Genomic DNA, 70,056 nt, shown 5'->3' on the forward strand with positions numbered 1-70,056 from the left:
TATAGGACCATTAGACCATAGGAGTGATCATTTTTACTCCCATGACAAGTCATTTCAAACCCTAATTTTGACCAATATTCCTTTACCTCTTGGACCATAATTGTTAAGGGAATTTTTATCCCTTGGTTAATAGACCTTTGACTTGCCAATATGCATGACAAGACAAGTCATACATGGAATCTCATCATTTTGCTTCCAAGGCTAGCTTTGCCATGCATGCACACCTATGTTCTAGACTTAAACCTAATAATTTTAGACTTACTTTCCTAGACATATGTACCTAGGAGGGAGAGAGAGGCCGAGAGTGAGAGAGTGGGGTGGAGTGTGTGCATGAGTTTTGATTACTTACACAAGCAACATTTATAGCCTTAAGCCTATTTTTGACCACTTGCCAACCCATTTCTAGTCTTTCAAAGTACAAAGTTAGCCAATGATTTTATTCTTTTTTACAAGCAACCTTCCCATAGACTTGACAAGTCAAAAACCCTTCATGATGGCCTAAGATTTGGCCTAAATTGGAAAAGACAAGTTATGGAAGGCTATGATTTGATTGAAAGGCTTAAAATGACCACTCAATGGAGCAAATTCATGGGAGAAAGGAGAGAGGGGAGGGCCGGCCATAGAGGAGGGAGGAGGAGCTCAAGTGTTGGCTATAAATAGCACCACATGCCTTCCATTCAACTCACACCTTCACTTATTTGCCATTTTCATTTTCCAAACAGCTTACTGCCCTTCACAAATCTCCATTTTTCTCCTGCTTAAGGTAGTTTTTAGAACCAACTCCCTTCGGGAAAGTTGTAGAGCACTTCGAAACCTTCAAGTTAGACTCAAGAACCATCCCAATCGGTGAAGAAATGACAAAGATATTGGCATCCGAAGTTCAGTAAAAATCTCGGATTTCTATTTTCAGACAGCATATTGTCTTCTCCTTTATCACCATTTTTCTCCTACCTAAAGTAGTTTCTAGGATCAACTTCCTTCGCAAAAGTTGTAGAGCACTTCGAGAGCTTCAATTTCGACTCAAGAACAATCATATTCGGCCAAATATTGACCGAGTTACTGCCATCCAAAGTTTGGTCCAGATTTGCGAGTTTCACCACCCGTAGAATTTTCCAACTAGCTTATTCGGCCCCGACTAGTTTCGGATCAAGGTAGATTATTCTTGCCTCTAACTCTAAGTTTATCCTTACTCACTTACTTACTTATTCCAAGTAAAACATATGTTATTTGATCTTTAAGAAAGAACAGTTTTCGAAAGTTAAAACGTTACTATGTGAATCAAAGTATTCGTATTTTGATATTCCAAGGAGTATGAGCTTGCATACATGAATCGAATGCGTTACTTGTGGTATATTATAGAATTTGATGATCTTATTAGAATGTTTCATGCTTACTTTTGTCCTACCGCGGAGTCTTTGCATGTAAACGAGACACGAGAACCGAGAAAGTAGAAACATGACACCTAAGGTATGATTAATGAAAGGAAATGTTTTCCGAGGAAGGAAATATTTTTGAAACTACATTATGATCGGTTTTGGTGGCATAATGTGAGTTGGGTGTGTGTGTTCCAATGGAAATCCGGGAAAAGCAGAACCATTGTGAGGTTGTGTGTGTTCCAATGGAGATCCGGAATAGCGGAACCATTGTGAGGTTGTGTGCGTTCCCATGGGAACCCGGACCTGCGGAACCATGGTGAAGTATGGCTTGGTTATCCGCGGAGAGGAGCCAATGCAAGATTTTGTGTGCCAATGGAAACCCGGTGCGGCGGAACCATTGTGAGGATACTCGAAAACCCGGAACGGCGGAACCGAGGTTGGGTGTGTTAAACAAATGGTTTTTGAAAGATTGATTTGTAAATGAAAATGTTGACACGGTCTACGAAGAGTCGCGTAGGAGAAACACGAAAATCTTGGACACCAACGATAGATGATTAATGAATATGGATGTGTCATTGTTAGCTGTATATACATGTATCATGTGGAAATCGATGATTGTATAACCTGTTGTTTGTAAGTTATGGGTTAGCGGGTATGGGTTTGTTCTGCTGAGCTTTTGTATCTCACGGTGTTACCTTTGGTGACCCTGACATATTATATCGGTGGCGACACTGGTATAATGTGTCAGATTTTGTAGATGATCAAGGTGAGTAGTACACCTTGGAGGCCTTTGGAGCTGAAGAGCTAGCTCAGATGGAGGAGCAGGCGGAGCTGTAGTTAGGAACTTAGTCCCCTTCCATTGTGTAATAAAAGTACTCTCATGAGAGTTATGTTGTAATAATGAGCCAGACTCACCTTGTTTTTGTAATAAAATGTTTTCTTTAACGTACCCAAAATTGGGGGCGTTACACACACACTCCACCCCACTCTCGGCCTTTCTCTCTTTCTCTTTCCATCCGGCCCTCTCTCTCTCTCTCTCTCTCTCTCTCTCTCTCTCTCCTATATATATATATATATATATATATATATATATAAGTGTATCTCTAGGAAAGTAAGTCTAGGATTATTAAGTTTAAGGTTAGAACATAGGTGTGCATGCATGGCAAAGCTAGTCTTGTTTCCTTTTGGAAGCAAAATGATGGAATTCTTTGTATGACTTGACTTGTCATATACACACCTTCATTGGCTAAGCCAAATATTTATTGTCCAATGGACAATATTCTCCCAAACTTTTATTGACCAATGGTCAAAGGAATATGGGGTATGACTAGGGTTCGAAATGACTAAACATGGTTAAGTCCAAATAAGCTTTTAAGGCTAGGGAGAGGTAATGATGAAGGTAAGCTTCCAAAGGTAATTCTATTGACCAACGGACAATAAGAGATAAATTGATCTCATTTCGTTTGAGTTCCAAGGAATTTTACATTTAAGCAGTTATTAATATTTACTATTTTGACCCAGAATTAATAAAAGGACTCCTAATTTGTTTTATACTATTATTGTTTTAGTTTTTGACTTCACGATTAAATTTTTTGACTCCGCCTCTGACGTCGATTGTTGTTTTATTTCCTTTTTTTATTAATGAGTTTCCTTCTTTTGGTGGTATTTTCCATTTGAGGTAATTAATGATTTGCCTCATTAATAAAATAACTGATGATGAAACAAATACTGAAGGAGATCGAATGTGCGTTTGAATATACGATAGTATGAGCCTTGTCGGTAAAATCCAGTGTTGAAATAGAAAGCAAATATAAGTTTTCTAGCTTAGAGCATCCGCAATTATAATAATCAAAACCAATAATTAAAATGTGCTACGTCAACATTTGATTATTCGTTTATTCCCTCCGTTCCAAATTCTTTATTCGGTCCGCAAAACGAAGTGTTAAAAATAATACAAATTTTTCAAGAAAAAATTCAAACTTTTTTCACAGATTAAAAATACTCATTGATATCTAGTAGTAAGTTGTTGAAAAACTTTTGATTTTTTATTGTAAAAATTATATTATTTTTAACATTCCGTTTTGGGGACCGGACGAAGAATTTGGGACGGAGAGAGAAGTCCATAATCAAACTTAACAACTTCCCCCACAATATATAATGCACATTTGTCCAATCGCAAATGAGTTCCAATCATGCACCTGACCATGCCAAATTATTCATCTCGATGAGACGATTCCAATGTGAGGTGTTTTTGAGTTATTAAGTTTTGAGTTTTGGTTATTGGTAAAAGTTGTTAAGTTTGGTTATGGAATGGGTGAAATTTGATTATTTGTTAAAAAATTTATAACTTTGCTTATTACAATGTGAGATGTTTTTTGAGCATTGTTGTTAAATTTGCTTATCCATATTCATTTGCTTATTACAATAAGGATGCTCTAATGGAGTAATTTTCTAGCTAGTAGAATGTACGAGTATATGAGCATCTAAGTTAGTGATGGCAACGGGGCGGATCAGAAGCAGATATTGATATATCTGAATCCGAACCCTCCACCCTTCCTCCGAATTCGCCCCGATCGGATATATTTTCGATCCTCCATCCCTGTCTCGAACGGAAATCGGAGATCCGATCGGAAATTTGGATATCCAAATGAAAAAATAAGAAAAAAAAAAAAGATTCACGCTCCAGAATCTCACTTTCCCTCACTTCCACAGCAGCCGAACAAAATTGCTGTAATTAATGAAACATTTGTAAATCTGTCTCCTTTCATTAAGGGCTGGAGATGTTATTTTTCACAGCAGAGGAATAAAATCCCATCAACAAATTGTGAGAGAGAGAAAAATGCGGACCCCGTGAAAGAGGAGGTCAAGAACAGGGGAGTCGTAGATGGACTTGATCTCTTATCTCGTCCACTCGTTTCTGGGTCCTTCTCTGATGGGTATTTTTGAGAATGAAATGAAATAGACGACCCTAATAAAAAGGCTAAAATGAAAGATATATATGTGCGTCAGTGTGTGGTAACTCTGTGCTTCTCGGTAAATACGCCTCTACTTATTCACGATGCTACCCGTACTTCTGTTTACTACTCACATGCTTTCTTCTCCTTCTTTGGTTTGCTCTCCTTTTGACAGAAAGACTAGGTACGCATCATGCGGTGACCGATTCACCACACAGCTATTAGGGCCCATTTCGGGCTCCAAAAAATGCAGAAAAATATTTATAAATTTTAAAATAATATTTTATGGGGGCTCTTTAAAAAATCAATTTTAACGGATATCGGTAGATATGCTTTTTGAATTTATAGGGTCGAAAACTGCGAAACTGAGCAGTTTTGCTTCTACAAATTTAAAAAGCATACCTATCGATATTCGTTAAAATTGATTTTTTACAGAGTCTCATAAAATATTATTTTTAAATTTATGAATATTTTTCTATATTTTTTGACCCAGAATGGGCCTCAATAGACAATAACTGTGTGGTGGACGGTCACCGCACCACACATGCGGTGGTCGTAGTCAGGCTTTCTTTTGATCGCTGGAGCGGAAAGTCTTGACTTCGGGGAGGAGGAAGGAAGCTGGCACTTGGAAAGAAGTCGTCGAACCTTGGGAAACGCAAGGCTGAGCATGGACCATGGTAAGGTATTTTCTAAAAATAGGTGCGGAAACAGCGGTACGGTAAAGGAACGTATGAAAATGAAAACTAATATTATTCGAAGATAGGAGTAGAAAATTTGGAAGTGAACAATTCCTCGATAGCGTCATGGATGATGAATTCGGTAGATCCTAGCAAGAATAAACGGCTATTCGAGGATTCGGGATGGATTGGGTACGGGTTAGAGGTAGACTCTCGGAGATCGGAACGGATACGGATTTTAAAAAATAAGTAAATGATAAACTCTTTGAACTTAAAGGGTTTTTTTTTATTACTAATTTGACTTTGAGGGTTCTATTTTGCCAAAAAAACAAAAAAAAAGAAAGATAAATTCCCCAATCAATCATAAATACTAGCAGTATGTTTGATAGTAATGTGTAATTCGAAGAGCCGTCGTTTCTCACCCGTAACTCATTGCAGGGACCCCGCTTCCCTTTCGGATACGGAAAACTTTTTGTGAATAATATTGCTCCAGCAGAAATCATCCCAGGGACCCAGAATGTGATGTGACAAGCTCGGTGGGTCCCGCCCTTTTCCACCCCAAGTAGAAAGACAATTTTGGCAGGCTGTAAAGCTTCTAGATTTGTGAACTCCTTTGGGGCCACGCAGGCTATCTGCAGCATTTGCTCCGATTTAAAAGAGGGTTCCGCTATTGAACGGTGAATTTATGATCCTCATGTTTAGTTGAGGTAGGGGTGAATTGGTCCGGACATGTGGTTATAAAAAATAAAAATAAAAAGTTTTGGGTTTGTTGGGATTGGTCCCCTTTTTGTTATCAAATAAAGTTGGATCATTAGCAGTTGCTTAGTAAAAGTTAAGAATGTTATTGAGAATCTGAGATTGATACCTAGTACTGATAAACAGATTATGAAGTTCTAGGTATTCTTAGCAATTGAAAATAGTCTAAACTAGTATGATTCTAGAAAGGTTGGGTTTGGGGTGTTTTGCGAGTCAGATTTTAGATTCTAAAGTATGCCAAAAGATGCTTTTTGATTATGTGTAATTCGAAGAGTCGTCGTTTCTCACCCTTCAAATTCATGAGAGAGCTTACACTAATTAAAATGGTGCAGCAAATTTACTTACTCTTCTTGGAATACCTTTTCGTGACAACTCTCTTCAAATGAAATTTGATTGTAAGAGTATTTTGCTATCTCCCTTGGAGATGCTTTAACATACTAGCACGTGGCGATAGGAAAAAAAAAAAAAAAACTCAAATCGAGTTCATTTACCTCATGAATAATTATGCTACTCACACACATAGTTTGCGCAAATAATAATTAACAAACTCATAAAGAGTATGAGGAGTGTCCGTGTAAAAGATGTGCGAGTATTAATTTTTTTCCCCCACACGAATCTGCCATGGAGTTGTAGAAGGTGAAGTTGACGTGCAAGATGTATATTAATTCTCTTTCCATCATCAACATAGAAACAAATTAGGAATTCTGTTTCCAGGAAGTTAGAAACAAATTAGGAATGGGGCTGAAAAGCATGTACAGCCAATTAGCCGTATAGTGCGGATGGGAGACCCATCACATAAAGGGGTGAGAGCAACTAAAAACTGAGTAAGGGTATCCACAATGCTGTAATCGAAATTCGATAATCAAAAGTTGTCAAATCAGCTTTTGATTATTTATTTAAGAGATTGCTAAGGTTAGCAATGTAGATGTCTACAATGGCATAATTAAAATTGGATAACCAAAACTTGTCACGTCATCTTTTCAAACTACAAAAAACTAAAAATTGTGAATAGTAGTAAATAGTTTTGAAACTAATAAAAACTATTTACTAGAAATAGAAAATAGTTTTTGAAACTTTTTTTTTTTGGAAAAAAACAATTTTTTAGTAAAATTCTTTTTTCAAAAATATTGTTCGAAAAGAAAGAGAGGAAAATTGGAAGAGGCATATTTTTGTATAATTTTATTTTTTTTGGGATGTTAAATTTATTGTTTTTTGGGAGCATTTACGTAGCAAGTCTGTAACCCTGGACTAGACTTGGAGACAAAAGCACTCCGTTTGGTTTAACATTTTGAGAGCTACTTTTAACTCTTGACACAATTTTTAATAAATTTTTCTCTTTATCTCTCTCCACTCATTACCACTCCAACTCTCAAAAATAATTTTCTAAAATGTAAACCAAACAAAGCCGGCCTTCTAAATTCTGTATTGGACCCCATTGACTTGGAGTAGACTTGGAATTGTGGAGAACTTGGAAACGAAGGCCTTCTAATGTCGGGGATGGGTGCTCGATCAACTGTGGCGTGCCTTGTGCTACTGTGCTATGAATGGACCGGACGGATCACAGGTTCAACCCTGATTCAAACAGAATTTAGCCATGACATCATAAAAAATTTATAATGAGAAAACGGCAAATGCTAATTGATGCTCCAGGGGCACGAGTTATAGTGCATCAATTGATTTAAGAATAGCAAACAACCTTTTAATTAACTTCCAAGGTTAGTCCCTCTCGAATTTGGTCGTTCTCCTCTGTTCGGCTTTGGCCCGCTAGCCCTTGGTGAGGCGGTAGCTGTTATGGCTCTTTGGTCCCTCCCAGAATCCTCCGCGGGTTTGGAGTCTCTATGGTTACGCCTAGAAAAAAGGATTGCTATGTCCGATTGCCTCCTCCTCCACCCTTTTTGCTTAGCAAAACTTCCAAGGTTAGTTAACACTGTAGATTGATAAATGAGGGGTTCTCAACTACTTTTTTTTTGAACAGTGAAATTTTATTTTTATTAATCTTTAAATGTGAATACAAATAGAGCAAAGAGAAGGACAACGAGTGCCTATCCGAGACCCAAACCTTAATTCAGTTTTTTTGGCACCTCTCTCTCTCTCCCCAAGATAGGCTACACGAAAACCCAGAAATTGATGTGCTGGACATATGCTTGTTGCATTGGTACAATTTCTTATGGGAAAATGATTTTAGCACTTTAATTTTTTATGATGGTATTCTAATTTTTGTCTTTAGTGTACTTTACTATGTATAAATTTTAAACTAAAAGACAAATTTTATAGTGGCATCATCAAAAATTGGAGTGCCAAAATCATTTGCTTTTCTTATGGGCCATAATAATCATGAGAAGCCCATATCTGCCAGCACCAGAGGTTTCAGGCTTTACAGCCCGTATGAGCAAAATTATTCAAAGTGTGGGTTGTCGATTTTTAGATTCGATCAAGTCAAATCTGTGAATTAATAATACAGTACATCTTAACTATCGAAATCTAAAATTTATGACCAAAAGTTCACTAAGGATGGAAGAAATTTGAAAACACTGTTTCACTGCTTTTTTCTTGTATTTTCACTTGACTTCGGTTCATATTTTATACTATTCTGATTGATCATTTCGTTGAAATGGATGATTTATCTCCAAAAATTTGTCAAAAAACTAAAAATAATTCACTAAACACCAAGAATATGAAATCTCAAAAATAAGTAATTTAGTCTAAAGACTCTGAGCCCATTCTTGGTATTGCTAGTTTCCGAGTGAGAAACATGCTTTCAAAGGGTTAAATTATCGATCCTCTCAGGAGTAAACTATTTTCTTCCTTTTTCACCAGTGAAGAAGAAAAATATCCTCTTGTTAACCCCTAGGTGGTTGTCGGAATGGTTAATCGACTTGCCTAGGCGGGGCTTTACCACCCCAAGGTCGCAGGTCAATTTCCCTCAAACAGTACTGATTTGTCCTTGGAGCCACCTCACCTCACGCAAATGCATGGAAAGGGCTGTGGGAGGGATTGGAGAGATTAGTCCGGTTCATCAGGACACTCTTCATTATTGGAAAAAATTATCCTCTTGCATACACTGAGGTCATGTGAAATACATTGTTTTTCTTCCTAAAAAAATGTCCTCATTATCAGAGGAATGTATTACACACTCATCATTGACTTGCTTCCATGCCACGACTAGCATTCTTATGAACATACATATTGGATTTCTAATGTACAACGGAAAAAGAAGCGATGAAATATGCACGTAAAATCAAAATAAATACCTTTATGTAGAAAATACGCCGGTCAAGAAGCCCCTAGAAGAAATCAAGCAGAACAATCAACAATGGATGATATGTAACTGTAAACCGATGCAGCAAGGTTAGGGGAATTCTTACCAAAATCCAGAGGCCTTTTTATCTTGATTTCTGCAAGTATTGACAAAAGAAATGGTCTGATTAGGACCGTGGCTTGGAATGAGAAGTGAAGGAAGAGAATAATAGTAATCTAGCATTTCTAATTAACTGATAAAGTTGCTACCTTGGTTTTCCTTCAAAAGTGTCATTTATTTCGTCCACGTTAGGCCTTTTAGGAAATGTGGTCAATATATTGTACTTCTCCTTCCCGAACGACGGGTCATCCACCCTCTTGTACAATTCATACCCGTATGGATATGACATCCTGAAGTTGAGATCACTACAATAGTAAACCTTGTCCAGGGGAATATTTAGCACTTTTTTTGCAGCTCAGTAAGAGAGCTGCTTAGCAGCGATTCATCAGCCAAGAAAATCACGGGGAAAAAAAATTGAGATTGCTTTGCATAGTTAGGTTTTATGCTTTTCAACCCCCATGCTATGAAAGGTGCATTCCAAAACATTATTCCTTAAGCCATTAGCGTCTTTTAGTAACACTGATTCAAACTGTGCAAGGAGAAGGGAAAGAGGTTTAGAGCCAGAATATGTCCTCATTTCCGTTGAATATTAGCAAAAAGTAACAGAACTTGTGAATCATTCACCTGAGAGCACCCATAATTGGATATTGAGTTCCTGCATAATAGAGAAGCCGGAAGTGATAGCAATTTTCAAATGATGCTGCGTACTCCAATCTCTTATCTCGACCAATTGTCTGGAGGGCAAATGTTTCAATCAGTACCACACGAAATCAATCAATGCATGATAGTTGATACTATGGGCTCACTGGCTTTATGCTTACTTGCATGATACCACTTGAAGCGGGTAAATCCTGATCATAGAGAGGAAGTTCAAACAGTATTAGCAGAACAAGTAGACAAGTATTTGCATGATATGTTTGAAGCAAAACAAGGATTTCATGTGCAAAAGGATTAACAATATCTACCCCTTAAACTTCTATATAAGATCAAACGATTTTCGACATAAAGGTATGTTTGAAAGGTAGGTGTTATTTTAGTTGACCTAGTAAACCAAATAAACAACCCCATTAAATCTTTAAAACCATTCTAGATACTCATATTGATCTATGTTAACCAGAAGAATTTATATTGCTTTACATTCTCATTGCCTTCTTTCTTAAGGAAAAGTGAAACTGAAGACAGTGCTTCGAAGGGACATTACCGTTCACTTAGAGAAATTCCGTGTCCCAGTTTAAAACTATGAAGTTTCTTCTTGATCAAAAAATCAAGGACTGGAAATGAGAAAGGAATTAACTTGTGGATTCTATCTGCGAGTTGTTTTTCCCATGGTCAACACAGTAAAGAATTCGGACCCTGAAGGAACAGTTTACATGATTGATGGCACAGTACAAGTATAGTTTGTGTTCATTGACAAAAAGAAAGAAACAATAATGCTGTATACATGGCAATGCTAAAATTGATAAATATTTGGGCATGCGAATTTTAGAGAACTGGTTCAGCTTGAGATCATAAAAGAACAAAACCTTGAGCCTAGGATTGACAAGAATTACTGGACGGCTGCCAGCAGCATCAGTCATAGCTCTTAGATCCTACGTTATGCAACAACAGCTTGTAAAGGATAAAAATTGAAACATGTCAAGTACAGGTGTCTTAAGAAGCACAGAGGAAAATTCTCTCAAGTCCTTACATCGATAATGCAATTTCCCACGGCATTTTGGGGGGCCACTAAAATAAACATATCATCTTCTTCACTGACCTCTTTTCCACCTGTTGAATACAACAACATATGGAGATATGGGTATCAGGACAATGAGCACCAAACCAAGTTTCGTGAGAAAAAGGAAGTTGGACTCTAATTTCTCCTAATTTTTAGAACATACGGATCAAAGTTTTTAATGAATAAATTGTCACAATATTGGAGTTGGTAAGTTAAGCACGAATTATATACATCCCAGCAGAACTTCTAAACCTGCATGCAGCAAACTCTAAAACACGGTATTGTACAATTTGAATCACAGCACACAACCACATGTTTACATAAAAGGGCAAATCCAGTGCACGAGGCTCCCTCCATTGCGGGGTCTGGGGAAGGATTGATGCATGCAGCCTTACCCCTGCAAGCAGAGAGGCTGTTTCTACGACTCAAACCCGTGACCTCCAGGTCACAATGGAGCAACTTTACTGTTGTTTACATATGGAGTTAATATACTAAGGAGAGAATATAATTTAGGAAATCAGAAGGCGAGGGAATATGTGCATATTGATGTTCTGGACTATCAATGAAGGAAGCATGGTAATGTGCACATAAATTAAATTGGGTCTCTAGACCTGTCCTCTCTGATGCTATTTGGCTTTGATTAGCGGGCATAGTTCCGCAGCAAAATAGGTATAGGGGGGCCACTGTTTCAATGGTTTTCTGAGAGCAACCACTTTGTGCATATTGCCAAAGGTTAGGTCTGTCTCCAATCCTCCCCCGCCCATACCCTCAATGATTGGTGACAACATGGGTTCTGTCTGTCTGTTAGAAGGCGAGGGAATCCAAACAATTTAATAGGAAAAGTTACAGAAAAAAAATGTATGGTACTGTCAAAGCAACTGCTACCATGATTTGTTGGAAACATGACTTGAAAAGTAGTTCACCAAAAAAAAAACTTCTAAAGTAATTATACTTTTCAAGTTGGGCGTGAACATATCAAATGATTTTTCTTTGAATCAAGATAGAGCAAATGAAACGATGTAAGTAATCCAACTGTGCAAGAAATTATGAAAAGCAATACCTATAGAACCTATGTTAATAAAGGTTCCCATAGCACCATAATCACCCCAGTCCATGTACTCCAATATCTTTCTACTTCCAGCAAGCTGTAATGGCATCCCTGCAAGTGCGCCCTCTCCCATTGACCCTTGCACACAAACCTTTAAAACCAAATATCTAAAACTCAGCATATCCTTTTCTGGAACCAACTTATAATTGTAAAATGTGTCTGTAAAATGAGTACAAGACCATCACTGAAGCAATCCAGACAAATTTACCTTAATGCGCTTTCCATCATCAGCAAAATTTAAAGCTAGAACTCGAACAAGTTCCATTAAAGTACCTATCCGATAAACATCCTGCGCATCATAAGATACGGTCAACTAAAAACAACTGCAGGCAAGTCAGAACAAAGAACGTCTCTCACCATTTCTGGGTTAAGCTCTGGGATACTTATCTCCACCTGTCAATTTTGAAATGCAATATTATCAATTAAAACATAGTCGATTCATGGTGACATAATATCAAATTACAAAACAATAACACAAAACTATCTTCTCTACTTTTAGTTCACATGAATGATTTTCTGATACTTTTCATAGAAGAAAAAGACCTTAATTTACCAGGAAAACCCCCCTTCAATTGAGTGTCGTCAGCAGTTGAGAACTTGAGATCGAAAAAGCTACTGGTTGCGTGAAAGGCGATACTATGGTAATGTCTCAATCAACTAACTGGGTCTCCAATTCTAAGGTGGTTCGGGTGGTTTAACAAATAATTACCTTCAATCGAGTTTTTCCGTCCTCTATGGCTCTTTTTGTACCTTGGAGCACGTCATCATAGAAATATTTCCTGATATCTCTGGAATGAGGAATATTATTCAATCTAGTAGGAATCCCTCTCCAAATTTCCTGTAAAAGGCTAAAGCAAAATAAGAGGAGAGACTTGGCAAAATAAACTAGCCTCCTAGTAACAAATGTATCTTCTGATACTGCCATGGGAACGCAAAAGGGATATTTTGGAGATATTAACAATTCTGAGTATAGAAAATTACCTGACTTGAAGATGCCTGGTTCTTGCTTTGAAGAGTTGATTTTACTGGTACACAGAAAAAAACTGGTGAAATTTAGCTAATCACAGATGTCAAATTACTCATGATTGGATAATGGAAACTCTCTGTTTTTAGTCAGGCCAAAATTCTTCATTTATAAGGATCATCCTCCATCACGAGGAAATGGTATGGCATGGATTAAAGACCATGTACTCATTCCACTGTGCTCTTAGATAAATGTTGCAGACAATATCTAAACATCTGAACAAAGAAAGCTGCCATGAAATCATGCAGAAGACACTTAAAATTCTAAACCAACATACCTGGTTTTGTTGTTTTTACTTTTTCCTTCTGCACTTGAGACAACAAAGAGTCTACATCTTTGAAAATTACTTCTTTAGGGCGATTTCCATCAATCTGTGCATTAGAATGTAATGAAACAACTAAATGTGTTACTGACACATTTCACTTCATGATGAAAACGAAAATGGAAAATGCAGTTATTGGCACGACTAGAATATGGAAACACCTTATTCAATGTATCCATATAGGTTGATAAGATTGCTTCAGCATTTTGTTTATATATTTGCAGTCGTGATCGGACCTGTAAACAAAATAGACATATTGGAAGCCAAAAGGAGTCAGACGACAGATATAAAAACGAAAAATAGATTTTGAATTTAAAATTATCCTTTAAAATAATATATCTCCTGGTCACCAGGGTGATGTAAATTATGTAATGCTAAGCCACACGGGTTGCACAGAATGGTTACCAGACTAAATGTTATAAGTAACAAATAAGAAGACCAATGTTTTACATTATGTACCAAAAGCCCCCCTGTTATCTCTATTTTGATTGTAGCCACTAAGGGGAAACTAATATTCGAACATTGCCCAAGTTTTCAAAGCAACCTTGAATTAACAAGGATGTTCAAGAAGGAGAAGGGCGAACAATCAACCTATGCAGACCATGCATTTCACAACACTCCACATGATTTATATCACCTCTTTATCTCCCTCATGCCCTGATTGTGAATCAACTTGTTTTGTTCTTCTGTGCAATGATGCGGCCACTTGTGTACATGGCCTAACCATCTCAGATGACATACTCTTATGTTATCTTAAACTAGTTACAATTGTCCTTGCCCATAACGTGATTGTTCCAAGTCCTTAAACTCTTCAACTCTGAAAACTATTAATGCTCACATTAAGAATTCAGTGGACTTGGGGTGATGTTGAAGCCTTGAAGGGATGGACTTGGTCTGAAGTTCCGATTATTTGGTAAGAAGAATTCTTCTAACCTTACTGTTCAAATATATTGAAGCAAATAGAGAATTCTTCTCACCAAGTGAAAGTACCATGTGGATGCTCCTACCTGTTTGCGATTTTTGTGATAAACCTATCACCTTTGATAGATCTTCTATCCCTCAACATGAAAATGAAAAAATGGTTTGTTTGCTGTGAAGGTTAGGTTGCTAAATACTCCTAGAAGATCCCATCAGCGTTGCCGGTGATATCAATGGCATATCCAAACTGAAGCATTGAGCAGTGCATGAGCAATTTTTTAGTTTATCAATGTTCATAAACATACCTTTTGCTCAGTGTCATCAGGACGAGTTATAAGCCTTGCTTTAATCTCGTCGGTCTCGGGAGGGAAATTTTTTATATGGTAAATTTTCCCTGTTACAGGGTCCAGCCTTCTACCAACGCATCTATCGATTAGAATTTCGTCAGGAACCTTCACACAAAGAGATAAGCTTCCTGTAAAAGCTCCATTTCAAGAAAGTGTTTAATATGGGGTAGACTGTATCCAGTATCATACGTTGTAAAAGTTTCAATCAACTTCCAAAGGATTTAAGGAAACCAGCACTAGTAGAGATGACAGAATGGCTTACTAACATACATCTAGTACAATGTAAATATCAGGTCTAATATTCAGTTTCTCCAGACTCTGTGCTTGAGCAAAGCTTCGTGGGAACCCATCTAGAAGCCACCCTTTCTCTTTTGCATCTTGTTGTGATAGTCGTGCTGTCACCATCTATAAAACAAAGTGTCATGTACTGTATCATAAGAAGGGAGATGGCGTAAAAAAACCTCGGTGATCATGTCATACAGCTGTCACAACTTCATCTGGAACCAAGCTACCAGCGTTCATGTACTCTTTTGCTTTATTTCCAATTTCTGTTCCAGCTGATACTTCAGCCCTTAGAAGATCTCCAGTTGATATATGCACTAAACCAAACTGAAGAACCAAGAGAGAAGAGTCAAGATGGCAGACACAGAAGATACAGGCACTTTAGTACAATGGATGTGAAGTGACTTGCAAGTAGCAATAAGGTCAGCAGCCCCTATAGCTTAAAAACAGTCCCTTGTATAGCTTAAAACAGATTCCCGATTGATAAACTGGGGCAATAGAAGAAGCACTGAGACCAAGAAACAACCAGACTCCGATGGTTTAACTTCAGAGAGAGTCGGCTCACCAGTTGCTGGTATTCCGCCTCTCCAATACAAACTTCAGTCAATCTCAATTCAAGAACCGGCATTAGAATGATTTGAAAATCAATCTTATATCCCTTGAACCATCGTGATTCAGTGATCCGTTTTTCGATATGCAAGCTCCACAGGGCCATTTGATCGAACAATGAGAATACATTCTATTAACCTTAATACTGCTAAGTGGTGAATCATTCAAGTTTCCACCCAGTGTTGCCCATACAAATACTTTTTTGTTAGCCACTTAATCCATTTATCTCGGTGGGCTTGAGGATGTGTTTGAAAATCACCAAAACACTCATGAAATCATGGTTAGAAGCATGATAGTATGACTCTTGCTTTTATGGTTCAAACATATGAAAGATACAAATTTCACCAGTTTATCAATGTTGGCCAATTAAGCTTATCTAGAAGTTCGAGTAACATCCTTAATTCCTATTCCTTCTCAAACCCGTATACCAACCAGTCATATATCATTAGTATGTATAAACTTACTTTACCTTCTGAACAATCATCTCGCACTGAGTCCCTTTCCCCGATGCCGGAGCCCCCGATATCATCACCTTAATCGGCTCACTTTTCGAACACAACACCTTCATCCCCTGCTAAGAAATACAGTAAGCAGCTTGAATCAATCGTCACAAATTTAAACTAGGTTTTCATAAAGATAACATAGTGGAATAATGATGTAGTTCACGCAATTCAAGTTATGTTTTATTAACCTTAGGGCTAGGGTGTGCCCTCGGGTAGGATTGTCTGGAAACATGAAACGATGACGTGAGATGGTGCTGGGGAAGGGGGGATGATGATGACGACGATGGTGAGAGGGAGGAGGAGGAGGAGTAGAGAGAGAAAGTAGAGAGGGGAGGTGCGGTGGGGACGTTCTTGCAGTGAAGAGAAGTGGTTGAGTAGTGCATCATTGTTGTAGCAGAAGCAGAGAGCTCTTCTGACTGACACCCAGAGAAGAGAGAGAGAGAGAGAGAGAGAGAGAGAGAGGGGATGAGTGGAAGAGGTGAGAGGTGAAGGCCCTATAATTAACGGATAAACGGTCACCTCAGATGACTCGGATCCTCTGTACGAGTTTTTATAAGGTACGCTCACTTGCAGCGCACGTAGTTTACTTCCCCTGTTTCCATATTTTTCGGTTTCCTTTTTCGAAAGAAAATAGATATTGGAATCGAGAGTGGCTGAATTTAGTTTCCATATTTTCCGGTTTCCATAATCAGTTTCTTGCGGGGGCTTGAACCCCGCCAACTGCACTCTATCTCGCTTGCTATATATATATTTGATGAAGATTAAAAGGGTAATTTCACTTACCAACTCACTTAAACAATTGCTGACTAAGGAGGGACTCAGTGAACCCTTTAAACACACACACCCAAACCCAAACTCCCGATGTGGGAGCCAGCACAACTGACACAGGTCCGAGAGCCTCGCCTCCCGCTTGCTATATTATTGATTTTTTCTCTCTTTTTTTCGTTCACCCAGCCTGGTTGTGATCGGTAAAAAAATATTGGTACGAGTAGCTGCAAGAAATAACTTTGAGGAAAAATATTGCACAAATCCTGAGGTCATACTTTAGACTTGGACAAAAGGCGTAAGGCATTTACTTAATCAAGGTTTTAGCCTTTTAGGAATGGCTCATTGTCTCGTCTTGACAGTCTCGTTATCATGCACCTTGTTGGTACAGTTGGCCATTTTTATTTCTCAGAAGAAACTCAGAAATAGCATTGCCCTTTCAAGCTTCAAATTGGAAGACAGCTTGGCTCAATGGCAAGACTTTCTATCCTCCTTGAACCGTACAATTCAATGAATCGATGAGCCTCCCTCCCTTCGACCATCCAAGACTTCTATGTTGAAGGGTCTGTTGAGCCAATCAACCACGCTAAAATTGAAGTCAATTATTTCTCCTCGCAGGATCGAAACATATTCAAAATCAACTTCTCAAAAATCAGCCTTTTCAAACTTCTAATGTTACTTCGGACTAAAGAGATTCACATGGTTTTTGAGACAGAGCAAGTGACAAGCTGCTGCGCTGCATTTGAAACTGCAAAAACACTCCATGCTTCTTTCCTACCTCTGAAGGAATGCTCACAACTCTTGTAAAGTTTAAGCTATGAGAAGAGTTTTCAGCATTTAAAATGGACGACACAAAAAGGCAGTTTAGAATAATGTACAATTTGTACCTGTACCTGTAAGGAGCAATTATTCAGTGGTCTTGAGCCACCGTCACGTGGTGTCCTAATGTTCTTTTACCCCACACATTCATGTGGAGTCCATACCCGTAGCCAAACGTATTCTCACCAATAACGCAAAAACTCAGTCGTGTAATTGATGGTATTAACATCACACGGATGCCAAACAGGCCAATCTGAAGACGATACCCCTTTTTAGGCACCTTCCCTCAAACACACAAAACCATACAATCAATATGGATAAACAATTCAAGAGAAGTAACTGTATATGCTCATATCAATCAATATGGATCTGAATAGCCAAGTACATGCTGAAACCTCAAATTACATTTAGCAATAGCTAAAAAGTTCTCCATCTGCCAGAAAATACGCAACTACACTTCCGGGCAAATATTTAACCAATAACAAAGAATTAAGCGAAACCCGACCCATTGTTCTTATTTCCTTAGAGATAGACAAGCTTTGTAACAAAAAAAAAACAAAAAATAGATTTAGACGCTGGGTTCATTCTCCCATCTAGGGTACCCATAACATCACCTTTCGAGTTGGGGAAGTTTCTAGTCCAGCTTCACTGAGGAGAACAAGTAATGCACGAACCAAAACGAAGATAGGAAACCAACCGTGCCTGTCGCAAGCATAATCGCTAAAACCATGAAAAGTGAATATCCCAAGTAAAGCGTGGCGGAAACAGGTCCACTCAAACTCTTAAGGTCAAATACGAGATAGTTAACGGAGTACAAGAAGATGTAAATGGCGACCGAACCAGAAGCGAAAAAGGACTTCCACCACCATTTCCAGTCCTCCACACAAAGATGCATATAGGTTAGAACGAGAGACACCTCAGCACAAACCACCACAAGAAGGATCAAAACAATGAAGAGAAAACCAAAGACGTAGTAAACTCGTCCCATCCAAATACTGGACATGATGAAGAACAACTCAATGAAAAGTGTACCAAAAGGAAGAGTTCCAGCCCCAAGAACTAAAAGCCAAGATGGGTATTTTTGGGCTGGGATATCCCTAGGGATCTGATTGGTTCGAACTGGGTATTCAATATGAGGTGCTTTTGCACCGAAGTACCCTCCAACCATGGTTAGGGGAACCGAGATGCAAAACCAGAGCAAAATGAGAATAACAAATAGAGAAAATGGAATGGCTCCAGTGCTGCGACTACCCCACAGTAGGAAATTCAAAGTGGTTAAAATCAGAAAAGCAATACCAGGGAAGAAACAAGCAGCTTTCCAAGAGACTGAAGCCCATCCTGTTTTCTCACCACACCCAATTGTCCTCCAAAGTCGAACAGCAACGTAACCAGCTGCAATTCCGAGAATCATGTAGGAGAACAGCATCCCAGTAACCAGGGTCCCACGAGAAGCAGGCGACATGAATCCGAGAGCAGCGAATAATATTGTCACCACAGCCATCCCGAGAATCTGAACACCATCTCCCACCATTACACACAGAAGCGAAGCATTGGTTGGAGCGCGGAAAACATCTGCTACAACAAGTTTCCACCCAGATAACTCCTCGTTCATCTGGGCTTGAGCCTCCTTATCTAGTTCCTCATAGCGAGTCAAGTCCCGCCTAACTGTCCTCAATAAAATCACGAAGACAATTCCAGCCAGGAAAGTAATCACCATAAGAGAGTTGAGAATCGAGAACCAGTGGACTTTTGCTCCTTCCATTTTCAAATAAGCATCCCATCTTGAGGGCCATTTGATATCACTCTCCACAAATGAAACTTCATAAGTGAAGGCCACAGAATCTCCTTCCTCCACAGCCATACCCACAGCCCCAGGATCACATGTGATCACGTTCGGATATTTACCATACATTTTCAAGTTCTTCACAGATTCAGCATTGTGCCGAACGCTACAAGGGATCACCTCAAATCCAACCACCATGTAACCTGGGATGTCGGATACCGGACTCCCAACCGTTGGGATCATCTCAGCAGCATCCCCAGTGCCCATCACACGGGCCACATTGGTCTCTTCGTACTTGTGAACAAGAACCGTAAACTTCAAATGGTTAAACACATAATAAGCATCTTGAACCTTAGCTCCAAGTGGATACCCTGTCCAACGCAGTAAATATGTCTCCTTTTGGGTATATCGAATCGCAGGCAAATTGTCCAGAATCAAATTAACCTGATACATCTCATCTATCCTCTTTTTCAAGGTCTTAAACTCATCAGCCGACAAAGGAGGACTGGATTTGCACAGAAAGATATCTGTCTCATTGGTGTGCATCTTAAACCGATATGGTGAATTCTCAATCCTATCCCCCATGAGGAGCTCACCGAGATTTTCGGCACTGTCCTTCACACCCTCCTGGGGCTTACAGAAGGGCATACTATAGTAGCTATAGGGAATTTCAGTTTCAATTGACGTAAGTGAATTCACTTTCACAGATAGGGCATCGCCAATGCCATGTTTGTGGGGATAACTGCCCGGAAGGTAAAAACCATGACACAGTTGAGATATCAAACAAACCAACAAAACCCAGATCTTGAATTTGTCGAACAAGTCCATGTCAGTATAATTTCAGGAGATTTTGCGACAGATCTGGATGACCCAGATCAGCAAACGATGGAATGGGGCAGAGTATATTGCAATTTCAATGTAGAGTTTGCGTATTTAGATAAGATCGAGTAACAGTACTTTGGGACAGGGTTCAGATCAAATCCAATTGCAAAAACAAGAAAAAAGAAAAAAAAAACGAAAGAGAAAGCGAGCTGTTGCTAATGTGACGAAACACAGATCTGACCTTTGAATGAGGTTGATATTAAGGGAGCATTGGAGAGAAAACCACCGGGTAATGAGATTTGGGCTGCAATAACAGGGTAACGTAAGTGAAGAGGAGCAGCGAGCGAGAGAGAGAGGGGGAGGGAGGTGAGGTGACAGCCCGAATTTTTATGGTGACAGAAGTGTTATTGTTGGAGTATATGAGGACACGAGGAGGCGGATCAATGAAAAGTACCCAAATTTTCTGGGAATTGATTTTATTATTATTATTTTTTTAATGTCACTCTTTTCTTCTCACAAAATAAATTATTTAACAAAGACACAAAAGATAATAGCATTAACAAAAAAGAGAGTGATAAAATCACTTCCCAAACTAAAGTGGGGTGAGATTATTACCTTGCAGGGGATAAAACAATTCCTAGATATCACTTTTGGATTTAAAGATCTAATGGATTGTTTCAGCACTCTATTTAAATACTTATTTTTTAAAAAGATAATTTTAAACTAAGAAATAATGTGTGTAGGTTTGTATTTTCATATGCGAAAATCCTATTGGTACCGATGGTACCGTAGGGAAAATGCACCGACAGCCACTGGACGGCCAATCCGAGTCGTCCAAAAATTTAAAAAAACAAAACCGAGTGGGCCTTTGCAGAATCAACGGCATCCGAGATGTGTAGGGTACTTGATCCGAGCACCCTTTTTTCGTCTATATATGTATATTCGTGTATATACACGAAAAAGGGGTGCTCGGATCAAGTACTCTACACACCTCGGATGCGGTTGATTCTTGCGTAAGCCCACTCGGTTTTGTTTTTTTTCGGACGGCTCGGATCGGCCGTCGGTGTATTTTCTCTACGGTACCATCGGTACCAATAGCAGTACTCTTTCATATGGGAGTTTTTACGTGTGAATCTACGTGAGCTGAAGAGGTACAATTGGTTGATGATTAAGAAAGAGAATGGAGGAGTGATCTAGAGGGGCCAAGGAGGAGGCATAAAATGTGAAATGTGTGTGAAACGTGACCGAGCCCGAGTTATCAAGGCTACCTACTTATCCCGGTGTATTGAGGAATCAGGTCAAATGTAGTTCCATTTTTTCTCTGGAAGATGCTCTCTCCCTCTCTTTGAGGATATAGTGTTCTCTCTCTTTAGACGTCCGTCTCAGTGTCTCTTCTCCTTTTCTCCTCCGTCTTTGAAAGAGAGATCATCCATTCCACAATGAGTACTAACATCGGTATTTATAGGTAGAGACCGAAATCTCCGCTGAACTCATCCTGCTGCGGACCCTGTCGGTCCACGGACCCATGCCGCGGGACCCTTGCAGGCCTATCTGCCCTCGCGATGGCTCTCATAGGCCTCACTACCCCGTGAGCTTGTTCAACTGCGCCAGGCCCATCTTGCCACGGACCCCTGCTTGTCCGCAGGACCCAGGCGGGCCCAACTGCCCTCGCGATGACTCTCGCGGGCCTTTTTACTCTCACGAGTTTGATCAGCTGCATGGGGCCCATCTTGCACCACGTCAACGAGCGGGCTCCATCTTGTGCCTCGTGGCACCAAATCTCTCTTTGTGTGGCAGCTATTTGCCACATGTCAATCTCACGATCTTTCCACGCGTCATCATGTGAGTGGTAGGTCAAACTTCTACCCCAACGGTCGTAATCTTGACCGCATCTATAATGTGTTTATGCAAATAATTTTTCTAGCAATATGGATCTTATTTGATAGATCTTATTTGAGATCTTTTGAACGGTGCAAAAAAAAAATTGAAAAATTATTTTTCATTTACATTATTTTTGAGTTTGAAAATGTGAAATAAGTATTTATTTATTAAGAAGGTGTTATGAAACGGGGACTAAAGGAGAACACAATCCTCGGTTATGTTGATTATGAATTACCACCATAGGATAGATGATTTTGTATCTCTTCTCATTGGCAATTTCCTAATGAGGGGTATTTCCACTAAATTTTTGGTAAAAAACGTAGGTTATTTTATAATTTCGTTTACACTAATCAATAAGTTTTTGACATTTTAGCTTGATATTCATACTAACTAACAACTTGTTAACAACAACTTCTTTGTTAAGAATTTTTTCAATAATATATCCTTCTATAATTTATTTTCTATCGAAAACATCTAACAACTTAGGCTCCGTTTGTTTGGACGTAAAACATTTTTGGATAAAAATATTTTACTTATTTTCCGCTGTTTGGCTAAAAAAGGGAGAAGGAAAATATTTTCAGTGCAAAGATGGATCTGGAGAGCTTATATGAATCGATTGCTTCAATATGGTTTTAAAATGCTTGGGAGGTTCTTTATCTAATTTCAAATAACAGGTTAGTGCATAACCTTTGCGTGGAAAACCATTTTGACAACCAAACGATGGAAAATCATTGTTTTGAAAAATATTTTTCATGTACCAACCAAACACCAGAAAATAAAAGTTTGAAGTTTGTTTACATGAAAAACATTTTACATTGTAAAATATTTTACATTGAAACAAACGCAGCCTTAATTACAACAAATTCTTTTTCAAAACTTATTCATTACCGAAAACGCTCCCTTAATAGTCAGTAATCAACTTTGATCCCACCCCATCTCAACAGAACAAATTTGCTTCAATTTCAAGCATGTAACAAAAGGGGTGCAATTTTGATATTGTTTGGGATCCTACTACTTGAGAAGCTGCCCATTTCTTATCCACAAGTAAGAGCCACCCACTCACTGACTGGTCACGTGACTCGCCTCCTCTCATCTCTCCCCCTCCCTCTGTCTCCTCCACCACTATGCACCGTCGTCATGTCCTCCCCCACCACCCTCCCCCCCTCCCCCCTCCTCCCCCACCACCCGTACCCTAACCTCCACTTCACCCGCCGCTCCCTCCTCTTCCTCTCCACCCCCGTCGTCCTCTCTCTCTCCTCCTCCTCCTCCTCCTCCGCCGCCGCCACCACCACCCCACCACCACCACCCGACACCACCATCACCGACCGCGTCTTCATGGACTTCGGCATCTGCCCGAGCTACTTCCAAAACCGTAACCTCGGCGACCAGCTCTCCCTCTGCGCCGACTCCGAGCCCCTCGGCCGACTCGTTCTCGGCCTCTACGGAAACCTAGTCCCCCTCACCGTCTCCAATTTCAAGTCCATGTGCACTGGCCCCACCAACTTCTCCTACAAGGGCACTTTGGTCCAGAAAATATTCCCCGGCCAATTCTTCGTCGCCGGCCGCCAAGGCCGCCGCGACAAGGGGGAGGTAAAGCCCTCCGTGGATTTGGTTCGGAATACGGAGGCGGTTGAGTCCAGGGCCTTTTTGCTCGAGCATTCAAGGCCGGGGGTTGTTTCGCTGTGTTTGTCGGAGAATGATGATGATGATGAGGTTAAGTTGGATCCGAATTACCGGAATGTTGAGTTCTTGATCACTACCGGGCCTGGTCCGTGCCCGCAGCTTGATAGCAGGAATATTGTTTTTGGAACAGTGCTGGAAGGTATGATCATGATATGTTTATTCAAGTGCATCAGCATTGTTTTGATGATTGATAGTTACATACGCTCGTGTATACGTACATTGTTATGGTCCTTACTTCTTATGCAAAAGATAATGTTCTAGCAGGAAATGATATCGATAACTAATAAGAGATTAACTTGGTGGTGATAACTTACCATTGTCGATGTGACGGTTTAAGTCAAATTTACTTCGGTTTACTACTGTATGGTTCTTGCTCAACAGTAGAACAATCATGTTCGAAGCGAAAAGTAAACTTTGGTTGCTATAGAGATTTGAAGTACTTAAAATTCGTAGGTACTGTCATTGTGGACGGGATGTCGTACTACTGTTGTTCCCTTTGAGGGAATTGATCAAAGCTTTGGTTTTTGGCATAGCATTTTGTCATGCCAGTATAAGCTAAAGCTAGAGCATGCTCAAACTTCAGTAAATACCACCACCAATTCAACTGCTAGAATTTTGTCCGAGATGTAAATCATGTTGCCGTGTTCTGTTTTCGTTTGATGCCTTTGATCAGGACATGAGGTTCTCTGTTATTTAGACTCCTCTTGATGCTTCTAACTTAATCGCGGTAGTAGGTATACTTCTTTTCTATTTGGGTAACCCATTCTGATTACTTCCCTACTTGCTGTATCACTCTATCATTGTTAGGTGCTTCTTTTGGAAACTGGCTTAGTAGAACGAGTTGCTGGTTCATTAATGTAGACCATGAATTTTGCGATTTTGTCGTCGAACTACTATGCTTGAATGAGCTCTTATTCTTAGGATTCATTCCATTTGCAGTCTGGTTCCTCAAAACTCATGAGTAATGTTAGAATCATGAGTCTTAGCTAAACACCCCTCTCCCCCTAATGCTGCTCCTGCTCCTGCTGTTAATGATGAGACTGTTGTTGAACTGAATTTTACTCCTCGTTTATGTTTAAGTGGCCAACATGTGGACGTACAATGGTTCAAATTCGGTGATATGGAGTATGGACTCTTCAATTACCCTAGCTTACAACGTGTCCATTGAATATGAGAAAGTGTGAGGGTACGAGATGTGCGTCTGACAACTGGACCGAAAGTGGACACTTGTATCGTTTTGTTATTTATTAGATTTGGAGAAGGAGCTCAATTTGTTTGACCTGAAGATTTCTAGTCTCTGACATGGATGGAGATACAAATTTCCCTTTTTCATTAATCTCATTTAATTTGAGTACATTCCTAAACAGCAGTAAATGGTGTTTAAATGGTTGTGCGTATCCACGTACGCGTACCTAATTTTGGATACATTCTCCCATTACCTATAATCGCGAGTTGAGGGATGTCCAACATAGGATACACCCAAACCTGATACGCATTACAGAATCCATGTTGCATAACCCACATATGATCTCTCTTTCGAGGTAGCATTTGGAGTGGTAAACATTGTTACTGAATCATAACATGCACTTTTCCAATCATCATCAGATGCACGCCCACTGATTGTCCTCTCCCGGGTTCTCTGTATTTCACTAATCACGTTATAGTATTTATGAATTTAACAGTTGTTCTTAATATGAACTGGTGGTTCAAGTTATGCTTAGGAGTGGAGTGGTACCCTTGTTGGTTATCTCTTCTGTTGGAGTGGTACCCTTGGTGGTTCCAGTAATCCTCAGGAGTTTAGATGATAAGATTAGCTGGTCAACCTGGTTCTAGGCACTAAATATTGTGTGGTAAATGATGAACAGTTTTTAGTAAATCATAACCACGCACTTCTCCAATCATCAGCACAGGTACCCCACCGATTGTCCCCCACCCAAGTTCTCCATATTTCGCTAATCCGGTTAGAGTATTTATGAAAATTTAACTGCAGTTTTAAAGATGAATTGGGAATGTGGTTCAAGTTATCATCTGAAGTCTGGACTCTGGAGTGACACCCTTCTTGGGTATGCCTTCTGGTTTTATGCACATTGTACGTACTTACAATAAGATTAGCTGACCAAACCTGGTCCTACACACAAACGTGGTACAGAGTTTGATTGTGAGAAATTTAACATCTCTTTAGTTTTTTAAGGTGCAGCACACTTCCTCCAGTTCACTTCAACTCTTCAATGATGGGAGGTAGTAGGTACGCATGAAAATGCAACCCTTCCACGATTTTTGCACCCCTTCTTCAACCACTATGATGTTGGCTTATTTGATCTAGTGATAGGACCTCAGCGTAGCCTCTGCATTTATCTTTGAATAGTGTTGCCTGCAGTGTAGTAGTGCATGTCAGTTCATGCTTTTGAATATCTGCTCTTTTCAACATCGCAATCCCAGTTTGTCTTTATATTTTCGAAATCTGTTCATCCTTCCTACTACCTGTAGAGGTCCCGTAATTTTTCCAAGAGGAACTTAGCATTTACTGATTACTATATATGCCCCTTCAATACAACCATTAGTCTCTTCTTTTCTTCTCTCCCAATAATTTACGTCTATTGATCAATTTTCTTTCCTTGTTGGATGGAATTTCAGGTATGGATGTCGTGACAGCAATAGCTTCCATCCCGACTTACAGACCCGCTGAAAGAATCCGCCAATATAACGATTTTGCTCAGTTTATTGGAGACGATCGAGCCAAAACTGCTCGGGCAATCTGGAACAAGCCCCTTAAGACTGTTTATATCAGTGACTGTGGAGAGCTCAAAGTGACAAAACCTGCCCTTTCTCCTAGTCTACCTTAACCGTGGTATTCTGTATGTAAACAAAACTCACATGTCAGTATTTTTTTCATCAGAAGCAAAAGTCTTGCCGTAAGTTACACATCGGAAAGAAAGAGAGGGCTCGTAGCCCATACGAATTCATATACTCCAGCTGAGAAGTAAAAAATATTAATGTTATACTCCTATGTGCCTGCCTACATTATGCTTTTAACAAATCGATAGGTTGAAGAAGAAAAGGATAATGGTAAATGTGATTGATTGATTGAGTTGATAAACCCCTCTTTCATGGCATTTTGTTTTGATTGTGGATAAACTGGGATTGGGAGATGCTGCCAAGCACTCCCGCTTGGCAGCAGTGCAGAGCGGCCGATTTAGCAATGAACGGTTCAAATTTGTATGCGCTTATATTCAATCTGAACCGCCCGTACCAAGATGAACGGCTGGATGCCGCTCAGCATGGGAGTGCTTGGCAGCATCCCCGGGTACGTGTAAACTGTGGGGTCCATTGATCCGTAATACTAAGATCAAAACAAAAGGGTCATGAAGTGATAAGATCTCATTCTGAAAGAAAGGGGACCACTGACTATCTGCCAAACACGTCCCTTTTACAGAGGCCTTAAAAGGGGTCAGTTCTGGGTTACCCAGAAACAAAGAATCCATCAGTGACCTGTACTGTAAAACAACTTATTACCAGCGATGCTTCAGAAGTTCCGTAGTTTTGCACTGGCAATGCTTTCACGAACACAATATATGTGACTTGTGCTTGGTTGTACTAGCTTTTCTTCAATTTTGCCCAAAAAGAAGTGGAGATCAGTTAAATGATGGTGAGGTATTCAAGAGAATCCACAAGGGACCTGCCAAACTATGTCCTTGGCATTGAAAGGCTTTGAACCAAGGCTCATTAATAGTGGTACCGGCAGGTCGCAAGAGTATTGGTTTTCCTAATGTTTCGATATGTATCCGCACCGGAAGATACCAGATACCATTGCAGATTTATTGATGTTAGTGTTACTTTCCATTATGAAAATTTTAGCATAATATGAACGTTTCTCTAAAAGAGAGAGTAAATTTAAAAATAGTCTGATACCGACAAGTATCGCCGGTATTTGAGCTGAAACAAGATTACAGTTTTAATGTACCAGATTTGATCGAAAACAGTATGTAGCCGATGCCGCCCGGTATGTGATTCAGGTCCTTTCTTGGGACACGAAAGAGGCAAGAGCTATGCCTGTGAGGATTTCCTGCTTGTGAATACCCAAAAGGGATAAAATCAAGATGCCACAGTAGAGGCTCAGCAGTCGGCAATACAAATACTTCGAAGTAGTGAAATGGGACCACTGTCACATAGCCAAACAGAAACAGGTCATTGTTAGGCAGGGCTCCACATGGGTGAGGGTTTTGGGTTCAAGGAACATCAAGATCAAGATGGAATAGCAAAGTGATAATAAAGCCCTTGAATACTTGCAGCTGGACCACGATTTTTTTGGGTTTGGTTTTCTGCAGGAGAGCCATTCATTTAGACCCTTTGTTTAAACTCGGGTAGCTCTTGTTTGGTTACCGACAAAAATAAAAGCAAATCAAAGAACATAGACAACACCCATTTTCACTCATATATGTGTTGACTTCTTTTCTTGTAGAGACAATTTAGATTTAATAATAATCCTCACTCGTTATCAATCATCATGAATCCAAGTTTCGTCACCAGAAACTCGAGTCGTGTCACAGTTTTGCCGTCCGATTCCATGCCTACATGGTTAGTTTTATAAATACTCTCTCTGTTCTGATTTGTTTGTCCTATTTTTGACTTATACACGTCCCACATTGACTATTCAATTTTTAAATCAATAGATCAGATTGTGTAAATTTTAAAACCAATTACTCAGATTTAATTTTCTAAATAAGTTGAAAATCTGAGATTGGACAAACGAATTGGGACGGAGGGAGTATCATTTGACAATATAAAATGTAAAGACATGCAATGTCAAGTGTGTGATCTTTTCTGGATTAAAAATAAGTGTATAATCTCTATAACCCACAAATATTAACTACTCAATTTTATAAGGAATCCAATCCAGCTAAAGACAAAGACACCATCCAAAGAGTATACCTTAGTCACTGTGTGATTTGTAATTTTTTGTTAATTCTAACGGAAGTTGACCCAATGTCTAACCTTACATTGCCACCATATGATATACTACATGAATGGGATGTTCTCTATCTTTTTCTTTATGATGAGGAGAAGGAAAAGGAGATATGGAATGGGAGATTGTATAGACAGGTTATCCACTTTATATCCTTAAATCGTTATTCCGAATTTGTTAAAGGAAAAGAGAATGGAAGACAAAAGTTTGATAGGAAAGAGTTGTTTCTGGGGCGAACTCGACGATCTCAGATTCTTGAAGTTAATAATCGGATAAACCTCCAGTGACCCTAATAAAGGGACCGAGAGACCCTGCCAAGCATCAATGTATAAATTGCGTACGACACTTTGCTCTTTAATTAGTTTTTGAAAAGGAATTGCAATAAATACGGTTAGATGGAAAATAAAAATCTCCATCACTATAATAATCCAGCGTTGCTCTTCATTTTGTAAAAATGTAGTACTCCCTCTGTCCATTTTTTAAAGTTCAGTATTTCATTTTGGGCTGCATCTTAATAAATGTCCATTTTATAAAGTTAGTGAATAAAAGTTGGTACATTTTTCATTTTGCCCCTAAAAGTAGATTCCATTTTGAAAAGTTAGTGATTAAAAGTGTAATGATGATATCTCTATAAAGGGTAAATAAGGAAAGTAGAGAAAAAAGTTGATGTGAAAGGTGAAATGATGATATTTTCTTAAAAAGTTGGAGTTACGAAGTGAGACATTTAAAAAGGGATGGATGGAGTAATACTCTTGGAACTCTATTATTTCAATTTAATACTCCGTAGGGGGTGTTTGGATGGCCTAGTTTTGCATTTTCTAATTCCCATTTTTGGATTTTGGGTGTTTGGTAGGAAGAGGGAAAATAGATTTTGGGTAAAATCCATTTTCCAATTTCTTGTTTCTAAAACAAAACAGATAATCTGCAAAAAGGAGCTTTTTCAATTCCAATTTTTCCATTTTCGAATTTAGCCATGCCAAAAAGACAAGGCTACCCTTTCTCTTTTCAGATAATTCCCATTTTGCCATGGTTTTGAACGTTATCTCTGTGTACTGAATTATTTTGTGTTGTAATGTTTAGATTATAAATTTTCATCGCTTCTTGTACTGTTTGCTTTTCCCATTACTTTGGTTTAAACTTCAATGTTAATTTAATTTTTGGTCAAAAACATTTTTGATGGAAAAGTAACAACAAACAATAATTGAAATAATAAAAATATAATTAAAAAAAAAACGGGGGACACCAGTTATGTACATAGCAGAATTTCGGAATTAAATTTAAGTAAATTGAGCCCAAACATTATTTATATACATTATATACCATTATTAATAACCGGGGGCAACATAATAAAAAATTAATCCATAATTCATTTTCATTCAATATCTTCCAAACACTACTCCTACTGCAAAATGCATTCTGCATATATCGTCCAAACACTCTACCAAATACAAAATACATTTTGGTCATAATCCCAAAAGCCAAAAAGTGAAAAATGAAAAGCCAAAAAGTTGGCTCCCAAACACCTCCATAATTTGCGCTTAAAAAAATGTAAAACAAAATGTTACTAGTACTATCTATTGAGGCATTTGTTGAATGATGAGTCATTGCCGTCGAGGGACGGCAGGAAAGTAGGAAACAAGTAGAAAATTTTTGGGTGTCAAGCGAGTATCACGTGACGGTACTCGTCGACGATTTCAGTTGTCTCAACGTGTTTTAGACGGTTTATATTTATTTTCTCTCTCCTCTTACCCGCCACTCCCTCTGAAATTCAAATCGTTCAAGTCTTCAAGACAAGTTTATATGGCTGGGAGCGCTGACAGAACAACATGTATGCGGTATCCGCTCGGCGTCCAAAAACTTCTCGGGAACAAGATACTGTATCAGTAGTAGTGTGACAGTGTAATATTCGGAAGTAGTACAAAAAAAAGTTACACTAGTACTCCAATATGGTAAGTATAACAGTGGGGTCCACGAGGTTCGATCAGAGCGGTGGGGCCCACCCCGTTCTGGGACCACGAAGCAGGAGCGTGGACGTGTATAATTGCAGGCCGGCAAGGTCCGAAATTGTTGTGTGGCTTTGGTTGGCGCGTGCTTGCATGCGGTCCCCATTCTGTGGTCCATGAAACCTCGGCTTCACGCGTGTCCATCGTACGGGATATCAAGTCCTTGTCCGACAAACAAATACTGTACAACTGCTCCAACGCCCTTTTCGCCATACACCAGAATAGAATGAATGCAGGGGAAGAATCTCGGGACCGCACGTGACGGTATTTCAAGACGATTAAATAAATATTCTCGTCCGAGGGTGGTCGATCGGAGTTACCGAGTATTATTTAGAGAACGCAAAAAAAAATTTTATTTTTTAAGAAGGCAATTTCAAGCTCAAATATTATGAACTTATTGAAATCTAAAAATAAGCAATATGAATCTTGTTTGAAAGAACTCATCAAGGTCTTTTATACGATGCAAAAAAAATTGAAAATATATTTTTTATTTATATTATTTTTGAGTTTGAAAATATGAAATAAACTGTTTATTTTTTAAAATTTTTTTTGGAACGAGGCCTTAGTGCCACCCAAGGACAATAGGGCAGCGCCAAGTGGTGTCCTAGTTCCTTCTCCATCACTTATTTATATGAGCTCCATACATTTATTGTTTGTGTGCTGGAGGGAGAAATTAAAGCACTACGTGGCAATGCATATGGAATTCAATAATTTTTCGATCGGACAACACAAAGCGATAAGTGATTCCTTTACTATACTCCCCTCTAAAATCAATTGTGGTTTACTTCTATTTCAATTAGAATTTTTATTTATTAAACAAACAAAACAGTTTTTTCGTCGTATAAACGAAACCAAACTCGAAAAAATAACCGTAGTCTCGTTTAACTCATGATGTTTAGAAAATTCAAGCTACACAAGATTAGTTCGTGATCGAATTAGTTAAAAGCTCGCTCGAGATCGTCTTTAATTATTGCGTCTATTAATCGACAATATATATACATCCCCGTGGCACCCATCTAACCCGTTCAAACACTCTTTCTTACTCGCTCCCCCTGATCACCGCGTCAAACCTTCAAAGAGAAAAGTCTTCTTTCTTCTCACACTTTTTCTTCACCCTCTCCCCCAACTTCTCCTTCCCCATGGATGCATATAGATTATCCAAGGAGTAATAATTGTATCGGCTTGCTTATGTTTCTCCTGTAATTTTGTCTTTATCTCCGTGAGAAACAGAGCAGACAATGGCTTTCCACGGCCATCACCTCACTCAAGAAATGGCGCTCCAACACTTCTCAGACCAACACGCAGCGCTCTTACGCAACCAGTCCTCGCCGGACGCCGGGAAACAGCCGTTGACGGCTCCGACGTGGCTGAACAGCGCGATTCTCCGGCAACAGAGCCACCCCCAGCTGTACGGCGACGGCGGCAGCAGGTTCCTCCACCAGTGGCAGTCGAATATCGGAGGCGGTGACGCAAGCAATCGGAGGAGCGAGAGCGATGGAGGTGGCGAAGAGAGAGATTACGGGAGCGCCAGGTGCAAAGCGGACGTGCTAGCGCATCCTCTGTACGAGCAGTTGCTGTCTGCGCACGTGCAGTGCCTCCGGATCGCGACGCCGGTCGATCAGCTGCCGAGGATCGACGCGCAGCTGGCGCAATCGGAGCACGTGGTGGAAAAGTATGGGGGTATTGGACGTGGTAATAATCAGGCTCTTGATGATAAGGAGCTTGACCAATTCATGGTAATTACTCTATTCATTCTGTTCATAATTCATACGTGTTTATGTCGGCTTGTCCTTATGTGTTCATGTGTTGAGCAGTGCTTTTACTGAGATAAGGTGTGATTGAGCAAAGCATCCAGCACAACTTTTAAACATAACTGCATTTGGAGCCGTTCAAACTTCGATGCACATGGGTCCACATGCATCGGGCATTTGTGTTCGGAGTTGTGTTTTAAAGTTGTGTAAGTAGACTTTTTGAGGTGCGATTAGTGAATTTTAAAACACAAATCATGATGCTTTGCTTTGCCAAATTCTGGAATGAATGGCTCTTGGCATAATTCAAATTCTGTTTGTCCTGTAAGGCTTTGTTTGGATAGAGGTGGATGAAGGGGTTTAAACCAAACAAAACCAAATCACAGTGAGCTTTAAGGTTGACATATGCGGACTTGGATGAAGGGATTTGAATGCTATATTGTAAAAAAAATGTAAGGTTGAGTCGAGGACTGGAGTGAGTTTAGAGGGGTTTTATTCAGCATTTGGTTCTAAGTCAATTAAGAGCATGGGCTGGAGATGCTCTTGTGGAGTTAAGATGTGATTAGGTAAATTCAAACCAAATCATGATGTTTTGGTTTACCAAATTTTATAACTTAATCGCTTTTTTCATAGTTCGCATTCTGTTAGTCCTACAGGCTACAAGGCACTTCGTCCTTTACGCGGTTTGAGACTGGTTGTGTGAAAGACAAGACTCTAAGCATGACACATGCAGACTCGGATGAAAGTATTTGAATGCTCTATTTTAACAAGAATGTAAGAAGAGGTTTGGTCATAGGTGGCTTGTGAACTTGAGTGGAACATGTTTTAGCTGTGGAATAAATGGTGAAATGGCACAAATTTGGTTACGTTTTGTGCAAGAATCTATGTTGTCCTTCTTTATATTTTGTACTTATGGAAGATATAATGCTGTGTAGTCTTTTGATTTGAATTGGAGTGTCCAATCAATGCAACATAGAAGGAATCGTTTTATCTTGGTCCACTGATAATTGATGTGGGAATCTCATTGTTGATGTGGGACTAATCAACCTGTTTGATGGCCCAATGTTTGTTGTGTTTGGAAGTTGTTCTGGTTCCAAAAGTTAATCAACTTTAATTTCTTGTTCTTTTTCTTCTCCTTTTTAATCAACTTGAATTTCTTCAAATGGGACTCTTATCCACTTGGAAGGTTTCCATTCCTTCGGACCAGATTAATGAGCATCAGAGCAGGACATTAATTTCTTCATTTGGGAAGACATCCTAAGTTAAATGGTTTGAGCGAATAATTAGTGAAAGATAAGGTTTATGTTGGAATGTTTATATTAGTTGAAATTTAATGCCCTTGCTAAGAGTTGAATGCCCTAATTGAAAGATCTAACTTGCATTTCTCTCATAATGATAGCCAAATCTGTTTGATGGCCTGAGACTTAAGACATCTATTCGGGAGAACAGCTCCTGCAAACCATATTGGATTAACAAGAAAAAGTCCTTTTGAAGTTTTCAGGATATTCTGTTGTGGCAATAACAAAACTATAGCCGTGAACCAGCCAGGTTCTATAAGTTTTCAAAGAAGCAAATTGGTAGATTTCCTTTGAAAAGCTTTGGAGTCCTGTGCTAGCATACTTTGTGCAAAAACATATCTTATTAACATGAATGATCCAAATATGTTTATGATGCAATCGATTTGTTATTTTTCATCTTAATCCTTCTTCCTAATGATGTAGGCACATTATGTTATATTGCTGTCTTCCTTTAAAGAACAATTGCAGCAACATGTCCGGGTTCATGCCATGGAAGCAGTCATGGCTTGTTGGGAACTTGAGCAATCTCTACAAAGCTTAACAGGTGATCACTCGTGTCTTCTGATTTAGCTGTGGTTTTTCTGGTGCGGCTGATTTACTTGTATTAAGTTTCATATTGTATGTAACTAGCCGGTACAATCACAGTAACATATAACAGAGTTTCTAACACTGTCATTTTGTTTGCCACTTAACTAGAGTTTTGTTTCCTCAAGCCATTCTTCTGTCCCTCGAGGTCAGTACTGTGATGATAAAACAACTTAATTCTACGATATGTAACTTCACTTGATGTATAAAGGGCCAGAAGATCATGCATTGTGGGCTCTCAAAAAAGGGTCTGTGCATGCATCCTTACAGGCATACGCTGAGAGGCTACTTTCTCTTTATGGACCCATGACACTCTAAGTCACAATGGATCAACCATGCAATTGCTCTATCACTGTTGTTCAAGTGTCTTTGTTTGTGTGTTGTTCTCACAGTCAATTGTTGTAGTTGGTTTTCAAGGTCACGTGGATTGTCACGCATGACAATATCTACTTTATTGTCAGAAAGCTATATATATATATATATATATATATATATATATATATATATATATTGCAAAAAAGACCGGGAAAGGCTTCATCCGAGTAGTTTTTGTTTGTTTTTTATCGAACGGTTCAAATAAAAACTGCTCAAATCAAGCCATTTCCGATCATTTTTTTTGCTGATTTTTTGCGGGTACCCTTAAAATCATGTTCTGAACACATCGAGCGGCTCGGATCATCGAAATCCGACCGGAAAAGAAGAGAAATGAGGAGGTTCACATATAAGGTCCTCATTTTAAGGTCTTTACCTGAAGATTTCTATATATATATATATAAAGTATAAATCTCCCCATGTTTCTCGCCGTGCATGTGTGATTGTGGAGGTAGCTTTTACCAACATATACTGCATTCAATCTAGTGGGAGTATGTTTTTATGTGCAAATGGTTATTCCATGCCCTTAACTGCATTCCCATCATCCCATATGGGTTCTTATTGGTTTTAGCTACTGCAAGAATCATCTACGTAGCCATTGTATCATTTGTGTCGGGAAAAGACCTTGTGCTCTCTTTGAAAACACTTATAGTTGCCACATAAACAGGTGTAGCACCTGTCGAAGGCACAGGTTCAACAATGTCAGATGATGACAATGATGAAAATGAAAACAGTGAAACCAACTTGTTTGATGGAAATCTGGATGGGCCAGACAGCATGGGATTCGGCCCTCTCATGACAGAAACTGAGAGGTCCTTGATGGAACGGGTGAGGCACGAGCTAAAGCACGAGCTAAAACAGGTAATGCTGCTCTATCAGTACTTGTTTCTTTAGCCTTTAGGCATTCACTGTAGCTAATCAGCTTTATGCTTCTTAGGGTTACAAGGAGAAGATTGTGGACATCAGAGAGGAAATTCTGCGCAAAAGAAGAGCAGGGAAGCTGCCCGGTGACACGACGTCCTCCTTGAAAGCTTGGTGGCAATCCCATTCCAAGTGGCCTTATCCAACGGTAAGTGTTACATGAAAGATCCTCCTTTGCTATCAGTTTAATCCAAAATTCCCAAGAGTTATCTTCGTTTAGATGAGTAGAAGGCTGTTGGAGGTAGATTGCTAGTTCTAAAGTGGATGGTTGATTATAGCAGATAGTAAAGATTTGTGTTGGTAAAGATCATGCATACGCATGTTCATTTTTGGAAAAGTAACTGTCATAGTATGTCATGTCTATCAAACTAACACTCTCAAATCCTCTCTTGGAATTTAGTCCTAAAATGCGGAATCGGATTAGAGTTTATTCCTACTTGAATAAGTTAAGTTAGGCCACTCTCATGTTCTTATTTCGCTGGCATAATACTGTTTCAGGAGGAAGATAAAGCAAGATTGGTGCAGGAAACTGGTTTGGAGTTGAAGCAGATTAATAATTGGTTCATCAACCAGAGGAAAAGGAACTGGCACAGTAACCCTTCAACTTTTACAGCTCCCAAGGGCAAACGCAAGAAGTAGGTTTGTCGTAGCTGATATCTATCGTTGAAGTCAGATTGAGTCGAAAATCTATTATCTCAAACTTTGATTTGGAAGGAAGAAATTTGCGTGAGGCCGAAAGTGAGCGTTTCACACTTCAAACTCAAAAACCTGTTGCCATTTCTTATTTGGCTAGGGTAATGCTATACAGAGAATTTGTGTACAAATTTCTCATACGAAATTATGGAGCCTTTCATGAACCGGTTCATTTGAAGACAACACCCTCCACTCTGTAATTTTGAAAACCGCCGCTGCCGCATCATTCTAGCTTTCCCTTTTGGTTTTGGCTAAAATTGTTGGGGAAGTTCATGTAAGAAAGTAGGAAGTCCAGCAAGTCTGATTAGATTCAATATCCGAGCATATCAATCTGCATTCTGCAGCAAAAGCCATTTATGCTGGTTGTTTTTTGTTTTGTACCATCAGCTGGTGGATTTGTTTACTTTCGAATCTGTATTCTGATTGTTTGGCAATTTTCCCTCAAATCCATATGTGTTAGTTGTGTAACTTGTGGTGTTTATAGAAAACTTTCCCATTCTCCACGAACCCTTTTTGAGGCATCGGCAGAGAGCAGTGACCGTGAAGTGATCTACACCACTCCTTGTTTGGATCGTGCTTGCTATAGATATCCCACTGGATTTTCTTACGAGATCAAAATGTGCCATCCGTGATGCATAGGGGTCAAAGATTTGGAGATAGGAATGAATTCAAGTTATATTATTGAGCTTATTTTTAAAGAATCTTGGTTGTGTTTGAAGCACAAGTTGAGCTTGGGAAGAGATTCCTGTAAAACCAAAAAAGAGGGTAATGAAGCGGGAGAAGTTAAATTATTTACTTAAGAGCATCCTTATCGGCCTCAGCTGATTTTGGAATTGTAGCGAAGTTACAAAAAACTTCAAAGCAGCGCCGGAGGAAGCAAGGCTGATTTTTCTGAGGTTTTGAGGGAATTACTCGGTACTTTGATATGGGCTTTCACAAGCCTAATGAGGATGCTCTAACATCCTATTATTTGGATTTCTTGAACTTGATCGATGAATTTGTTTGTTAAAAAAACATTGGGGTAGCTTCTAGAGACCATAGAATTCTAGGGGTGGGCATGCCTGACACGAAAAATAAAATAAATCTATATAATTGAGTTAAATGTAAACATTTTTATGAGTAACTTTTTTCATTAGACATTAATTTGATGAACTGTTAATAAATAACAATAAAAATTAAGTTAAAAGTAGGACTTTTTGGCATGATACGACTCAACACGAACGACATGAAAGATTAGATGAGTTGAGAAAATACGGTGGGAATTCATAAATAAGATTTTAGAGACATAACACGAAAATGACACGAAATACCGGTTTGCCCACCCCTACGGCATTGACCAAGTTGGCTTCTTGGAATTTAGCATCTTGGTTAGGCATGTCTGAAAGGGGAGAAGTTAGGGCAAGTCTAACATCTGACAATTCAACGGGTCATACTTTGTGGGCAACTCAGCATACTATCAGTGGAGGTTGATGCGTACAGGGCAGAGCCCAAAAAAAAATAAAAAAAATCTAATTCTTGGGTTCCCTCCGAAGCTTCCCACAAGATAGCTGAAGTCGGTGTACGAGTTCAATTTGGTGAAGTCAATGATGAAAGCATTGGGGGTGCAATACACTCAACCTACTCGCAAACGAGCAATGCTAGGGAGTACTTATCCAACTTTATATCTATTCTTACATCTCTTTCATACGTGAAGTTAGAATCACGACACTCTACTTATGAGAATGAATGTAAAATAGCATGTGTTACTACTTCCTAGCATTTTTTATTCTAACTCTAACGCTATGAAATTTTCACTAAAATTTGGGGGTGTTAGCTAGGGCCCTTGCCGGTCCCTTTTTCAGCTATAGTTATAATTTGGAATGGTAGCCTAATGGCTCATGACTCATTCACACAGGATTTGGGTGGTCAGGGGTTACGGATTTGAGTACTCCCTCTCGAACTTGGTCTTCCTGTGAATTCCGATTATGATCCACTAGCCCTTGAAGTCGCTATGGTCATGCTCAAAAAAGAGTTGCTAACCATATATATGACATGGTATCCAAAACTTAGCATAGCATAATAACTCTTCTGCATATAAATTGATATATAATCCAAATAAAAGAATGAAACAATTAATATTCATGACATGAATACGATGAGCACCACACCAATTGTACGTAGAGCAAATTAAACCAAAATATCACAACACCACCGAAGACCGCCGTTCTTGATCACCGGAATAAGGGCCTGCGACGAATCTAGACGAATACCCATTACCCAAATACTCATCATCGTCCTCTTCTCCCTCATCGAAATTCAGAGCATAGCTATAGGGATCATATTGCCGAGTAGTCCTTTTCTCCTTCTTGTGAAACAACTTACCCAGTTTTCTGATGAAGTTCTTCCACTTGGGCCCGGCAACCACTTCCGAAAACTCCTTCGCGTCTTTCAGCTTGCTTTCCAGCCATGTGGTTTCCTTGTGCTGCTGATGATGATGATCTCCTCTTTGGTTATTCAACAGACGCCAGCTGTCTTCTCCACCGCCGCTGCAATAGAAGCGGAAGAGCCGGAAACAGCCGCATCCGGTGGCCGAGGAGGTCTCCGGGTAGTCGTCGTCCATGTCGAAGCCTTCTTGCTGGTGTTCAATTATGGGTGGTGTGGTGGTTGTTATTGGGAAGGCTTGTTTTTCTTGAGGTTTGGCCATGCGAACGGGTTTTGTGTTTCTTGAGAGAGGGAGAAAGAGATGGTGTGGCAAATTGGTAACATGGGTTCTTTTTTTATATGGAGAGAGTCAGAGAGAGAGAGAGAAGGATCACAGAAATGGAGATTGGAAAGGACACGGTTTCGTCAGAATATTCAAGACTATCATATGGTTTCTAAGACCAATAATTTGTTTTCATGAGAGAAATAAAAACCTATAAAAATATTAATGAAGTTTAAAAAATTTGGAAAATATAAATGAAACTCACCTTTAATTTTTTTTTTTTTTGCTTTTTGTCTTTAGTGTTTTTTGTTGTTGAAGTTTTCGCCTTTGACACGAATCTAACATAAATTTTTAAAAAAACTAGTAAAAAGACACTTGAAAAAGTTTAGAGATCGAAATGCACGCAACCTTACATTCGAACAAAACTTGTAATTACTATTCAGATTGAACAAAACTCCCCTTGGCATGCATGGCAATAATAATGTAAACAAAATGGCCTAAGGAAAACAATTAACGAACTTAATTCTCCATGTACAGAAAGGAAAGTGCATGTCTAGAATCTTATGCTAATGGCATTTGTAAGGAAATTTCATCACACAATTCACAAACATTGTTTTTACAAATAATAATAATAATACTCCTAGCTACCTTCGGTAATTTTCTTTATGTCAAATGAAAACAGATGATATAGCATTAATTATCCTCTAGGTAGACTTTGTGTACCAATTGTTGTTGCACAACATTAATTTATCTTCGAATTTCCGAAGCACAAAAAAAGAGCATTATTTTTATTATGATGATGAAACACGTCCTGACCGCTGTCAATGATTCTGGACATAACCAGTTGTTCATATGCCGCCCCAACATTAATAAAGTTAGGATGACAGGCAACTATCTATCGAAAAAAACCACATTATCTATCTAATTAATTAATTACTCCCTCCGTCCCTTTTTAAGTGTCCTGCTTTGTAACTCCAACTTATTAAAAAGACATCATCATTACACCTTTCACATCAACTTTTTCCTCCACTTTCCCTACTTACCCATCATCATTACACTTTTAGTCACTAACTTTTCAAAATAAAATCTACTTTTAGAGACAAAATAGACAATACACCAACTTTTACCTCCTAACTTTACAAAATGGACACTTATTAAGGGACAGCCCAAAATGGAATACTGAACACAAAAAAAGGGACGGAGGGAGTAATTAATTTTGTAGCTTGCACATCCCCAAAAAGTATTAATTCCAAACAACCTCATCATCAATAGGTTTTAATTAGGTTAGGTTAATGTTGAAGTTTCAACACTGGCTGGCTTGCCCTGATTTTCCAGGTCATTTCCGTCCTCGGTTTCTTCTTTCTTTCTTTCTTTCAAATGAAGAGCAACTTACGCTGCAGCCACGCGGAAGGAAGGAATAGAGTAAAATTGTTGGATATCTTATTAATCAGTAGTATAATTAAATTTTTAATGCTTCATGTCATTTTCTTCATTGACTTTTTCTTAATTAAATTTCCTCTTATTGTCTAGGTGATGCAGGGAAGCGTATAACAAATTGAATAATGATGCGACAAGGACAATCACAAACACGATGGTTTAGAGAACTCTCTCTAGACACTTTTTAATATTCAATAATCAACAATCCCAGCCCTATGACGAACAACCGAATATATAGGTAGCAACTCTAACCCTATAAAGCATAAAGTAACATGTAACAATCCGATCTCTCCAAGCACCACAACCAAAGACATAATAAAATCACGTAATCTTCCCCCACTAGTTCAAAATAAACAACAAAACAATTATTGAAAAGCCAATCCCCATCTCCTTAAATACTAACGGAGTTTCAGTAAACTATTCTCCCATACCCTTGTCAACGCAACATACCTCACTCACTCTCTCTCTTCTTACCATTACCATCCCTACTGTTCGTTAAACAGGATCCTCCCCTCCCAATCTTTCTCTTCCCTTCCCCCCAATCTTTCTCTTGTTCTTTTTAAAGAGTGAAGCCCAGGCCCAGTCAATTCTAATGAATGCCCAAACGGTGGACAAGTGTCCATTCCTTTGGCTTTTTGTTTTTCCTTTACCCCCATTCTCTCCACCATGTGTTCACAACAACAAAATCCACACACAGCACAAGGACTTCACGCGCTGCACCGCCTTAACCAACTAACACCCATTTCCATGCAAATTAGTACTGTATTTCTTTTATTAACTCTTGAATTTTGTAGGAGCAAGACCTCACTCTTCACTACACCACACACGTGGCCCACACAAAACAAGTTTAACTTTTAATATGATAAATTCTTCTTTTGTTACAATAAGAGCTGGATCTCACATAACAATACTGAAATTATTACAGACCTATAAAATAGAGGAAAAAACAAGACTTCTAAAAAAAGAACGGTCTGAAACGGAGTTTCCTGCGGAAAGTTATAAGCAAAACGATAATGACCCAAAACAGAATGAAAGCCTGTTCAGAGGCCTAAACGGTCCCAGACGGCTAAAAAATACACGGCACCAAATTCCACGGGCGAATAATTACGACTTTGCCACCCAAGGCTTGAAACGCCTAAGGTGGTACTCCTCCTCTTGGGCTATTGCATCACTAGGTATAACCCAAAATTAAAAGCTGTGTTTTTTTATTTCCGGCTTCTATCGAATTGTGTTTCGAAACATTCAAATTGGAAGTTAAAAGATTATTTAACGAGCTGATCCCATGGTGTATATATAGACTAGTACAGTTTTGAAAGCAAATCAAAGTTTGTCAACAAACAAAGAAAAAGAATTACTAGTATTTAACCCAACAAAAAGAAAAAGAAAAAGAAAAAGAGTTAGCTAGCTAAGGTTGAAATTAAGCCGGAAGGTCCCAGGTTCTATTATCATTGTCAGCAACTCACGGGCCCACCTCACTTCACGCACAAGCGTGTAAATCACGTGTGGAAAAGACTATAACGATTAAGATTACAAGCAAGCTAACTCAGAATATCCTATATTAAATATTGTATATGTGTGTGTTTCGATCGGCAATTATTAATACCATAAAAGGCATAAATCCAGTTGTGATTATGCTCGTTTTGTCTCACCAAGCTCTTACAAGCTTCCATTTGGATGGAAAAAAGAATTAAGATGATTAAAAAGTCTAGCATGCGTTGTGGGATCGAAATTAAAGTATTGAATTTTAATACTCCATATCTCTTGAGATTCTGTTTGGATCTTAAATTTATGGGCAAATTTCACTCAGACCCCCTGAGGTATCTGACAATGACAGAAAGTACCCTTCAGTTTTCAAAAATGACAGAAACCTCCCCTATTTCATAGGTTGGGTTTCATTCCGTTAGTTCCGTTAGTAAAGTGGATGGAAAATGTACGAAAATGTACAGAAAATGAAATCTTCAATTTTATTTAGTACTACAGCTATCTTAGGGTTCTCATTGAAAGTTCTAGAATCAAAAATTAATTATGACCATTTAAGATAAAATAATTAAAAAAATAAAATCTTTGTACTGATTCAAACGAATTAAAATTTGGAGCATTTAAAATTTTGCTCTTTATTTGATTTTAGGGCTTTCAATGAAGAGCAAATACTTAAAGTGCTCCAATTTTCAATCCATTTGAATCGGTGTGAAAATCTTGTTTTTCTGATTATTTTATCCTAAAATGCAATAATTAATTTTTAGTTCTAAGATTTTCAATGAGAGCCTTAAGATAGCCGTAGAACTAAACGAAGAGGAGATACTTAAGTGCTCCAATTTTTAAATCGTTTGAATCGGTGCAAAGATTTTTATTTTTTTATCATTTTATCCTAAATGGTCATAGTTAATTTTTGGCCCCAAGGCTTTCAATGAGAGCCCTGAGAGAGCCATAAAACCAAATGAAGAGAAGATACTTAAGTGCTCCAATTTTTAATCTGTTTGAATCGGTGTGAAGATCTTATTTTTCTGATCATTTTATCCAAAAGGGTCATAATTAATTTTTTGCTCTAGGACGTTCAATAAAAGCCCTAAGATAGCTATAAAACTAAATAAAATTGAAAATTTCATTTTCCGTACGTTTTCCGTCCATTTCACTAACGGAACTAACGGAATGAAACCCAAACTGTGAAATAAGGGAGGTTTCTGTCATTTTTGAAAATTGAGGGGTATTTTCTGTCATTGTCAGATACCTCAGGGGTCTGAGTGAAGTTTGCCCTAAATTTATCAATAATTGGCGAAAGAAAACGAAAAAGAAGAGACAAATTGGTAAAAGATCACTAAATTATAATCGGCAAACGTTATGCGCGTGTAGGGCTGTAAATGAACTGAGCCGTTCGTGAACTGTTCGAGGCTCGACTCGGTAAAGGCTCGTTCGAGTTCGATTCGTCTACTAAATGAACCGAACCTGAACCTCAATTTTAGGCTCGTTTCATAAATGAGCCGAACATGAACGCAGCAGTATTCGGCTCGATTAGGCTCGCGAACCTGAAGTATATGTATATCATGGGGATTTTATATAGTTATATAGTAAAAATTTTAAAACTTGTACAAGTCTAAACGTTTACAATTACTAAAAATTTACTTATGTATATGTTTTTATCTTTTTATATGTATATGAACATATTTATGTACATAATGAAAATTTTATTTGCAGTTTTAGACCTGTATAAGAACATAAAAATATGATATTATTGAATCGTTAAGGCTCGTAAACAAGCTCGAGTTCGACCCAAACCTGGGCAAGCTCGGTTCGAGTTCGGCTCGTCATAATTTTCTTTGAGTTCGGCTCGAGTTCGAGTTCGCTAAAAAACTTAACGAACGAATCTGAGTATTCTAATATTCGGCTCGGTTCGGCTCGTTTACAGCCCTATGCGCGTGCATGCTATATAAAAATAAAAAAAAACATTTAAGAGACATAAAATATACTCCTATATATATAATAGAGTAGTAAGGCATGACACAATATTTTCTAAACATAGTCTAAATGAAGTATCAAACCCCACTTTTTCAAAAGTTTTATTTTTATTTTTACGGATACAACGGTTCTTTTTAACGCTATCTCGTATGAGGTGAGTCCCGGATATGCGTATGGCCCCACCTCATGCAAGAGGAGCATTACAATTTAACAAATAACCGTGAATTAGGAAAATTTTCCTTCTCCCAACAAAATCTACTTCTCGAAAATTTTCATTTTAAGAATAAGCTTCAAACATGGTCCATCTAACCAAGTTCATAAAATAATCTAACACAACAAATGTTACCAAATTTGTTTAATTTCGTTAGTTGCATTCAGGGATATGATCAGAGATATTAAGAATGTATAATCATATAGGATTCCAATTCGAATTCAATTTTTTGAACGTCCACTCACTCAAAAGTGACACCCCTATCACACTTGTTTATTTAACTGACCTAGAAAAATAGAAAAGCAAAATAGTTCTAAGATTACATATAACCAAGTAAGGAGTAGAGTTTGAAACTCTATCCACCCAAAAGGCTCCAACGAAAAATATACAATTTTCTATCTCAAACATATCATGAAACTCTAAATCATCTAAACCAATAGCTCAAGTTGTATTTAAAAATCAATTTTGTTATTTTATCTATTAGTTAAAAAGAAAAAGAATCTGACGCGAAGAATTGTTATTGGCCGCAGAGAATTACTTCTGACCGCGAAGAATTACTCATGGCTGCAAAATATTATTCCTGACCGCGAAGAATTACTCTTGGCCACATTAAATTACTCCTGGCCGCTACGAATTGCACTTGGCCGCGAAGAATTACTCTTAGCCGCGAAGAATTACTCTTGGCCGCAAAGAATTGCACTTGGCCGACCATAAAAGTAATTCAATGCAGCCAAGTGTAATTAGATGCTACCAAGAGTAATTCGACGCGGCTAAGTGCAATTTGATGCGAACAAGTACAATTTGATGCGGCCAAAGTGCAATTCGATGTGGCCAAAAGTAATTCGATACGGCCAAATACAATTCGATGCGGCCAAAAGTAATTCTTTGCGGCCACGAGTAATTCATTGTGGCCAAGAGAAATTCTTTACGGCCAAGAGTAATTCATTGCGGCTAGGAATAATTCTTTGCGGCTAGGAATAATTCTTTGCGGTCAATAGTAATTTTTTGTGAATTTCTAATTTCAGTCGTTGACTTCAATGGTTGAGATGTAGTGTTTTTTTGTGTCCTTGGAACGCTCCCCCATATATATATATATATATATATATATATATTCAAATTAGCACAAAATTTATAAAATTTTGGTATTCTTCTATCTTTTTTTGTTTTAAAAAAAATATCACAAATATTAATATACATTAGTTAGGAGTAAATAAACACACACGCCAATTGTGTAATATGTGCAAAAAGTGTGAACACTTTTCTGAAAGGAAGAGAATGTGCCTAAACCATTGGATCAAAGCAATCATTCATTGCAACGTGTCTTTTGTTAAGTATGGATGGGCCTTATACTCTTGTATTAGGTACTATAAAAAAATTAAGTTAAATAAGAAAATTAACTCCAATGCGAAAACACATGTATATTGTCGTTGGTTTTCAACTTTTAACCCGATGAAGACGAAGATGAAACTATGACTTATAATTAAGATGCAACAAAATCAATACATTTGCTACCACCAATATATTGCAATGAATCAAATAATCAAATATATAATTAATCAGTTTTTTTTCTCTCAATCACCCAACCAACTAAACATTTAACAATCTTAATACACTTCAAAAAATGATAGGGCCCACACACAAACACACACACACACACACACACACACACACACCACGGATTCAATGAGAGATCCTTTACTAGTCTACCGTGCGGACATCTCATTTTCCGAACAAATTTCTATAATCTGAGCCGCTCAAAGCGTGTAGAATGTGATTTTAAGGGTACCCACGAGAAATCAGGAAAAAAAAATGATCGGGAAGGGCTTGATCCAAATAGTTTTTTATTGAACCGTTCAATAAAAAACTGTTCGAATCAAGCCTTTTCCGATCATTTTTTTTGCTGATTTCTCGCGGATACTCTTAAAATCACGTTCTGATCATTTTTAGCGATTTGGATCATCGAAATTTGCTCGAAAAATGGGAGGTCTGCACGGTAGCACTGTGCGGGATCCCTTATTGGATCCGGACTGTATGTATGTGTGTGTATATATATGAGAGAGAGAGAGAGAGAGAGAGAGAGAGAGAGAGAGAGAGAGAGCGCTAAACGTATGTGTGAGAAAGAAAATAGTTTTGAATTCAAAATTGGAATCCGTTTTGAAATTAACGTATGAGGGAGAGAAAGATAGCCCTAAATCACGGTAATCATTTTTGATTGATAACTGTTAAGAAAATAAGAAAAATAAAAAAATAAAAAATCAGAATAAGTTTCAAAAACATTAATTTTAATTTTTCTTTCATTCTTCTTCCAAATATTCATCATTTCCAAGTATATTTCTAATCTTATTATCCGTAAATCTCAACTATAAAAAAATATGTTAAAAATCCGTTGGTCCAAAATACGGAGAATTTAAAAATCGTTGCTCCATACTATTACATAGATGTATGTTTTATTTTATGTATTACTTGAAAAATGATTTTGAGAATTGAACTGAAAATCGATTAATGCAAGATATTCAATGGTAATGTGAATTTTACGTTGAGTGATGTGTTTTCAGAATTGAATTGACAAATCAATTGATGAAAAATAATAAACATGTGATATAGATTTTATGTTGTGTGATGTACATTTTTTTCCCAAATCTTTTAATTTTTTGAAAATGGGAGAAGAATATATCACGTAACGTGCTTAGTATATAATGGAAATAAATGTAGTAAGATAACTAATCCTTCGTGCTCACATTAACATTTTGGAATGAATGTTTCTTGTGGGCATGAGAAAGCTAAAAAATTAGTTAAGGTGTGCGCAAATTAACTTAAACATCTGGTAATAGAGTAAATATTTCCTGTTATTTGGGTGAAAGCTGCTATCCACACAAAAAAGTGCACAGATTTTTTTGTAGGGTCCACCACGGGTCCCACACAAACAATTCGATCTGTTCATTAAATGTAAAACACTTTTTCAAGGGTTTCCGTAAAAAATCAGCTCAATCCGATACTTATAAATTTTCGATCCAATCATTTAACTTTTCATTGAGATTTCAAAATAATGAAAAGTTAAGTAACTGGATCGAGCACCTATAAGTATCGGATTGAGCTGATTTTTCACCAGGACCCTTGAAAAAGTGTTTTACATTTAATGAACGGCTTGAATCGTTTGCTTGGGACCCGTGGTGAGCCTTACAAAAAAATCTATGTACAATCTTTGTATGAAATGTCTGTGTGAACAGACTTTTTGTATTTGTGTGGATTCCAAATTATACGATAATTATACCCGACCACCAAAAGATTTCGATAATTATTTGCTTATGGATTAGTAGTAGATTTAATATCAAATCTTGCCGGATCACCTTTACAACTAACAGAAAAAGTCTAGCAATAGATTTTTTATACAAAGCCGGACAGAACTATGCTTGAAACCATTGAATGCAAATAGACCCACGTACATTCAATGATTACACGGTTGTGTAAATTGCATAAAAAAATCTTACATCCATCCTAAAATATTTGTCCGGTTTATAAAATGTGGACTAAAAAATAATGCATTTTTTTTAAGAAAAAATTCAAATTTTTTTCATAAATTAAAAGAGCTCATCGATATCTAGTAAATTATTGAAAAAAATTTAGATTTTTCTCTCAAAATTTGTATTATTTTTACATCATCGTTTTACGGACCAAACAAATAGTATTGGACGGAGGGAGTACTTGCATGTGGCAGTGTGGCACTGCAACAAGAGAAACTTTTGTATATCCTGAGAATACCAAGCTCCTTGGTATTTCCTCCGGTCCGTTTCTCATTTTTTCAGCCATTTTTCGATCACATTAAGATCGGCTCCGTTTATTTTGTAGAGTTTGGTGAGAACCTTATTCGTACCAAAAATCGCGTTCACTAGACTTTATTTGATACATGATTTGCACACGTGAATATTGAAGAAAATAAAAAATGGGTCTAAAAACAGACTGAATTAGAACCCAGTTTTGATTTTTTTGCGATTTCATGTGTTCCGATCATATACCAAATAAAATCAGATGAATGTGATTTTTGGTATGAATAAGTTTCTCACTAAACTCTGCAAAATAAACGGAGCCGATTATTAAAATGTGATCGAAAAATAGCCGAAAAATGAGAAACGAAGCGGAGGAAATAACAAGAGGCTTGGTATCCCCGGGATACAAAAAAAAATTTCTCTTCCTGAAGATAAAACAATGAAACAGAGTGTCCTCTCCTCCGTGATGTGATTGGAGAAAATTCTCGGCAAGAGCTTTCAACCAAATCCCAAGTCCTTGTCATACACACACAAAACCATTGCATGAATCCCTCCACGTGCCCCATCTCTCTCTCTCTCTCTCTCTCTCTAAAATTTCCTTCAATCCTAAGAAAGAAGAGTCTCGGCTACACACATTCCATAACACGGCGCCACCTTCAATCCTTCTACCCCCTCCTCAGCTGACACAGAAAATAAATTAGAAAATACTCACACACACACAGAGAAGAGAGAGATAGAGAAATAGAGAGAGTAGAAGAAATTTTAGGAGAGAGAGGGAATCACCAAGGCGGTTGAATCGCGAAAGCTGTCGAATTGAACGGACTCTCAATTCAGTGACCCTTTCTTCAACTTCTTCGTCTTCTCTCTCTCCCAAAGACTCGGCTCGAATCTGGTATTTATCTATGTTCTTCTAGTTACTGTTTATTGCTTGATTATATTGGGAAATTGCTAGGTTTTTTTGCGTATCCCTTTCAGTTCGATTGAAAACTAGGTTTTTTTTTAAAGGTTCAATACTATAACTACTGACTTGAATTTATGAATACAGATAAAGCCGCTTGCTTTCACTGTTTCAGTATATTTACTAGATTTCTTTTTGTCTGTATTAGAGATGGCTTTTGATCAGAGCTCAGTACCTAGAGATCTACGGCCTCTGAATGTAGCTCGAACAATGCCCGACGAGACTCGCATTGCTCCGGTAACGACGACATCTGGTAGGACCGTTGAGGGTTTTTTAGGGAATCCGGTTTGCGATGCTGGTAGTCCCGGGCCGATTCCGGCTTACTACCCGCCAACAGTGTCTGATGCAGGGTTTGTAGGTTTAGGGTATAGTAATGCGGTTTCGGGGGTGGCTTCGTGGTGCCCTCGGATGCCCGTAGGTGTTGTTGCTCCTCCTGGTGGTAATGTGATGATGGGATATAGTCATACCCCAAGTTTTGGGGCACGGGTCGGTGGCAATGCCTCCGATCAGGCTAGTGATGAGGGCGGAGAGGACTCGGTTTCGGGGAAGAAAGTTAAGTTTCTGTGTAGTTTTGGGGGAAAGATTCTTCCGAGGCCAACCGATGGGATGCTCAGATATGTTGGAGGGCAGACTAGGATTATTAGCGTTAGGAGAGATGTGAGCTTCGACGAATTAGTTCAGAAGATGGTTGATACTTACGGGCAGAATGTTGTTATCAAGTACCAGTTACCCGATGAAGAGCTTGATGCCCTTGTATCTGTTTCCTGTCCTGATGATCTCGAAAATATGATGGATGAGTACGAGAAATTCGTTGAGAGGTCTTCAGATGGGTCATTTAAGTTGAGGGTGTTTCTATTTTCGTTTTCAGAGCTTGATTCTTCTGGGGTGATGCATTATGGCGAATTGCAAGATAGTGGGCAGCGATACTTTGAGGCGGTGAATGGGATCATGGGTGGAGTCGGTGGGAGTATCGCAAGGAAGGAGAGCATGGCAAGTGCAACATCCACGCAGAATTCGGACATGAGTGGGAATGAGGCTATTGATGGGTCAGGCCATTGTCAAGGGGATTTTACTGGCCCCCCATCTACTGGTGTGTTTTCTCCTAAAGCCAATGATGCCACAACTCAAGAACATAACCCAAGATTGGTTTGTGTGGATCCTACCCCTCCATCTAATGCTGAAATGTCTACCGCTCCGTTGGGTATTCAGATGATGATGTCAACTACCCCTCATACTCTGTCGTCTCAGCCTGAGTATGAGTTTGAGAGATCTGTGCCTGTTAATGTACAGAAGCAGCAAATTGGGGCTGAAGTGCAGCAAGCTGGAGTTAATTTTCAGCCCCCTGCACCTTATTTGCAGGCTTATATTGATCCTCCTCCCCAAGAAACATTGAACCATGCAGATTATGTACAGGTTCCTTCACAGATGGGGTACCCAAATCAGCTATTGGGGAATGTTGGGCCTATGTCCACACATCAACAGTTCCATGATAATGCTTCTGGTATTTTCTCTCATCAGTTTATCCCTGCATTGCACATGACAATGGTTCCTTCAACTCATGTCAGTATGAAGCCTAACATGATGCAGCCAATGGTACAACCGCAACAAATTCGTGTGGAGCCCCATCCCAACGAAAGAACATTTGGGGCGAGGGTTGTCCAGCTTCCCAGTGCCCAAAGCTACAATGCCTATCAAGCCCAGGTCCCTACTTCAGTGGTGGAAGGAGGTTACGGATGGAGTCAGGTTTCACACCCAGAGCAAGTGGTTTTCTCTGAGGGATGGGCATCTAATCAGCAGGTAACTATTCCAGAGAAAATCGCAACATTCAAGGACTGTTATATGTGTGAGAAAGCATTGCCTCATGCACATTCGGATACAGTTGTACAGGACCAAAGAGAGAGCCCTGCAATCACTGCATCTGATTTGAACCCTATTTATCATAGTCTCCAATTGGAGGACAAAACGAGAGCCCCGCCAATGAACAGGGCTGTTGTAATTGGAGCCCCGGTAGAAGGTATCGTTGAGCTAGGAGTGCGACCAAAGGTTTTGAGTAATTTAGATCAGGAAGTTGGGATACCTCAATCAGCGGCAGTCATGGCCGCACAAAATGTTGTGCAGCGATATGAGAATGAGAGAATAAGTTTACAAAGTGCTGAGAATTCTGATCTCGCCAAAGTATCAGTTGTTCCCCAGGGTGTGGTAGGGTTTGCCACTGGTGTACAATCTCTGTATAGTGGGGCCATGACTACCCTTTCTCAGCCATCCCAAAAGAATGCTGTCCTGCCTCATGCAGTGCCACCCCAATACCAGGTTAAACAGGAGATCGTAATGAACAAACCAGTAGTTAACAGCGATATCAATCCTGGTGGAGGTATGCCTTTCCAAATGTCGGATCAGCTGGTACGCGAATCTCCAAAGGATTATTACAGTAAACTTTCTTGCATTGCTCATAAAGAAGATATCATAGAGTCGTACGACCATCTCAAACATGTAGGTGTCAGGATGGAAAATCTCCAGGTAAGTCCCCCAGAAGTTTTCATTAGTAAAGAGCAAAATAAGTCACCGAGTGAGAATCCTAGGAAGGAAGATGTTGTAAGGGAGCCGTTTGTAAAAAATGCCCTAAGCACTCAGAGAATGGTATTCGATACAAATCACATCAAACCGAATGAACTGCTGCCTTCCTCAAACGAGGTTTCTTACTTGCATAATTTTCAACCACCGGAGTCCCATGTTGTGGTACAATCACCTCTTTTGGGTATTCCTACATCATACCTACAGTCAAACCTTGGCGTTAGCTATTTGGCTCCTGATGAAGCTTCTTATGGTAATCTTGCATTTTCTGATGTTAATTTAGCCCAGAGAACTGAAAGAATTCCACCTATTGGTGAATGGAAAGAGAATCCTTCGTTATTCCATAATAAGTTGCTTCCTGATAATGTTGGCTATGTAGCCTCCAATGGGAGTATATCATCTTCCGTTTCGCCTTCTAACAGGGTTGGGGATGTACAAGATTCCTCAACCTCACTTTTCAGTGACCAAGATCCTTGGAATTTGCGGTATGATACTCATTTCCCGCCACCCAGGCCTACCAGAATCGCATTAAGAAAGGAAGATTTTGGTACGAGGGATCCTTTTGGGGAAAATCATATGGAAAGCGGTGGAGAATTACCAATAGGCAATAGAATGGAAGCATCTGCAGTAGCGCAGTTGGATGGTGGAGTTTTCCAGCCCACTGGCAATATGACTAGGACCACCCAAGGTGAGAACTTTTCTGTTTTTTTTTGGTGTATCCTGTTTTCCTTTTCATATTTATTGGGAATGTCTGTACATTACTTTCTTATTCACTGCTGAAGGTTCAGCAGAGGAACTTATCAAGCAAGAACTTCAGGCTGTTGCCGAGGGCGTAGCTGCTTCTGTTCTGCAGTCATCTATGCCTTCAAATCCGGACATAACCACCATGCATGACAGGAGTGAAAGTCTTTCTGTTGTCAATCAAGACAGTGAAGTTCAAAATACTGATCTTGAATTGAATAAAGCAAGCTTCGAGGTCCTTAAACTGCTTACCTTCCTTCGCACTTGTGTCTGTATTTTGGGTAGCTTTTTGTTCTTTCCATCTGCAGAGGCATTTTCTAGTTGCATTTACCTGCCTATGTTGTTCAAATTCAGGACATCAAGGCCAAACTACCAGAAAAGACAAATCTCGGGTTTCCTGTATCAGATGGGCTTGGTCGCTTACAGGTTGAAGATTAGTTTATTTCTTATTCCGTGCCTTACTCAGTGGCATAAAAATCATTCTTTTTTGATTTGGCAGATTATAAAGAACAGTGACCTCGAGGAGCTTCGGGAATTGGGTTCTGGCACCTTTGGTACCGTTTATCATGGAAAGTGGAGGGGTACTGATGTTGCAATCAAACGGATCAATGATAGGTGTTTTGCTGGGAAACCTTCGGAACAAGAACGCATGGTTTGTTGGTCCTAACATTACAATCAATGTGCTTCACCTCCATTTATCTTCAAAGTTTTATTCTTTACAATGGTGTTCTTTTAATTTCATTAGAGAGACGACTTCTGGAATGAGGCAATCAAGCTCGCTGACTTGCACCATCCGAATGTGGTGGCCTTCTATGGTGTTGTGCTTGATGGTCCTGGTGGTTCAGTGGCAACAGTGACAGAATATATGGTTAATGGTTCTCTAAGAAACGCTTTGCAGAAGAGTGAGAGGTAAAACGTTCTCCTTTTGGTTCGTGAATCCTCATATCTTTTTCCTTGTTTAGTTTGACCTCATGTACAAGATAGTATCATCTGTGATGTCCGAAGGAATTGATGCTTTTTTTTATTGGCCCAAAGGCATTGGTGCTTTTTTTTTTTAATTGGCCCGAAGGGATTGATGCTTTACTAATTATTGTTAGGAATCTTGATAAACGAAAGCGTCTAGTGATTGCTATGGATGTTGCCTTTGGAATGGAGTACTTGCATGGAAAGAATATTGTACACTTTGATTTGAAAAGTGACAACTTGCTTGTCAATCTTCGTGATCCTCACAGACCGATATGCAAGGTTAGCTGATCAGGCCTCCTGTTACTTTAGTACTGAACACAGTTCCCCCTTATCTTGCTCTGTTTACTACTCTACTTATGCCGAAAAGAAAAACCAGGTGGAAGTCCGGGGGACTCTTTAGTGCTGTTTTTTCCCATGCTTGGTTGCTATCATTTGTAATAGTGAACATAATGTATGTTACATGGACTCGGGTGTATGTATCAGGTGCGAGTCTAAGGATATGGATACAAGGATTCGTTGTGTAATTATGTTTTGATATATTTTTATACTTTTAATACTTTTTTAAAATTTATTTCTATATGAACATGAGTTTAAAAACTTGGCCAAATATTGCTTTTATATGAAACTTTTACGGAACAAATACAGATAATATGAGGCTTGAACTTTATAGTTAAGTACATAGCGTAAAAAGCCCAAACCCAATAGATTGGATAGGAAAAGAAGTCTTATTGGACCTGATTCTTTGAGAGGAAAAACATACTTGCACAGGCTGGACGTTCTTTTAGAGGAAAAAGAGCAGCCCTACAGTCAACCTTGTGTTGACAATAGAAAGTTAAAAATCACATCCTTCCGAGATTAAATCTTAAATCCAACTGTTGTGTGAAATAAGAGCGATTTAGGCTGCCCTAGAGAGCTCTATTCTTTAGATTGTTGCGTTGTATGTGTATTCAATTTATTCTCAAGCTATATTGTCTGACAGTGATTTTAGACACATCACATTAGAAATTCGATTTTTCTCCCGTTATAGCTAATGATCATTTCAAGACAGTTCATGTTTTTTTGGTCTATGTTGTGTGCAATGTATCAGCTGACTGGTGCAGGGTCTTGTGTCAGGTCGGTGATTTGGGGCTATCCAAGGTGAAATGTCACACACTTATCTCAGGTGGTGTGCGGGGAACACTTCCTTGGATGGCACCAGAGCTTCTGAATGGAAGCAGTAGCCTTGTTTCTGAAAAGGTTAATGGTTTCAACTTTCAACCTATCATCTTTTCACATGACCCCTCTCTCTCTCTCTCTGAAAGTGGGAGTTGTGTATTTCGATCTTTGTTGCATTTCAGGTTGATGTATTCTCATTTGGGATTGTGATGTGGGAACTTCTTACTGGAGAAGAACCATATGCTGACTTGCATTATGGGGCTATTATTGGTAATACTCCACCCTGATTCAATTTGTTTAGTCCACTTCAACTTGTATTCAAGTTGAAGCAGCTGATAGTATATACTTTCAGGAGGTATTGTGAGCAATACATTGCGGCCGCTAGTGCCAGAACCCTGCGACCCAGAATGGAGATCACTGATGGAGAGATGTTGGTCGTCAGAGACATCAGAAAGGCCAAGTTTCACAGAGATCGCGAATGAGTTACGTTCGATGGCAGCTAAGGTTCCCCCAAAAGCAGTTACTCAACAGCCTGTTCCCTCAACACAGCCTCAAGGTAAAAGTTGATCTTCCAGGCACCTTTTTGTTTACCCCTGCAGTGTCTTTCCTCTTGGCTACCTTGTTGCAAATTCAGCATGCAGTAATAAAGCAGCTACTATTTTTTTTTTTTGGGTCAAATGTAGAAGGGAAGAAACATTCTAGTGCTTTGAAATAGAAATCTTTGGGTTTTTCCCCTGATAAAATTGTCAGTTCTTTAATACGCAATTTCATATCCTGTTGAGAGATTAATTTTTTTCCCTGTAGGATGGGGAGATTTTGTGGATGGGGGAGATTTTTCGGTGTTCTGTAATTAAATTCCCAAACCAGGATAAGAGCATAGAGATCACTGTGTACTCTCCCCTGATTGTGCGTGTTCGGTTTTTTTTTTTTTTTTGTCCTTTCTTTCAAAAAAAAAAACTTAAGCTCTTTCATATTTACTCCATATGAAAAGGGTTGAGGTGAGGCCTTGAAGTTGGTTGTTAACCTCAGCATACTAAGCGGAGGATAATAAGAGTATAAAGACAAACAAGTTCGAATATCACTACAAATTTCACGGATATCAATACATTTTTTTTCGAATATTTATATATTTTCTATCCATTATCTTACGCTTAATGGGCGGAGGTTAGCATTTGTTCTTCTTACAATATAGTTATTGCAGTAGACATGTTAATGGGCCAATCGGCCTAACTTGGCCCATGTCATGGGCAACAACAATAACCCCCAGAAAACCCAAGCCTATTTTGTTGAAGAACCAACCTGATAGCCCATTTGATTTTAGAACCCCCCGTCCAAGCCCAAACAAATTCCATCACTCTCGTCCTTAACACTTTTTTCTGTTTTTTTGGCACTTCTAATTCACACTCGTTTTTTGGGCACACTTTTATCTCCATTAGTATGAAATTATAAATCACTCTTTTCTTGTAGAAAAATGGATATATGAAGAATAAGATTGCACATTGAGAAAGGAACCCTGCTATGGCCACCGATGGTTGGTGCACAAACCGGCACGCGTGGCCGACTATGGGTCTCACATAGATAATCCGAGCCGTTCAATAATTCTAAAATAATTTTTCAGTTAAGGGTGTCTGAGTTATCTTACGCGCACCTCAACTATTCCCTTCCAGGTTCAAAAAGAAATTCTGAGAAGGGTGTTCAGAAATCTTAACAGTCTTTTAGAAACCACACACTGCCACTACATGTGACCACCCTTGGCCAATGGTGGAGCCACCACTGAGTCAAAGTCTGCAGGCCATCCACACCACCACTAATTCTATATAAAAATATTATAGAGTGTTCAAGCGACCACCCTTAGTCAAGGGTGGAGCTCCAAAGAGATTATCAAGTTTAAGTTTACAGCTCTTCTCCATTGCCACTTGATCTATCCCTTGGGTTCCATACATAGTTCAAGTTTTCAACCCCTATGAATTTAAAATTGTTCTTCCTGATTAACGTTGGATATATGGATACAAGTAATTTATATATACATGCATGTATCTCCGGTGGATGCAACCCCCTACCAACCTTAATGACATTGTCATTTATTCTTGCCTCTTACTAAGGAGCAGCAATGTTTGGTGGTTCCAAAAAAATAATAATAATAATAAAGTGCAACTATAATTTGGACTTCGGGTTAGTGCTGTGCAGTGCGGTCCGTGTTGCGCACCTCCGAGCCGTCGGATCGTGCATTCGACGGCTTGAATCTCATCTCGGCAACCAATGATTGAGAGCCATTCATTGCTAAGATGAGATCCGAGCCATTGGATGCACGATCCAACGGCTCGAAAGTGTGCAACACGGTACTAAGCACACTACTACAAAACACCATTCCCATTTATATAGTTTCACTGGCCAAAGATGCAGATGGGAAGATAGTGCATTTTCCCCCCTTTTTCCACAGAGAGAGAGAGAGAGAGAGAGAGAGAGAGAGAGAGAGGTCAATAATTATGACCTTTGCAAGTGTGCATTTAGCATTTACCAGAATAAGTAGAACAGCTGGGACTTTACATGTGGGATTGACGAAATATTATTCAAGCTTTTGGAGCAATGCTACGTGGTTCTAGCTAGCTAGTAATTCGATTTTCGTTGATTAATACTAATAGTTTTGTAAGTTGAGTTTTTGGTTGTCAAGTCCAGGTTGTTTTTCAAACTTCGTTATTTGTATAAAAATGTGATCTTAAATGAACTTTTAACAAACCTAATACTATGAGTTAAACTCGAGTAGTAAATGACCAGGACGATAAAAGTTAGGTTGACAACTAATACTGTAAGATGGAGTTGAAGTTTCTATAATATTTTTCGTAACGTGAGTGTACGTAGTAAATGCAATTGAACTTTATTTCGAGAGAAATTAAACAAACGCACATTACTAGTATATATTTAAGTCTTGACCACTCATCTCACATTATCAGTTTAATTAATTTCTGTATTGTATTTTAACTGTTGGTCAATGTGTCATAATCTCAATGCAATCGGAAAAATTAACAAAAAATATGAATCTTAAAGACACAAGAGTTTGGGAAATTATGAGATATTTTTTTAGATGTTTTTATAGATATTTCCGGAATTGTCCCGATTAAACTATTTTTAAACTTTAATTTTTTTTTTCTAACTTCTATAATCCTCTTGAGACAAAACTCGTTTTTGTAAATTTCTCGTTGCTGACGATACAGATGGTAGATGTGGACCAAAAAGGTGTGGTTTGTATTATTAGAAGCTCCAACATACACCAACAAACCACTCTCTCTCTCTCTCTCTCTCTCATGGAAGGCGAACAGAGCACCTCAACTTCCCTAAAAACCAAGCTCAAACAAACGCTATGCCTTTTCTGCTGCCTCCCCGCCAACCACCCGGCCGGATCCCTACACTCCCCATCCTCCTCCGACGATAGGCCGAGGCTCTTACGAGCCTCGTCCGCATGGCTCGCACCGCGGGCTCATGGATTTCCGGAAATGAAAGACAAGTGCCGCCATATAATCAGCCGGATAGGCGGCCACCGCCGTCGTCACTCGTCTTCGGCTGACTTCAAGTACGATCCCCTCGGTTACTCGCTCAATTTCGACAGCGGCGGCCACATCGACGAGGCTCCCTCGCGCAACTTCTCCACCAGGTCGCCGCCACTGACGACGGTACCGGAGGGGACGGTTCCGGAGGGGTACGATCCCGTGAAACCGGCGGTCACGAGCGAGATCACGTCCTTGTAATTGATAAGAACAATCTCAATCTCACGACGAATTATTCAGTGTTTTGGGATACCGCCACGCGGTGGTCTCAGAAACTAAAATGTGCAAACCCGTATGGTTGTGTGGTGGAGGAGCATGGAGCGCTGCCGCAGGAGCAATGAATAATTTCTTCAATCTCACATAGAGAGGTTAGGCCGTTGGCGAATCCGTGGTGTGGCTTCAGCAATAGATGGATATTAGCAGCTGGAAATTCACAATGATGTTCATGTTGTGCGGCTATAAAAACGCCCACCGATGTATACAATATTGAAAAAAAAAAAAACGCTCAGTCTCTCTTTTTCTTTTCCAATGTTTGATTTGGATTTCAAGTTGTAAATAATTTTTAGCCACCGATACCGATACACAGTCTGCTGCCGCTATTTAAAACTATGGTTCGACGTCCCATGTGATGCATGGCCAAGCAATAATCTGTGCCTGCTCCAAAGAATTGAAACTATGCATTTAACAAGTTTGTAAGTTTTTAATAAAATAAAAATAGAAAAAGAAAAAGAAAAGAACATATGTGGATGTATATATTTGTATGTTGACCACAATCAAATCAAAAAATCTTATCTATACTATTTACAAAGTAAACGTAGTTTCCAAAAAAAAAAAACGAGCTCCCTCGTTAATTCTCTCTCCTATGTAGCATTAGTTTTTAGATGACACACCCTAATCGAGCTCAACCAAAAAATTGAAAAAAATTAAGAAGCAACATGTATGTCTTCCAGAATTAAGTTGGGGGTATGACCATGAAATATAAGGTTCTCGAGTCGTAAGTAAATATAGTAGCTTCTAGGTTTTCAACACGTATGTGGTACGATCAAATTAGTGCTGATGTTTATCATTTCAAATTTTTGCGTGGACGATGTACTCACTGAGTTTAAGAAATGGAACGTTTTTGACTCCATGTCCGGATTCCGATATATGAAAGAACATGTATAACATGCATGCATGTCTCTCTGGTCTGGTGGATGCAACCCGGCCCGTACCAACCTTAATACTAACAAATTCAGTTACTATTGACTCTTACTAGCAGTCATGTTTGATTAATTGAAATAATAGAAAAGAAATTGTGATTCCATGAAATGAATGATTTTACTCGAAATCTTGAACTTCAGCCCTCCTAGCTACGCCTCATAAAATATAAGCGCTGCCTCCCTCACCTCCTCGCTATAGCGGACAATGGACATGCATGCGCGTCATTTTGAGGAAATCTATAGATGATCACCCCCACGGGAAAAATAATAGTAATAAGGAAACATGAAGAATGTACGCTTACATTTCACAAAAAAAAAGAAAAAAGAAAAAAAATAAAGCATAAATGTTTAGACGTTAATTTGCAATCTAGAAATAGTCCAAAGAGAAGTCCAATGTGTTGGAGTTCAAAGCCCAATGAGTGTATATTCTAGAGAGTTGCAAATATCAGAAATGCTAAGTGCAAAGAAAACGGACAAAGAAAAGACTTTAAAGTGTACATGAACGGTTTAGATGGACCCGGGGGCTCTGCTGCTCCATTGGCACAGTAGCTCCTACCCAGCCCCTAAAACGGCAACGTTTGGTTTAAAAAAAATAAAATCATAACCATCAATTTGCAATCCTATGGAGTAGAAACGTGATTATGAGAGCTCAAGAGACAAAATTTGATTATGTCTCTTTAGAATAATATGATCAGAATAATAAGATCTTCATACCCGTTCAAACGGATTACACCAATTCAAACGGAGTGAAAATTTTCACACTTAATTTTTTAGACCGTTTATATATTAAAAAATTAAGTGCTTCAATTTTTAATCCGTTTGAACGGGTGTGAAGATCTTATTATTCTGATCATATTATTCTAAAGAGACATAATCAAATTTTGTCTCTTTGGCTTTCATAATCACGTTTCTGCTCTATAGGATTGTAAATTGATGGTTAGGATTTTTTTTTTAAAACCAAACGTTGTCGTTTTAGAGGCTCGTTGCTGTTTTAGAAGCTGGGTAGGAGCTACTGTGCCAATGGGGGCAGTAGAGCCCCCGGGTCCGGCTTAGATTCACTGCCGTTCATATACACTTTAAGGGTTTTTTCTTTGTCCGTTTTCTTTGTCCCTAGTACTCCTCTGCAAATATATATGTAACTTCAAGAAGAAATGTTCTTACAATACATAGATATTACCATAGAAAGATCTAAATACTTATCTTTAATTTGAATCTAGAATGGACCTGTACCATATCTACACTTTCAATTTATAAGTACTCGCACTTCTTTTTTTATCCCTCACACTCCCTTTTTTGTCCTCGTGTAATGCAAATTTACAATATTATCTTTTCAAGCATGAAAGATTACACAAATAAACAAAAAAAGACGATGATTATTAACAAATAAGAGTGTGAAAATCGATTACCAATGCTAATTGGTTAATATATGTTTATGATAGCTAGTCCTTATTATGTGGAGAATTTTAGAATTCTTTTCCAAGTAGGAGTCAAATGCGTTTTATTGTTTCCTATTCCTATCCCTTCCTTTACGAACAATAAGTCTAGGTACACAAATAGTGCCAAGCACACTTGTCGAGCCATTCATCTCGGCACGAATACTCATATCTAAGTCGTCTGTGTCGAAATGACCGGCCGGATGCCACTCAACACCTTACTTGGCAAGGGGTGCTGGTCAACACTCTCCATTCCACACAACCAACCGGTCCTTATTACGTGGGTTGTATTCCCATCCCTTCCTTCGCAAACTATCATCTTTTATGATAAGTATGTAGCATGATTCCTTTACAAACTTGTGAAAAAATCTTAACACCTTATGGAAGAGAAGCTTGATTTACATATGACAATTGGACGCGCTCGGAAATGTTTTAACCTATTTAAAATTTATGTTTTTACATTCACATTCCACTATTATTATTATACTATAAAAAAATATGCCATATGTTTATCCATTCAGGATTGTTTGAAAAGACAATTTTGGTATAATGAAGAGATATAGATTTTAGGTATTGGGGATATAAGTATTGAAAAGCTGTGCAGAGAGGAAAAAAGCTTTGAGACCCCAAGATATCATCTGAAACAAATTAAAAATCGGTTGAATGACTTTAATTTCTAGGTCCGTCAAAGTGTTATGGAAATGACGTAAATTGGCCCGAGACACTCTGCATTATAAAAACGAATAAAACAAGAGACCTATTTTATTTTTTTTACAAAAACGAAGCTGGGTTTGTGGTCAGATTCTCTAGTCCAGATAAAAAGTTGGGCCTCCGTCCACAATAATAAAGGGGGAAAATGACTGCTTATGACGTATTTTGATAATTAATACCCGCCAAAAATATGTTAAGAACATTTGTTAATACTGAAAATGTCATTGACAGAAGAAAAAATTGGGCCTCCGTCCACAATAATAAGGGGGGAAAATGACGGCCCATGACGTATTTTGATAATTAATACCAGTCAAAGACATGTTAAGAATATTTGTTAATGCTGAAAATGTCATTAACATTAATTATCAAAGCACGTCATTGGCCGTTATTTTCCCTAATAAGGGCCTCTTTGCGAATGGAGGTGGTAGTTTGGCCCAAGAAGGAAAAATAAGGACGACACGGCGCCGTTGAATCCAACGTTAGAAACCACAACGGCTAGTTCCAAGTGACCGTTAATTTGGAGGATCCAAAAATTTGAAACCCTGAATAAGACCTTTCCACCAAACACAGGAAAACCAATACCCCATACTAATACTCTTTCACGAAAATCACAAATCTCGCAAATCAAATTCACAACAGACCTCTCCAAAAATCCCAAATCACCAACAAATTCATCTACTCTCAGCAATTCAAAAAACCACTGATTCCAGAAAATGGTGTACACATCATCATACACTCCAACGTACTACACCTCACTCCACGACTCGATCACTTCCATCTGCAAAAACATCCTCCCTTTTTCCTTCAAGAAGCGGCGGTTGCCCGCCATCGCGGCGGCCGAGCAGCAGCTGTCGAAGCAGCAGTCGGATAACCTGAAATGGCAGCAGGAGTCGTTCCATCAGATTTTGAAGCTGATGGGTCTTTGCAAGGAGGGTATCTTGGCTGAAACAGAGGTCTCTGCTTTTAAGTCCCACCTTCTCGACACCCTTGTCGCCTCCCCAGCTGATTATGAACAACCCACCATTCTTAAAGATAAATTGGTCTTTTTGCAGGTACTCCTTTGTTTATCCTCTGTTTTTCCCTATTCTCCTTTATCTTTCGAGAAAAAAAAAAGAGCTGAAATGTATAGGGTTGGTTGATTTTTACTGCATAATTAGTTCTTTGGTGAAATTGTAACGGGTTAGGGTTAGTTAATTTTACAGTAAAAATTGGCTGATTTGGTTGAAATTGAATTCATTCATCGGATGTGATTATTTGTAATTCCGGCCTGAAATCGTAGTAAAAACTTGTTGAATTATGGCATAGTTGACCAGTGGGTGTTCAATTTTTCCACCGAAATTCTACTGTAGTGTTGTTGGTTTTGTAGCATAAGTAGCTCAAGCTCTCCAGATGATTAATTAATTTTGAAAATTAAAGTCGTTGCGCAATTAGATCAACTTCCAGATCATGATTAATTAGACCGATTATGGGCAACTGTAGCTGATTTCATTACCTAGGTATTCTATTTAATGCGTTTGCCCGGACATAAAAAACAAGTTGATTTGGGGCTGTATTTGGGGTTGGTTTTTAGTTGGCATTTCAATTTTCTTACTGAATTTGGACTTTGTGTGAATATTTCAAGTTGAGACTGTTTAGCTGAATTTCTAAAAACACAATTTGATAATCCTTTCTTGTAGGAGTTGTTGTATGCGAAATGTATCACAGAGGATGAGTACCATTCCTCAAAGAGGCCATTGTTGCAGAGGCTAGCAGTTCAAGGAGCCGAGATCGAGGCAAGAGACGTGATAGTTTCTGCAACGAAAGAGAGCTCGAATGAGTGGTCTGTTATTGATTTGAAAGATGAGAAATGTTTGCTTGCTCAAGAGAGCTCAAATTCGAATACCAAATCGAAAAACGGCTCAGCCGCGAGGCAAATGAAAGGATCAAATTCTATTTTTGGGTTTGGATCATCTCATAAAAATGGAAAAGGTAAGGAAAATAAGGGTCCAATTGATCCCGGTCCAGACCATTTTGCCCCCTTCGCTAAGAATGAACTGGGACTTTCTAGAGAAAACCCTTTTTGGGATAGTAATCTAAGACAGAAAGAAAGTGAAACTCAGTCTATTCTCATGATGGAAAGCTCCCCACCGGAGTCTAAAAAGGTAGTCAACAGAAGTGAGAGTGAAAAGGCGAAGAAGAAGATGTTTAGGACTTTGTTTCCTCAAAAGGAGGAGAGACATGAAAATGGTGATCATGGCCTTGATTATGAGGAAAAGGTATCGAAATCGGGAAAGAAGCAATGGGGATTCGATGGGTTCAAGAAATGGAAGAAAAGTGAGTCAGAGGATGAAACAGCTCCTCTGCCGCTCAGCGAAAGATCGGATAGTGAGATGTTTTTGGGATCGAACCGGCTTGTTGCTAGTCCAGTTGGGGAGGGACCAGACACCAAACAAATCAAGAGGAAGTTGCATTCAAATGGAGCGCCATCGGATTTCTTTGTCGATAAGGTATCCTACATTGCCTGCTGGCATTTTTTCTATTCATAGCTAATGCAAATTCATTCCCTTTTTTTGCACTGGAAAAATGGACTAATTGTGAAATGAGAGGTAGCTAACTGTCAGATATGCTTTGCTTTTGTAGGTTTTAGGGCAGAAGATAAAGAAGGAGCTCTCGAGAATCCAGACAGAACTCAATGCTAAGAACCCCAATATTCAATTTTCGTAAGCATTTTCTACTTATGCCCACCTCCTGAATTCCTTGAGAAAATAATGGAATAACCATTGATGCTAATGCTTGTTCAAAAATACTGTTTACCTTTGTGTTTTAGGAATGATCAAATTGATGCTATTTCAACCAGGCTTCCAGTTGACAAAGCAGACTTGAAAAATTTCTTTCCCAAGTGAGTGCTTATTCATAAGATTTGCTTTCATCAGTTTTCAATTCTGACAGAGTGCTTATTTTACGTTGCTTTTGTGCTAATAATGACTATAATGCTTATTGTGTCCTGGCTTCCGCGAGAATTAGATGAACCAGACATTTGGGCACATATCTGCATCCGACACTAAGTCTAACACAGATGTTTATAAAAAAATACTATTTATTTGTCTTCGATGGCTGCTTTTGTCTTTTAATTTTAGGTCATGGTGTGATCGCTATGGTGATGTGGTGTTGGATGTGGTGAGAAAGGAATTTAAAGATCATGTAGGGGAGATGGAAACTTTGAAAAATGCTGCCAGAGAGAAGCAGAACAGCAGCTCCAAAAGATGGGCAACCTTTGATGATGATGAAAATTGTCACCCAAATCTTTTTGCTCCTCAAGACACATCTTTTCCCATGAAACAAGCAAAGCATGCCCCTTTGGGTGATGATCGCACACTTAAGTGCTTCAAAAACAATCCTTTCTTTCAAGATATTGATCTAACCCACGTCGATGGGAACAAGGAGAATCCATTCTGGAGTCCGAGGCATGGTTCTTCCATGCTGGGTTAAATGAAATTATAGTCTAGCATTGCATATGTTGTTGTTCAATTTCTGTTGTATTGAGCTAATTTATGTTGTGGACCTGTTGTTACTTGTTATTGAACTATTGTTGTTCAATAAAGAATTTCTGTTGTACTTCGTATTTTCCATGGCGCACAGTGTTCTTTAAGTGCATTTTTTATTGCAACAGTTGTGAGTGTGTTGCTAGAGGCTAACGTTTGTTTGCCTTTCTTTTCTTTGTTTTGTTGATCTGGAAAATTTGCCTTGCTTGCTTCATTGCTATTTTGGCACATACTGAATTTTTACCGTTAAAACTACTGAAGAGCAAAGTATTGGTAAAGATGTGGGTAACTTATCAACGCCATTAATTACCCAAAAAAAAAAAAACTCATCAATGCCAAACCATGAAACCAACTGTGAAATTTGGCTTACCGGTGATTTTTTGGAGTCCTGTTAAGTTTTTGGCAACAGGAATTTTTTTTTTCCTTTTCTAATTTCTCTTTTGGACGACGAAAAGAAGCTGCTCCAATAGGTTGTCCGTTGTTTCTTGGTGCAGCCAGAGGAATGCATGAAGAAAGGAAAGGCATTTTTCCTGGACGTCTAAGTCCTTTTGGGCTTGTATTATGCAACTGTTTTATCCCTTGCTAAGATACTTATAATTCTTTAAAACATTGGTATTTAACCAACATATCCGGAAAGTATTCAACGTATCTTAGAAGCATTCCTCGCATATTCAAAACGTATCAAAAGTTCAAAATTTTTAATTTATTCGCCATTTATACGACTGCGTATCATTACCCATAAGTGACTAGTTTCAAAGTATTTAATATCAGTTACCATTAGTGAATTTCAGAGATTCTCAAAGAGTTGACCCGTTTGATGGAGAAACGAGTGGCCATCGGCGCAGGAATAAGCGGCCTTCTAGCCTGCAAATACACCGTAGAGAAGGGATTTCGACCCGTTGTTTTCGAAGCCCTGGCCCAAACCATGGAGTCAACCAAATCCAAACCCCGAAACACGCTTTCCAGTTCTCCGATATGCCCTGGCCCAGCTCTGTGAGAGACTTGTATCCCACTCACACCCAAGTGATGGAGTACGTAGAGTCTTATGCTCGGCACTTCAACTTGCTGCCCTGTATCAGATTTGAATGTGAAGTGATTGGCATGGATTTTGTTGGAGTTTCTGAGGGGGAGATGGAGTTGTGGGATTTGTGGGGTGGAAATGGTTGGCCCTTTAGCTCTAGAGGCAAATGGCAGCTACAAGTCAAAGACCAGAAAAGGTGCTCCCAAGAGGTAAGCAAAATTTGAGTTTCTTTTGGCGGATACCTCAGATGTCCGGATCAGTTTACGCGCATCTCGATTAATTTTAGGGGCTCAATTCCACCGGCAACTAACAGGGAGCTCGATTAAAACCAGAGCAAAGTCCGTATGGACTAGTTTTTTGGTGGAAATTTTACTAGTTTCTCGTATTGTGCTCCTTTGTTGAAAAATTTCTTTGGTATATCTCGGCAAGAAAAATTTAAAAGGTAAAAAAATACATGGGGGATTACATTTTTAAATAGTTCATGTTAATATTACTTTTGCATGAGTTAATCAAGCGAAAAACAAAGACAAAAACTAATTTCAACGAAAATATATTCATGAGACGATATGAGAGTACAATCACAAGCTCATGGTAACTTTACGAAAACTCAACTAAAACTATCCAGGAAAGTACTTGATTTTTTTTCCCCCCATGTTTACTACACTTTGATAGGAGTGGGAATTCGAGTTCGTGATTCTGTGCATTGGACGATACAGTGGTTTGCCAAACATCCCAGAGTTCCCACCGGGTCATGATCCACAAACTTTTAATGGTAAGGTCTTGCATTCCATGGACTACTCTGCCATGGCAAATGCAAATGTGAAGGAAAGAGAATTGCAGTAATTGGTGTCCAGAAATCTGCTCTCGACATAGCCCCGAATGTGCCGATGTGAATGGTGAGACCAAAAAATAATACTCCATACTGTACATTCGGGTGGACGATTTGTGATCAAGTGGAACTAAAAGTACTAGTAATTGTTAATGTTCAGACCAAAGATAACACAGCGTTACTATTCTTGCGCATTCCAAATGGATTCTCCAATTAAGTGTACAAGATTCGGGTCATTATCATTATTAACTCTTTTTCTAGTATAATTCATGTGTCCGGGCCAACTTACACGTACCTTGATTAATCCTGTGATACCACAAATAAAAGAAAATTTTGATGATGATACTCAAAAAGAGTAGTACTGCATTAGGCATTTCAAAGTGTTCGTCTGTTCAAATCGTTTTTTTCGTGGTTTGTTTTTCTGATACAATCAAATTACGTAGAATTTTTTTTTGCTAAAACTATTGTCAAAAGTCTTTTCATGGTTAAACTTCAGAAAAAAGAAACAAAACAAAACGTATGGTTTGAAATTCGGAAAAGCCGATTTTTATAACAATAATAACAAGGGAAGGAGTAATTCATTGATTTCCTTTCTTGGGTTGGGATTGCTATGAAAAATCTAACCTACAACTAGAAATTGGCTGGTTGTGTTGGGTGTGCGAAACTTAATTCGAATGTTGGGGTTCGACCTAGAAAGAGGTTTTATGGTAATTAGTAGTCGACCTAAAAAGTGGTATAATTCTAACTAGCTATTAACGATGTAAACCCAAGAATCTAAATATCTATATAATATAAAGCAGCAATTTTTGAATTCTCTATATTTTGGACCATCAAATTTTACATATTTTTTCTATAGCTGAGATTTACAGATAGTAAAACTAAAAATATACTTGGAAAGAATGAATATTTGAAAGATGGATAAAAGAAAAACTAAAATTAATGTTTCCGAATCTTATTCTGATTCCTTATTTTTGAATTTTCCTTAAACGGATTTCAATTTTGAATCCAAAATTGCTCTCTCTCTCTCTCTCTCTCTCTCTCTCTCTCTCTCTCTCTCTCTCTCTCTCTCTCTCTCTCTCTCTCTCTCTCTCTCTCTCTCTCTTCATTTACCCTTTTTTACCCGCGAGATCCCTTTAATTTCCCAGTCGTTGGATTAAACGAGGTGCGGATTTTTTGGGATAATCCAGGATACCGGATAGAAAAACTACTGATATATATATATATATGTGGGCCCTGTCATTTTTTGAAATTTATTCAGATTGCTAAATGTTTAGTTGGTTGAGTGATTGAGGGGAAAATTTGATTAATTATATATTTAGTTATTTGATTCATTGCAATATATTGGTGGCAGCAAATGTATTGATTTCGTTGCATCTTGATTCTAAGTCAAAGTTTTATCTTTGCCTTCATCGGGTTGAAAGTTGAAAGCCAACAAAAATATACATGTACATGTGTTTTCGCATTAGAGTTAATTTTTTATTTAACTTAATTTTCTATAGTACATAACTCAAGGGTGTATGGTCCATCCATACTTAACAAAAGACAAGTTGTCGCAATAGATGATTATTTTGATCCAATGGTTTAGGCTCATTCTTCTCATTTCAGAAAAAATGGTCACACTTTTTTGCATATATTACACAATTGTCGTGTGAGTTTATTTACTCATAACAATTGTACATTAATGTCTCTGTGATTTTTCAAAAAAGAAGAAGAGAAGAATACCAAAACTTTCAAAATTCTGTGATAATTTGAAGAATATATCTATAGGGGAGAGTTCCGGGGACAAAAAAAGACACTCTATCTCAACCATTGAAGCTAATGGCTGAGATTAGAAGTTTACGAGGAATTACTATTGGCTGCAAATTATTCATGATCGTGATTAATTACTCTTGGCGGCAAAGAATTATATTTGGCCGCAAAAAATTACTCGTAGTCACATAGAATTACTCTTGGCAAAGAATTACTTTTGCCCGCATCAAATTGCACTTGGCCGCATCGAATTACTTTTGGTTGCATCAAATTGCACTTGGCCGCTACGAATTGTATTTGATCGCATTGAATCGAATAACTCTTGGCCGCATTTAATTGCTCTTGGCCGCACAGAATTGCACTTGGCCGCAATTCTGTGTGGCCAAGTGCAATTTAATGCTGCAAAGAGTTATTTGATGCGGCCAAGAGTAATTTTTTGCGACCAAGTGCAATTCGATGCGGCCAACTGCAATTTGATGCGGTCAAAAGTAATTTTTTGCGGCCAATAGTAATTCTTCACGTCAGATTCTTTTTCTTTTTAACTAATAGGTAAGAGAACAAAATTGTTATTCAATACAATTTGAGCTATTGGTTTAGATGATTTAGAGTTTCATGATCTGTCTGGAATTGAAGATTGTAAGTTTTTTGTTGGAGCCTTTTGCGTAGATAGTTTCAAACTCTACTCCTTACTTGGTTATATGTAATCTTGAAACTATTTTGCTTTTCTATTTTTCTAGGTTAGTTAAGGAAATAAGTGCGATATGGGTGTTACTTTTGAGTGAGTGGACGTTCAAAAAATTGAATTCGAGTTGGAATCCCCGTATGATTTTACATTTTTAATATCTCTGATATTATCCTTGAATGCAACTAACGGAATTTAACAGATTTGGCATCGTTTGTTGTGTTAGACTATTTTATGAACTTGGTTAGATGTACATGTTTGAAGCTTATTCTTAAATTGAAAATTTATGAGAAGTAGATTTTGTTGGGAGAAGGAAAAATTTTCTAATTCAGGGTTATTTGTAATGCTCCTTCTGCATGAGGTGGGACCATACGCGTATCCGGGACTAACCTCATGTGAGATGGCATTAAAAAGGAACCGTTGTATCCATGAAATAAACTTTGAAAAAGTGGGGTTTGAGCAATTATTGGTAATGTTATATGAAGCAGATGTAATCCGTACACTCTTTTGTCATTTGAAATAATGGAAGCTGGTTTGAACCGTATATGTATTCAGTTACCATAACTAGGAAACCACCTAAAAGTCTCTTTGTGTCGTGATTTGGCTGATTTCTCAACATGTTACTCCCTCCGTTCCATTTTTATTGTTCATTTTCGTTTTTCGTACCGTTCTTTCAACGCTTATATCTTTTAATATGAATTTCCGAAAATATGCAATATGGATCTTGTTTGATAGTTCTCGATTAGATCTATAATAGTACAAAGTTTTCAAAATTATGAAAAACATTGTAGATTGAGAGATATAAGCGTTGAAAGAACGGCACGAAAAACGAAAATGGACAATAAAAATGGGACGGAGGGAGTATATATCTTTTGTTTCCTGAACAAAAAAGTATTGAAAACCTATTTTACGTTTGCATGGTCGCAGAGATGGGCAATATCAAAGCTTGTTGAGAGCTATCTTAGGTGTGAACTTCCCTTGAGCAAGTACAAAATGGTACCAAAACACAGCTTCATGGAGCAGTTTTCTTCATGTAAGGTCCCAATACTTCCCGAGAAATTCTATAGAATGGTGAACGAAGGAAGCATTGTATTGAAGAAATCACAAAGCTGAGTTTCTGCAGTGAAGGTTTAGTCATCGACG

At 38.6% G+C, this 70,056-nt stretch overlaps 7 protein-coding genes, 1 non-coding gene and 1 pseudogene across 14 annotated transcripts; 6 read left to right on the top strand and 3 right to left on the bottom strand.

The window, feature by feature from the left end:
• Window positions 1–8,775: 8,775 nt before the first annotated feature.
• Window positions 8,776–16,460, bottom strand: LOC131320293 (adenylate kinase 5, chloroplastic). 6 transcript variants are annotated; one of them, XM_058350950.1, is made up of 19 exons: window positions 16,140–16,458; window positions 15,918–16,022; window positions 15,038–15,166; window positions 14,828–14,962; window positions 14,516–14,662; window positions 13,454–13,528; window positions 13,248–13,341; window positions 12,928–12,971; window positions 12,656–12,784; window positions 12,304–12,339; window positions 12,155–12,235; window positions 11,899–12,037; window positions 10,809–10,888; window positions 10,645–10,710; window positions 9,943–9,972; window positions 9,746–9,855; window positions 9,271–9,411; window positions 9,129–9,158; window positions 8,776–9,047 (listed from the first exon to the last, which is right to left on the bottom strand). In XM_058350950.1, exons 1-19 carry the CDS (start codon window positions 16,335–16,337, stop codon window positions 9,017–9,019), a joined length of 1,800 nt encoding a protein of 599 aa, XP_058206933.1. In that variant the 5' UTR covers window positions 16,338–16,458; the 3' UTR covers window positions 8,776–9,016. The 6 variants fall into 6 exon arrangements, with proteins under 6 accessions (XP_058206933.1, XP_058206934.1, XP_058206936.1 ...); XM_058350951.1 differs by having other exon boundaries at window positions 15,918–16,019; window positions 16,140–16,456; XM_058350953.1 differs by lacking the exon at window positions 15,038–15,166 and having other exon boundaries at window positions 16,140–16,460.
• On the top strand, window positions 11,399–11,506 carry LOC131321470 (small nucleolar RNA snoR100). The gene has a single exon (XR_009198515.1). It is a non-coding gene; the product is annotated as a small nucleolar RNA snoR100 (small nucleolar RNA).
• Window positions 16,461–17,860: 1,400 nt separating the features above from the next.
• On the bottom strand, window positions 17,861–20,556 carry LOC131320294 (transmembrane 9 superfamily member 11). The gene has a single exon (XM_058350956.1). The coding sequence runs from the start codon at window positions 20,144–20,146 to the stop codon at window positions 18,170–18,172; it is 1,977 nt and encodes a 658-aa protein (XP_058206939.1). The 5' UTR covers window positions 20,147–20,556; the 3' UTR covers window positions 17,861–18,169.
• Window positions 20,557–23,014: 2,458 nt separating this feature from the next.
• On the top strand, window positions 23,015–26,711 carry LOC131320296 (peptidyl-prolyl cis-trans isomerase CYP28, chloroplastic). Its single transcript, XM_058350958.1, has 2 exons — window positions 23,015–23,843; window positions 26,339–26,711. The coding sequence occupies exons 1-2, from the start codon at window positions 23,159–23,161 to the stop codon at window positions 26,545–26,547; spliced, it is 894 nt and encodes a 297-aa protein (XP_058206941.1). The 5' UTR covers window positions 23,015–23,158; the 3' UTR covers window positions 26,548–26,711.
• A 4,629-nt stretch (window positions 26,712–31,340) lies between these two features.
• LOC131320295 (homeobox protein knotted-1-like LET12) lies at window positions 31,341–36,755 on the top strand. The gene is made up of 5 exons (XM_058350957.1): window positions 31,341–32,406; window positions 34,140–34,260; window positions 35,341–35,534; window positions 35,611–35,742; window positions 36,093–36,755. The coding sequence occupies exons 1-5, from the start codon at window positions 31,909–31,911 to the stop codon at window positions 36,231–36,233; spliced, it is 1,086 nt and encodes a 361-aa protein (XP_058206940.1). The 5' UTR covers window positions 31,341–31,908; the 3' UTR covers window positions 36,234–36,755.
• A 1,583-nt stretch (window positions 36,756–38,338) lies between these two features.
• On the bottom strand, window positions 38,339–39,042 carry LOC131320297 (uncharacterized). Its single transcript, XM_058350960.1, has one exon. It carries the CDS (start codon window positions 38,968–38,970, stop codon window positions 38,467–38,469), a length of 504 nt encoding a protein of 167 aa, XP_058206943.1. The 5' UTR covers window positions 38,971–39,042; the 3' UTR covers window positions 38,339–38,466.
• A 9,311-nt stretch (window positions 39,043–48,353) lies between these two features.
• LOC131320298 (uncharacterized) lies at window positions 48,354–54,969 on the top strand. Of its 2 annotated transcripts, XM_058350961.1 has the most exons (10): window positions 48,365–48,727; window positions 48,942–52,052; window positions 52,147–52,340; window positions 52,460–52,531; window positions 52,605–52,757; window positions 52,851–53,014; window positions 53,203–53,350; window positions 54,185–54,307; window positions 54,409–54,496; window positions 54,579–54,969. In XM_058350961.1, the coding sequence occupies exons 2-10, from the start codon at window positions 48,944–48,946 to the stop codon at window positions 54,791–54,793; spliced, it is 4,266 nt and encodes a 1,421-aa protein (XP_058206944.1). In that variant the 5' UTR covers window positions 48,365–48,727; window positions 48,942–48,943; the 3' UTR covers window positions 54,794–54,969. The 2 variants fall into 2 exon arrangements, 1 of the variants encoding a protein (XP_058206944.1); XR_009198172.1 differs by lacking the exon at window positions 54,579–54,969 and having other exon boundaries at window positions 48,354–48,727; window positions 54,172–54,307; window positions 54,409–54,435.
• Window positions 54,970–61,630: 6,661 nt separating this feature from the next.
• Window positions 61,631–64,712, top strand: LOC131320299 (uncharacterized). The gene is made up of 5 exons (XM_058350962.1): window positions 61,631–62,163; window positions 62,788–63,597; window positions 63,731–63,810; window positions 63,918–63,989; window positions 64,228–64,712. Exons 1-5 carry the CDS (start codon window positions 61,825–61,827, stop codon window positions 64,577–64,579), a joined length of 1,653 nt encoding a protein of 550 aa, XP_058206945.1. The 5' UTR covers window positions 61,631–61,824; the 3' UTR covers window positions 64,580–64,712.
• A 737-nt stretch (window positions 64,713–65,449) lies between these two features.
• The window catches only part of LOC131321360 (probable flavin-containing monooxygenase 1), a 5,422-nt pseudogene continuing 815 nt past the window's right edge, over window positions 65,450–70,056 (top strand).

The sequence above is a fragment of the Rhododendron vialii genome, chromosome 3a (assembly GCF_030253575.1).
Source record: "Rhododendron vialii isolate Sample 1 chromosome 3a, ASM3025357v1".
NCBI lineage: Eukaryota > Viridiplantae > Streptophyta > Magnoliopsida > Ericales > Ericaceae > Rhododendron > Rhododendron vialii.

Excerpts from the sequence above, each read along its gene's own strand:
- LOC131320296 (XM_058350958.1), top strand. The coding sequence starts at position 23,159 with ATGTCCTCCCCCACCACCCTCCCCCCCTCCCCCCTCCTCCCCCACCAC. Across the intron at positions 23,844-26,338 it reads TTTTGGAACAGTGCTGGAAG|GTATGGATGTCGTGACAGCA; the intron begins GTATGATCATGA and ends ATGGAATTTCAG.
- LOC131320299 (XM_058350962.1), top strand. The coding sequence starts at position 61,825 with ATGGTGTACACATCATCATACACTCCAACGTACTACACCTCACTCCAC. Across the intron at positions 62,164-62,787 it reads ATAAATTGGTCTTTTTGCAG|GAGTTGTTGTATGCGAAATG; the intron begins GTACTCCTTTGT and ends CCTTTCTTGTAG. Across the intron at positions 63,990-64,227 it reads TTGAAAAATTTCTTTCCCAA|GTCATGGTGTGATCGCTATG; the intron begins GTGAGTGCTTAT and ends TTTTAATTTTAG.
- LOC131320294 (XM_058350956.1), bottom strand. The coding sequence starts at position 20,146 with ATGGACTTGTTCGACAAATTCAAGATCTGGGTTTTGTTGGTTTGTTTG.
- LOC131320293 (XM_058350950.1), bottom strand. The coding sequence starts at position 16,337 with ATGATGCACTACTCAACCACTTCTCTTCACTGCAAGAACGTCCCCACC. Across the intron at positions 12,785-12,927 it reads ACCAGGCATCTTCAAGTCAG|GAAATTTGGAGAGGGATTCC; the intron begins GTAATTTTCTAT and ends AGCCTTTTACAG. Across the intron at positions 9,048-9,128 it reads AAAAAGGCCTCTGGATTTTG|GGGCTTCTTGACCGGCGTAT; the intron begins GTAAGAATTCCC and ends GATTTCTTCTAG.
- LOC131320295 (XM_058350957.1), top strand. The coding sequence starts at position 31,909 with ATGGCTTTCCACGGCCATCACCTCACTCAAGAAATGGCGCTCCAACAC. Across the intron at positions 32,407-34,139 it reads AGGAGCTTGACCAATTCATG|GCACATTATGTTATATTGCT; the intron begins GTAATTACTCTA and ends CTAATGATGTAG. Across the intron at positions 35,535-35,610 it reads TAAAGCACGAGCTAAAACAG|GGTTACAAGGAGAAGATTGT; the intron begins GTAATGCTGCTC and ends TATGCTTCTTAG.
- LOC131320297 (XM_058350960.1), bottom strand. The coding sequence starts at position 38,970 with ATGGCCAAACCTCAAGAAAAACAAGCCTTCCCAATAACAACCACCACA.
- LOC131320298 (XM_058350961.1), top strand. The coding sequence starts at position 48,944 with ATGGCTTTTGATCAGAGCTCAGTACCTAGAGATCTACGGCCTCTGAAT. Across the intron at positions 52,053-52,146 it reads TATGACTAGGACCACCCAAG|GTTCAGCAGAGGAACTTATC; the intron begins GTGAGAACTTTT and ends TCACTGCTGAAG. Across the intron at positions 54,497-54,578 it reads GCATTATGGGGCTATTATTG|GAGGTATTGTGAGCAATACA; the intron begins GTAATACTCCAC and ends ATATACTTTCAG.